At 41.4% G+C, this 72089-nt stretch overlaps 1 long non-coding RNA gene across 1 annotated transcript; it reads right to left on the bottom strand.

The window, feature by feature from the left end:
- Nucleotides 1-34335: 34335 nt before the first annotated feature.
- On the bottom strand, nucleotides 34336-62792 carry LOC123373191. The gene is made up of 4 exons (XR_006580605.1): nucleotides 62520-62792; nucleotides 52238-52309; nucleotides 51919-52054; nucleotides 34336-34387 (listed from the first exon to the last, which is right to left on the bottom strand). It is a non-coding gene; the product is annotated as an uncharacterized LOC123373191 (long non-coding RNA).
- Between the last annotated feature and the right edge of the window lie 9297 nt (nucleotides 62793-72089).

The following is a 72089-nucleotide window of genomic DNA, read 5'->3' as shown; positions in this document are numbered from 1 at the left end:
TTAATTAATGATTAGAGCTGGTTAAAATGTTTGGATTTTTCAAAGTTCTCTTCCTCCCACACCCTCCCACCTGACTCTAGTACCAGCCAAAATTTTCAGTTTTTTTGAGAAGAAAAAGTTCAAACTTTGCAAAACAATAAATTTTGAGTATCCAGAGGGATAGCCGTGTTAGACTGGATCTGTAAAAGCAGCAAAGAGTCTTGTGGCACCTTATAGACTAACAGACGTTTTGGAGCATGAGCTTTCGTGGGTGAATACCCACTTCGTCGGATGCATGACATGGGGGGATGCATGACATGCATCCGACGAAGTGGGTATTCACCCACGAAAGCTCATGCTCCAAAACGTCTGTTAGTCTATAAGGTGCCACAAGACTCTTTGCTGCTTTTAATAAATTTTGAATTTTACTGTTTTTCCCCAATCAGGTATGGTAGTCATTTCTGAAAATTTTGGCCTAAGTGTTTGCATTTGGGCAGAGATGTGGTAGGCCATCCTACCAGGTGGATGTCATCAGAAACAATGAATAGGGGAGGAAGTCTTTGTCTTTGGACAGTCTTCTTTTTCTTTAGCTTCAGGAGTCCTAGAATAATTGCAGTCCAGATTCTTAAAAAATACATAAATAAGAGTAACCCATCTTTACCTGCTAGCCTTGGAAAGGAGATATCCAGGATTTTCTATTCCAAGTCATCCCCCCCATCCTTTACCCTTCCCCCTGGGGTTTCATATACTTTAGAAGAGGAGAAACTTTTTGGTTAATAGAGCTGGCAGAAAAGTTTCCTTAAAAACTACTCTTTGGCTTAGAATGCTTTTTTAACCCAAATGAATATTTTCCTAAAAATTCCAAATTTGTTTGAATTTTTTGGTTTTCAACAACAAAACTTTCATACCTGATTTGTTGGGGGGGGGGGAGAACCCCTGTTTCTTTCACTTTTCTACTCCCTCTTCCTGCCCCTTTTTGCAAGTGGGGAGCAAGTAGACAAGTGAGTGTTTGTGTTTTCCGCTTCAAAAGGAAACAATTACAAAAAAATAGTTTAGAAACTTCTTGACTAGCTCTATTTGTGAATAATTTTGATGCACAAGCTGAGATGTTTTTCAAAGCCACCCAAGGTTTCTGCACATTGAATTCCTATTGGATGCCCATTAGCTGTCAAGAGCAAAATTATATATGTACTGTGATAGAGCCGGGCCCGTTGGGAACAGCAGAGTAGTAGAAGGGAGATATACTGGCCACTGGATAAGCAGTTTTCTGTTCCCTGAGTGACCAGAGCAGGGGCTGCTCCAGGCTAATGAGAACACCTGACTCCAATTAACCTGCTAAGAGTCAGGTGAGGCTGTTAAGCACCTGACTCTAAGGCCCCTCTGATGCGATAAAAGGGCTCACTCCAGTCAGGCCAGGGAGCCAGAGGAGAGGAAGTGCATGCAAGGAACTGGGAGCAAGAGGTGTGCAAGAAGCTGAGAGTGAGCAGGCGTAGTGCTGGAGGACTGAGGAGTACAAGCATTATCAGGCACCAGGAGGAAGGTCCTGTGGTGAGGATAAAGAAGGTGTTTGGAGGAGGCCGTGGGAAAGTAACCCAGGGAGTTGTAGCTGTCGTGCAGCTGTACCAGGAGGCACTCTAGAGAGCTGCAGTCCACAGGGCCCGGGGCTGGAACCCGAAGTAGAGGGCGGGCCCGGGTTCCCCCCAAACCTCCCAACTCCTGATCAAACACAGGAGGAATTAACCTGGACTGTGGCTTCTACCAGAGGGGAAGGTCTCTGGGCTGTTTTCCTGACCCATAGGGTGAATCTGTGAGGTGAGCAAATCTGCCAATAAGCGCAGGACCCACCAAGGTAGAGGAGGAACTTTGTCACAGTACTAAGAAAAGTTATCATACTTTCCTTAGTGAGAATTTGATATTTATATTCACTCTCCTATTGGAGTTCTCTGAAACACTTGCAAACAAGTCGTGAATGTCACAACAATAGGGCAAATACAAATCTCAATTAGGCAGCTACCTGACAAGTGGTCATTGACTCATGAGATAAATGTTCCAACTCTCCCCCTTCAGTTCTTGGTCCTTTTCTCTCTACACCCTGGAACTTCTATCCTTAGTAGTTGCGTCCTTATGTTTAGATGCAGTGCAACCACTCAGAAACCTTTCCAGTCATGCATCTACTAGACAAATTGGTTGATCTGTGGTTGTCCAGAAGATACAGTGGAAGTTGGGTCTCACAGGCAGGACTGCCTGGAACTTTTACTGGGGGTTTGTCCTCAGGTACAGAGTTAAGCATACCTACCCCTCTGCCTTTGCTCACAGTGTTCATTCTTTAACAACTCTTTTGTGCTCTGTCCCCTTTGGCCCTTTCTTTCCTTGGCTAATTTCTCTGGAGCTACTCTGATAGGGTCCTTTCTGTCCCTGGGCTATCTCACTTGCCTGGCTGCGTGGTTCCTTTGTTCCTGGATCTGTCTTTGTTGCCATCCAAGTCCCTCTCTTAGCGAAAAGCAGGAGGGAGTTTGTAATTGTCGTCCTACTTCTAGAGCCACAAATTCTAATAATCACTCCTGCTTCTCTGCAGTCAGGTGTGATTTCAAACCAAACATCTGAGCTGTGTCCAGTTAGGATAGATCATCCTGGTTGCTGAGGGGAACATAACAATAGCTGGCATAATTCCCTGAGACTTCCCCATAGTAGTAGTAGCTACAATCCCCTAAGCATTCTCTTCATTTCAACAATTTGTCAGATCTCATCATGGCTGAACAACTTACACGTAAAATTCAAATTGCCTATGGATGTTTTGTTTGATTAGGTAAGGTCCTGAGCTACAAAGCTTGAATCTAGATCAGAACGTTTCAAAGGTTCAGGGCCGTGAAGACCCATTTCCACAGTTAATATTGCACCTCTCTGTCACCTACTTAAGCATGGGTATTAGCGAGGTCTTGCCCATTTTGCTTCTCACCATTTGGATTAATGGCGAGTGCTCTGTGAGGATGAATTTCACCTAACAGACCTTAATACTAAATCTTGTCAGTATTTTTCTCAGAACTCCCAGGCTTGATAACTTGAATACAATATATGCCAACAAGAAGCATTATATATGATACTGTGTAAATTGTGGATAATTTGCAAGTGCAGCAAAAGCCAGCTGCAATTTAGCTTATAAATTCAGAAAATAGAGTGCATTACATTTATATGGAATGCACAAGTCATATTTTCAATCTTAGAATCGTAACTACATGACAGCCTTTGTAAATTAGACTGCAGTGTACGTGAAATAGGGCACAGTGTGATATGTGCATATATACTATATACAGGAAAGTGAATCTATGTATATTCATAATATATGGAAGGTTATGATCGACAAATAAGGGTTAAAATGGAAGTGAGAACTCAACCTTGACTACCGCATGCTTTGTGCATGCCTCACTATAATAAAACATGAAAGTTTAGAGCCTCTTTTACACTAATGTTCTGTAGTAATTTTAATGGAATTGGTACACATACTGATGAATAAATATGAATGTGTTATGGCATTTAATTAATTTTGGATCTGCAAAGGTTTGCACGTGTACATTGCAACTAAAAAGTAGCAGATCACAGCTGTGGTTTTTTAAAAAGGTGGGAGTGAAGCTGGTATTAAATTTTCACTAACCATCCTAGTTTAAGGCTCATTTATGTTGAAATGTAGATTAATATGCATATGGGAATACAGAAATTTGCCTTTAAGATGGTGCTGGTCTATGGGGAATCTTCTTGGCAGGCCCCATTACTTGGATGCTGGGGACCAGGGCCCCAGTGACCTTAAATACATAGGAGGTATAGCAGCCCGGGGATTCACGTGTGCCTGATCTCAGATGGTTTTCCGCTACCACTTGTGTGTGTTTGGTGCATTTTCATGCACCAAAGACCCCTAATCCCAACAACAAATTAGAACAGGAAGTGGTATTACCGGTACCACCACCTCTCCTGTGTGCTCAAGAGATGGTGTTGAGAAGACCATACAGAAAGCAACTCTGCCCTCACAGCCCTCGTCTCTCTGTTCCCTGACTCCCCAGTCTGCTGCTGTTTAACTTCTGCTTACACATTTTTAAAATGAAAGCTCTGAATGCTACAGTTTTTGCTCATTTTGACCCCAATAATTTTATACACCCAAAATTTCCACTAAGGTCACTGATAACACAGGGTGTACCGAGCATACAGGGCCAGTCTTTCCATGACCTTGCCATTAAATATACTTTTAAGAGGCCCCATCTTCCTGACAATAGGTGGCACATCTCCACTTGACTTTGATGGGAATAGAATCAGATCCTAAATACCAGATTCAAAGTTGGGCTGATCTGCATATTAAAATTAATAGCAACACTTCCTACAGAAATCACAATTTTTTATTAGAGAAAAGGGATGGTAGTTTGCTGTGAGACCTGGTGGGTTGTATATTATCTTTAAATATTGTTAACATACAATATTCAAAATAGGACTGATTTAGAAATGCAAATTACTATTTGTCTCCTCAGGACATTGAGCATCACCTATGAACTATACATGAAATATGGTTGATAAGACTGTTCACTTGGAACTGGGATAGGAAATTAATATGTAGTAAATAAAATATTAATATATTCAAACCCAGAGGAATTGAAATATTGGCGAAGACAGGCTATTTACAACCTGTAGTATAGCACTTGGTATTTACTGTGTATTTATTTCTCCCCTTTTAGTCTGATATTAATATATCGGAATACAAATGGTTCCTAAAAGTGCTACATTACCTTTACATGTTAGGGCCCCCATCCTGCTAGACTCTCACTTGGAAAATCCTGTTCACTACAATAGGAGTTTTGTGGCACCTTGCAGGCTCTGGTCCTTAATCTCCAAAGTCTATATTGTGATCTGCCCTGTGCAGGAGGAGGAGCCATGCAAGGAGCCTAACTCACCTCACTCCTTCCCCTTCCTGTGCCTTGTTCGTCATGGCTAAAGACAGTTCCTGTGAGAAGATTTTTTTTTCCTTCGAGGGAGAAAATCACTGAACAAGGGACAAAGAGGATGTGAGGCCATATCTCCCCACCCCCACTAGCTCCCAGAGCAGGGCCGGCAATCTGGGAGAACAATCCGCACCATCCGAATAGATGTGGTGTAGGTGCATGAGCACCGAGCGGCCAAAGGCTCAGTCTTTCCTGATTTTCCCCCACAGGGGTAGTGTGGTTCAGCACTGGCACAACTGAGCCCAAGTGGCGCTGGTGGGAGTCATTGGCATAATGTGACTGACTTAGCTCCATGAGCGTTCTGACAATGTGAACACTGACTGTGATGCTTTTTGCTAATGCAGAACTGAGTGTAAAATGGCACAGATGGAATGGTCATTTATCAGGAAGATAAAAAGCCTGACTCTGAGGTCCTCCTGTCAGAGGCCTATGGGGTCTAAATCTTCAGGGCTTCTCCACTGGGTGGACAGGTAGTTACACTTTCTGCCTCCTTCTCCATGTTGGGTAAACATGATTGAGCAGCAGGCTAATTTGGGCAGTGACTGGCTAGGTACCTTTGGAAATTAACAGGTCCTCTCCCCTTCCCATTTCCTGTTGCAGAGTATTGTGCCAACAAGCCCAGGAAGGGAGATGAGTGAGCTCTGAAGTAAGTTCTACTCCCTTGTGTTCCCCAGTTGTCTGTCTCCTCTTCTCCCCCTCCCCGATGGAAGCCAGGAATCTGCTCAGAGTTCACTCTGTCTCGTCTCCTTGGTGCACATCTCTCTTCTCTTGCGCTGCTGCTTCCCTGGACAGTTGCTTACAGCTCAAATACCATGAAGGTGTAATCCACACTGGACCAGTGTGGGTCATTGCTGGTCCATAAGAGATCTGAGTCTCCGACAGTTTCTCAGCTACAGGAAGTAGGGTGGAATTTTCAAAGCAATCTATGTGACTTAGGAGCACACATCTAAAATTTTACACTTAATACCTTCTCACACAATAGAGGCTCATGGCTTCAAGTTCAAACCTGGATAACAGCACAGTGGGCTCAATATCAAAGATGCCAGATTAAGTATCATGTCCTGCTTCCAACCAAAAGCTGAGAAAGCAAGGGAAGTGTGTAAAGACTAAAACATTATTCTTACTGTGCTTATGGGCTGGATGAAATGAGGCAATACAGAAAACCTCATGAGAAACCTGATATTACAACATTTACTGACCAAAGGAATTCAGAAACACTTGGATAAGCTATCAACAAGTGTACAAATGTTTTTAGATCTTTATCCAACCTTAAGAGGTTTTTCCGTATCTACTAGAGGCCATTCTGGTATAATTATCTGTTCCCTTGGCCATCAGCTTCCAGAGAACATTAGTAGACACTTTATCTGCCGAAAAATCACTTAAGGAAAAATTAATCTAAATTGATTATTATCTCTAGGATCATGTCCAGAGTATTGCAAGTCAATTGTTGCTGAACTGCAACAATTCTTGCATATTTTATAAGTAGCACAAAATGCAGCTACTGAAACGTTCTGTATTGCATGGGGGAAATCCTTCAATTTTTATTTCAGTATATTGATTTTAACATTTTAATGGCAGCTTATTGTTTGCAAGACAGGCGCTATCCATAACAGACTAGTTTTGTTGCTAGGACATCATCTCTGATCTCCTTTTGCTATGTTGCTTTGACATTAGGGGATGTTTGCAGGAAGCAATGGATGTGTCCCTAGCTTCCCATAAACTGCCTGATCACTGATGAATGTGTAACACACATCCAGACAGAATGGCGTGCTGTGCAGCTGTGAATCTTGCATGTACTGTATATTCTATCAGACCAGTGGAAGGATACTAGAATCATGGCAAGTTCCAGATGCTGAAGAGTAGCACTAATTGTGAAGGAATGACATTAATTATGGCTAATCCATTACTTTTTAATTACAAACAATGTGCGTGAAATCCTAGCCCCACTGAAGTCAATGGCAAAACTACCATAGAATTCAGCTGGGCCAGGATTTCACGCTGCGTGTTTATCTTTACCTATACATGTGTGTCTGTGGGTGTAAGAGAGAGAATATACCTAGGACTTCTCATTCCAGTCCGTTTTCTTGCCCAGCAAGTCCTAGTTTTACCCCTCCAGACTCCATCTCTTTGCCCAGCCCTTCTGTCTCCCCCACCCCATCTCTCAGTTCCAATTTCTTTCTCCCGGCCTCCAGTTCTAGTCTTCCCCTACACTCCAAGCTTCTTGTCCCAACCCATTCTCTTCCCACTGCAGGTCCAGCTCTTGTCCTCTAAGCATTCAAATCAGGCAGCTTCCTTTTCCATGCTGCCTGGACCCAGATTTGGGGCACTGAGAGCACAACAGAGGCTGTTCTCTATTCAGGTAGCTGGTCGTCGCTAGCTTGTTGCAGCCCAGAGCTGCAATTGCAGGGGAAGTCCTGCTTAGCCCTGGGATGGAGTGTGCTAAATCCAGATGGACTCTTCAGGGAATTTAGCTGTTAGAATCTGACTTTAGAAAAATTGCACACACTCAAAGCTTATGACTTGGCCAAATTTGGGTGGATTTTCATAGGGAGAACAAAAGGCACGTCCCTGACTCAAAAGGGGCTTCTGCTACATTTTGAGTTTGTGCTCCAAAGCATGGTGGTGCTAGAGCTTAACAGAGAAAAGGTCACCAGAATTTAACATGGACAAAACATTTTGCTCTAGCCTCAGTCTCAGAAATGGTTGGACAATTTTGGCTGAATTTTTCCAGAACAATTCAGCCTGAGGCAGAGAGACCTATAATGAAAAATTTTGATCAAAATGGCTAGTTTGACAAAATGATAAGCAACTGGAAATAATGTCTTATCATGGGAAGTGTCAGGCCTTCTTAAAAGGCAGAATTTTCAGCCTCACCTATAGTATGTTTCTGTGCATACGTGTGTGTGTGTGTATATATAATATAAAAAATACGGATTTATACACAAGTATGTGTATGATATATCTGCAAAACTGGAAATTCCCTTTAAGCTCAGTTTTAGAACTATTATACCTTCATATTCAACTGTCAGAGACATAATGAACTGATTCATATTCATATGTGGTAATCTACAATAATGAAGTGCGGAGCAGGGTTTAAATGTCTGATAATTAGATAATGAATGCAATAAAAATAGAGTTTCTGTAAGTATAGTTGCTACTGATTTGTCAATATATAAGTTCCAACACTTTCCCCTATGTGTGTTACTGAGGGAAGGAAAAATCATATTGACAGAAAATACTTATTACACCTCTTTTTCTTTAATAAAAAAGACATTTTTGCAACTACCTCCCTTGCTGCTAATTGCTATTACCATTTCTCCCCAGACTGTTCTCACTCCCAGCCCACGTAGGATGTCTGAAGATAATTTCAAATTAAATTATGATGGTTAGAAATTTAAAACACTTAAAAGAAAAGAAAAAGGGAAATACAGTTTGACAGTGTTGGAAATGCCAGTTGGAAATATGCCAAGGAAGAGGCGATGGTGATACTGTAAAAGGCTGCTTTTGGGGTTCTGAAATATACCAGGGGAACACTACCGAGACTTTCCTGCATGAAATATTTCTTAACTGCCCAGTATGGATTTGATCCAGTGCAAAAGCTAAAGTTCTATTTTAAAGTTCATCATACCCCATAACCCATTGCCTTTCTAAAAGCAATTCCAACGAGTTCCAACCTAGCCAAGAACTAAAGAACAGCATCTTTATTGCTGCTTCGCTCTTAGAATTGAGAGACGCTTTTCCACCAATGGCTTACTCTCTTGCAAGGCGTCTCCTTTTATCATTCAAACCTTTTGCTTTGGTCTTTAGGGCTCAAATCCTGACAATGGTTTGTCTGGCAGCAGGATGCATGTAAGCCCTGAATAAGATACATCTACACAGCATTTTGGAGCCTCCCAGTCGAGGTCCACAGCCTCAGTCCATCAGGGCTTGTAGTAGTGCTTAAAAATGTCTGCACAGACAGTGCTTTGAGGTTATGACTTAGACTGGAGCTCAGCTATTCTTAGAATGCTACTGTCTGATAATTACACTACACTAACTGGGAGGCTTGCTCCAAAATATTGTGTAGACCAATGGTGTCCTAAATCAGCTGTGCACCAGGCCAAGTGGCTAGGACGTTTGCTATTACATTGGCACCTATGAATTTCAATCATGGGTCAGGGTCCCATTTTGCTAGATGCTGGACAAACAAGTAACAAGGCAGTACCTGCCGCAGAGAGCTTATCATATTAGACAGAATGCAGCAGGTGGACAAAATAGGCAAACTGAATGGAGCTGAGAGGAAGAGGTCTTAGCTTGCCTATGATGGGCTAGGGTTTTATCTCAGAATGTCCATGACTGAGCACACTAGAGTTGACCCAGGGCAAGGTACTCATGCCATTGTAAGCTCCTTGGGGCAAGGACCTTGTTATGTTGCTTGCGAGTCTTACTGTCCTATACTAATACTGTGTGTACCTCCGTTTCCCTGTGTATTGCACCAATGCCTAGGTGGTGGAAATATGGGTGTGTGACTTTTGCTGAGGCCCTCGGGGCAGGTGAGGCTGCTCAGCGGTCTGCATGTAGGCAATGGCCGACGCTCTTCATGACCTGAGAACCAGGAGGGGGATGTGATCAGGTGACACTTTTCACAGGAAGCAGGACAAAGACTGGAGGAGGAGCAACTGGTGTGTCAGAGGCCAGGTAGAGGGATCTGGGGCAGTCTGCAGTGGAGGACTGGAAGAGGGGGAGTCCAGGCCATCTGGCCCAGGGTTCCCCCCAAGATGGGCTTTGCTGAAAGTCACTGACTTCTGTGTTAACAACCTCTGCTCTATGCCATGTACCTGTTGACCTGAAAACCCTTCTGCTTTACAAAGCTGGCGGAAAGTCACATCTGACTGTGGAGTTAGGGTGCAGGGCCCTCTGGCTTCCCTCACCAAGGGGGGAAGTGTGCAGTGTGAACAGGGATGCTGAACGCTTTGAGGTCTGACCAAGAAGGCCGAAGCCAAGGAGGTTTTTTGCCCTGGAGAACATGCCCTGAGGGGAGAGTCACTACCCCAGAGTCCTGTCTGATTTCATACAGAGCAGTACCAGAGCATCGGACTTGTGACTCTATCACTCCATTGTAAGCTCTGTGGGGCAGGGTTGGTCTCTTTGTTCTGTTTGTATAATACCTAGCACAATGGAGTCCTGGTCCATGACTAGGGCTGCTAACACTACAATAATAGAGATAATAAGCTCTCTGTCTCCAGGAAGCCTCACATGAATCCCAGTTCCTTTGCTGCCCACTGAGGCATGGAGGGCATGGAAATCAGCATGGCCCCGGGGCTGTGCCAACCGCTGCTCAGCTCCAGTAGAAGGAATTGTGGAGGGAAATGGATTGAGTATGTGGTCCTGGTCTATCAGCTTTAGGATCTGTGTTATGAAGAAGCTCAGACTAGACAATTGTAATGGTTCCTTCTGGCCTTAAAATCCATGAATCAGCTGGAGCTTTATTCAGCCACCCCCACCAATTGCTGGGAGGAGTTGTCTGGCCTGATAAGCTGTGTTTGAAGTGTGACTGATCGATACTTTGTGGAACTGCTGTAAAGGGTATACTCTTTTGGACTGTTCATCATTCCTGGATGTCAGTCATCAGGGGAAGAACCCACCTTTCATCACCCTGTTAGAATGCTGGGCAAGTACTCCCTCATTTGATGCCTTTCTAAACTCTCCCCAAGATGGGAGTCTGACTAGGTCCAACAGACTGCCATGTTACTCTGTCAGACCACTCTGGGCTGGCTAATTTATGTGGCAGCTTGATTGGCTGGAGTTAATTCCCTCTTTGAGGAAGGCTTAGGCTATGGCTACACTTGCACTTCAAAGCGCTGCCGCAGCAGCGCTGTCATGGCAGCGCTTTGAAGCGCTAAGTGTAGTCAAAGCGCCAGCGCTGGGAGAGAGCTCTCCCAGCGCTGTCCGTACTCTACCTCCCTGTGGGGAATAACGTACAGCACTGGGAGCCGCGCTCCCAGCGCTGGGGCTTTGACCACACTGGCGCTTTGCAGCGCCGCAATTTGCAGCACTGGAGAGGGTGTGTTTTCACACCCTGCTGCAGCGCTGCAAATTTGCAAGTGTAGCCATGGCCTTAGATACCCAACCTCCGTAAGTAGGTGCTGAGCAACTGTCTGGTGTTGGGGCTTACTCTCTGTTTGATGCTTAGATACCATGAGAGAGCTGCAAAACCTGTCCACTGCGTTGACTTGCTGATAACTCTGTGCCATGAATGCTGCTTATGCCAATATTTGCCCTTAGTCTTTAGAAGAATAAGTTGCTCCATTTGTACTGGATGATGCAGTAGCTGTTTCTGTGTGTTCATTACCAGCATGCTCAAAACAATTGTAATGGTTTTGGTAGAGCTGGGTAAATAATATGCAATTAGTAACTTAACAGATTTTGCTGCTTTTTCTCCATATGGGTTATACAGAAGCCCATTGTGGCTTTTTTTTCCACTTATTTTTTCAAGTTTCATCCAGAAATTTATTTACTGGGTAATTTTTTGTGTGTCGCTTATTCACAAACAAGTCACTGTACTTATTCAGTGGCTGAAATGTGAACTGTTTTGATTGGACACAAGTAGCATGGTATCCATTCAGAGAACAGAAATATAAGTGTAACTCTTTAGAATCCGCTTTGCAGTGCAAATAATATATAATTCTGAATGGATCAAGTAGAAGAATTATTTAGAAAGGAGGAGCAGAGCTGAAGGAAAAAAGGAGAATCTTGTGGAAGAAGAGTTTAAAGCTAAAGCAGGCACCTAAGTTGTTTGCTGACTACAGATGATTGTCGAATCAAAGGCTATGCTCAGTGCTTCCCCTTGTGTTAGTGGGATAGTTTTTCCCCCTGACCAGCTGACTGATGGGCATTTTCTAGCTCTGGATGGGGCCTCTAATGAATTGAGACTCAAAGACTGTGTGGAGTGCATATACAGAACTTTGTGTACTGCTATAGCTGGGAATCTATTTTTTTCAAGAAGAGAAATGTTTTCCATGTGAGTTTGCATAAATATTTGATATCTATCTTTTAACCAATGGAGTAGGAGCTTTTCGTCGCAGATGAGTGTAACATGAGAAAGCGAGAGGTTTGCCTAGGAGGAAAAAAAATGAAATCATTGGCCCACCTTCAGTTCAACTGATCCCAATGGATAGATTTTGGTGGGCTTGCATTGGGGTAACTAGAAGGAAATTTTAGTCCATCATATTTAGAACTGTAGCAGACTAGCATGGTGATAAAGGTATTTGAGGCAACCATCTGTGAAAAGATTCTTCTTTTTGTCCAGATCAGGGGATGCTTCACATGTACTAGAATATCTGGGTCCATATATTTCTGGTGTATGGCAGAACAAACCGTTTTAGTATTTGCAGACGTTTCACATTGTTCCATGCAAACAAATCTCTGGTGGTTAAAGAAAAGTCATGTTTCACAATTCTAATCTGTCTTCATTGTCACAGTAAGAAAGGAAGATGTCCACTGAATTAAACAACACTCGACGTGTTCGCATTCATACAGCATTTTGGTTGAAATGTCTGAAACAAACATGCACAAGCATTTGTGGCTCAGAAAACAGTCCAAAAGGGATGGCAATTTGAGATTTACAAAGTAAACCGAATGCAGTAATTTGCTACACTCAGTTTTGTTATATATGTTTGTTTATTTAATCAGAACTAAATAATACACAAAGTTTCTCTTGCCCTCCTGAGGAATCTAGATTCAACACTTTCAGTGCTGGAGACAGAAGAAAGTGTAACCATAGTGATGGAATGGAAATGATTTTCTTTGTTCAGAGGCTTCAATATCCAACAGACATTACAGTTTTCAAGGTCAAAAATATATTAAGAAGATATAAAAATTAAAGAAAAATGTGCTGGCTTAGCTACAAAAGCTAATTTAGTTTATGCATTATAAATTATGTTAAAAATGACTAAAATGGGATTTCTCAGCAAGAACTAAATGTGTGGTTTCACAAAACTAATTTCCAAAGATGAACATGATTACAGAATTTAGCTTTAAAAGCTTTTCAGGCCATCAGAGAAAACAGCACTGCTATCAATTATCAGACTTTAATGGTGCCTCTGTCAGAAATATAATGGTATTTTTAGCATTCTCTGTGGCATTTGCTAAATTAAGAATGTCTGCAAACAAATCAATTAATTGGACCGTTATTTAATTAAATAAAACTTATGATCTGTTAGGGAACCGTAACTGGGCTATAAAATGAAACATTCCAATAACTCTCTCCTTTTGACAGAAATAACAGAGCCCAGACGTGATGGGGTAAGAATGGTAATGATGAAGATTTAATAATAATTAACATTCATTTCAAGAAACTAGTTAAGCTAATGCACAATGTTGACTACTCAAATGTTTTGTTTTCAAGTCCTTCCTAATGATCTTGTAACTGGTCAACTTTCTGCCCAGATAGACATTCCAGTTCCAATTCCTCATTGTGTTTGGTGTTTTTTCCAAAGACAATGGATGCGTGAGCACAACCCTTAACCACAGTTATGGTTCTTGAAGTCACTATAAGTGTAGAAATGGATTTATACGACTCAGATCTTCACACTCTTGGCTGCAAGAGGGCAGAGTGGTTAAAACACCTCTCCTCTACCCCAGGTTTTGCAATGCTGATCCAGCACCACTGTTCTTTGTGGCACTCTAACAGGCTCAGCAGTAAGCAATTCTTGCAGTTCGCCTAATTTAGCAATGCCCGTTGGCAAGCTGTCCTACCAGTGAAATTGAGGGGGTGGAGGTAGGAGTTAAAATCAAATAATCTCTTTGAAGATGAAGGCTAGCAGCATCCAGTTACATGATTCAACCAAAATGAGTCATTATGGAAAGTCCATATTCTCCTTCCCTCTTAATATAAATAAGATCACTACAGAGCAGATGTGTGGTCAGTGTTACTGCTGTAAGGGATCAACAGATAGACAGGTGAGGGAAAGGGAGTGCTTCAGAAGATCAGGCAATGTGATTCTGGAATGAAGGGGCAAATTAACATAGTCTATGTGCCTTTTCTAACAATCCTCTCTTGCCCACACCTCTCCCATTGTTGTAACCACAACCTTACAGAATCTTAGTGAGACTCTTAGCACATCTTGGGATAAAATTGCTTAAGCAAATCTGGTCAGACAGTTATTGTCTAGGAGCTGGAATATGCAAATCAATATATGATGATACACGGCCAGATTTGGCCTGAGGTGAATATCCATTTACTCCCATTGAAATTGACAGTGCCTGATGCACTCATTTGAAAGCAAATATCTGATATAAGTGTCGAATTCCTGTAACAGCTGGTGAAAGTGATATTTAATGGAAATGATCTTAATCCACTATTGCTGAAGTACGGAAATGAACTAAAGTTAATAGTATACTGATTGTGTGAGTTACCTCTGATGTCATTGTCCTCCTATTCAACACTTCCACATTTGTCTTGAAGTCAAGCTGCAGCGCAAAACATATATGTTGGTTTCCTTCTATGATAGCATATCCCCCTCCATAATTGGCTTGACTATTTAAATGGCTAAACCTTTTCTGATGTAGCTATATCTATAGACCTAACATCCTTCTATGGCTGAAATTTTCATTTTCTAAATTGGCTTATGTTTTAACGTGTAAAATATATGATCAGAATGGTGTTTGTGTTAGGGCACATTTTAAGGTTTTTTTTCCAGTCATATACAAAATGCATACAGTTTCCCCTCCATGTTTGTTATATAAAGTTCCAGGATAAGATTTTTAAAAGAACCAAAAAAGTTAGCAGCACAGGATCACAGCAGTATTTGGTTAGTTGTGCATTTGGACATAACTAAATGCAAGGTCATATATCGAGGAAAAAGAAAGCAGCTCACGCTTATAATATGGGGACTGTGTCTTAGGAAACAGTGACTCTGAAAAAGACTTAGGAATTATAATAGATAACTAGTGGAACAGTTTTCTGTGCAATGCTGTAGCTATGAGGGCAAATGTTATCCTTGGATGGGTAAATGGGGATATCAAGTAGGAGTAGGGAGGTGGTGTTACCTCTGTATGCAGCATTAATGAGACAATTACTACAATACTGTATCTAGGTCTGGTGTCCAAATTTAAAAAAGGATGATGACAAATTGGAAAGGGTTCAGAAAAGAGCCACATGAATTATCAGAGGCCTGGAAAACTTACCTTAGCTTCTGTTGCTTTAGTTTCTCACTATATATTTTTTTCAAGAGAAAATTAAGAAATGATTTGGTTACATGCTGCAAGTACCTACTTGGGGAAGATATTTCTGTTTGTAACTGGCTCTATAATCTAGGAGACAAATGAGATTCAGTGGCTGGAAGCTGAATCTAAACAAAATTCAGTCTAGACATAACGTGTGCATTTTTAACAGGTTAATTACTGGGTGAGGTTCTTTGACCTGCTATTCAGGAGGTCATACTGAATGATCATGTGATGTTCCTTCTGGCCATAAAAATCTCTGAATCTATAACCCAGTGGTCCCCAACCTTTTCGGCTGGCGGGCACCAGCCGAAGGACCACTGTGGCGGTGGAGCACTCACCGAAATGCCGCCGAATTTTGGCGGCATTTCAGCGGTGACACCTCTCGATGACGCCGCTTGTCAACGGCAAGTGGCGTCAGCGAGAAACATCCCCGAAATTCAGGAGCGACGCCTCTCAATGACATCACTTGTTGGTGACAAGCGTAGTCATCGAGAGGCATCCCTGTCGAAATGCTGCTGAAATTCGGTGGCATTTCAGCGGGTGCTCTCCCGGGGTCCAGGACGCAGGCGCATTAAGATGCGCCCGCGGGCACCGCGTTGGGGACCACTGCTATAACCAAATTGACTTGTGCTCTGAAGTCCTTTTAGGTGAGTTTGGGACTCCCACCCCTATTTGTTAGTCTTTTCAACCCTTATGAGGTTTGTTTCAATTATCACTGGGGGATTGCAATATCAGACTAGTCAATATGTCAGTTAAGTATCATAGAGTCATATGACTGGAAGGGACTTCAAGAGGTCATCTAGTCCAGTCCCCTGCAATCAAAGTAGGACTAAGTATTATCTAGCCAGGTGGTTCCCAAACTTGTTCCACCGCATGTGCAGGGAAAGCCCCTGGCGGGCCGGGCTGGTTTGTGTACCTGCCGCATCCACAGGGTCGGCTGATCGCTGCTCCCAGTGGCCACAGTTCGCTGCTCCAGGCCAATGGGAGCTGCTGAAAGCGGTGGCCAGTATGTCCCTCTGCCCATGCCACTTCCAGCAGCTCCTATTGGCCTGGAGCAGCGAACCGTGGCCACTGGGAGTTGTGATCGGCCGAACCTGCGGACGTGGCAGGTAAACAAACCAGCCTGGCCCACCAGGGGCTTTCCCTACACGAGCAGCGGAACAAGTTTGGGAACCACTGATCTAGACCATCCCCGACAGGTGTTTGTCCAACCTGCTCTTAAAAATTCCCAATGATGGAGATTCCACCACCCCCCTAGGCAATTTATTCCAGTGCTTAACCACCCTGACAGGACGTTTTTCCTAATGTCCAACCTAAACCTCCCTTGCTGCAATTGAAGCTCATTGCTTCTTGTCCCATCTTCAGCGGTTAAGAACAATTTTTTCTCCCTCCTGCTTGTAACAACCTTTTATGTACTTGAAAACAGTTATGTCCCCTCTCAGTCTTCTCTTCTCCAGACTAAACAAACCCAATCTTTTCAATCTTTCTTCATAGATCATATTTTCCAGACCTTCAATCAATCTCATTAAGGTGTGTGTCTGTTTGGGGGGCGGAGGGAGGGAGGAGGCGGTGACTGTAAAAATGTCATTCACTTTCTCTCCCACATGCTATGGCTTTGAAGGAGGTTGTCTTTTTCACTAACTATCAATAAGATTCTGCTATTTCTATTAAAGGTTTTGCTATATCTATTCAAGGTTCGTTGGCCTAAAATTAGATGTATCATAAAACCTTTGTTTTGGCATGGTCACACGTATAATGACAGCATAGACGTGCATATGCTGTCACCCTTCCCATTCTCCCTTGTCTAAATGTTCATGAAATCAGACAAGATATTGACATTTACAAGAATTCTGCTTTGGAAGAAAGAAACCTTGATTAAAAGGGAATAGTGGGTATTCCTGTCCATATCCTGCTGTCTCACGGCCCTGCCTGTGTGTTTTATTCAGGATGGAAGTTATATTTGGGATCATAAACTATCCCATCTCCCTGTGGGATTTTTGGTTTTTTTATAGTTTACAGTTTGAATTTTGTAGATTTAATTGTTTGGCAGTCTGGAAAATACCAGTAATAGGAAGATGATTAGATTTTTGTTGTTTTTTCCCTTATCCCAAGTATCACCAGGATGTTAAAAAAGATCAGTGTTTAAATTTATATCAGGTTTAGATCAGTCAACTTTGAGAATGGAGAGTTGAAATTAAAGCTGCTTAGCCTGTCAGCGGTTTTGGTCAGATTCAGAGGCTCACTTAGGGTAAGCACTTAAGGGTCAGGATACTTGTCCAAACTTTGACCACAATTCTTCAATCTTCAAATGGGTTGAGAATCTTGTGCAAACACATTTTCTTGTAAGATTCCTGTTATTCCTGTTTCCGGTCAGGTCAAAATTATCACCAGAACAGGGTTTTTACACAATTATGGAATTTCAGCATCCAGACAGAACTAAGAATTACAGAGATGAGGGTAAATGAAAAGTAAATTGTTAGCTCAACTTTCTTTAACAGTCCTGAAAAGTTAAAGGTTCTCTCAAAGTTTGAGGTGGTTTATTTTATCCATTTGCACTAGATTATCTCTAATTTGGATTTAGGGTAGCTTGGATGCACCAGTTAGAGGGAGCTAAAACAGCTGCAATGCCCAAGAGGATCCAAGTAATTGTTATATATGTTGCTGTGTATCTGGGTCTTTTATGGTAATTTAACAGAGGCATTTTTTCATACTTGCGAATTTACCAACCTGTTCTCTTTGAATTTTCTAAGGATATGATGCAGTGAAGGATACTTGCTAAAAATAATGGAGGTGGTTGAGCAGGAATAAAAAAAGGGTCTTGGTGACTAAAGCATGTTCTTCCTATTGTAGTAAATTAACTGCATTAGTGCCAAAGTAAGTTATGTTTCCCAGATATAGTAATGACTCCATAGCTGCCTGAAGTTACCTGGAGCAGTGTTGAGGCTGCTTAGTGATCTGTGAGCCAGTCAGCTTCTTGAGTGCATTCTGGTCACAAACACTTGGATAGCTCAGACACTAGCCATTATGTTACTGTTTTAATTCATGGTCCAGTCTAGAAGCCCACTTCCTCACTGTTAATCCTACCAATTACCCTTCTTCCCCACCATTCCCAAAAGCCAACCATCAGGGGAAAAAACGGGGAGAATTAGAATCCTTAAATGTACATCATTGTCTAGTGTCCATTCTCTCATGTGCCTTTAATTAAATCCCCATTACTCTGAATTATCAGATGTACAATCCCTCCAATATTCTTTTGTTTATTACAACAAATATATAATCAGGAAGAGCTGCTCACATGGTTCAATATACCACTGGGCCCTGCTGTTGACGCCTAGTGTTGCGCTGACAATGGAAGTGATGCTGAGAAGAAACTTCCTCATGATGCATTGTAAGGAATGAAGCCAAATAATCCCCAGCAGTGGCTTTGTTGGATTAAAGTGCTTAGGAGCAGGCCCCAAAATTTTGGATTACTGGCACGGAAAAAAGTTCTTCTATGCTGTAATCTGGTCAATAATAGTGTAATGTGGAGAAAATGTAAATGAATGTAGGTTTAACAGCAAACTACGATGTGCCTGGTCAAGTGGCTTTTCCTAAATAAAAACTTCATTCTATTGTTTAATACTAAAATGGCTGCCTGTTTTTTTGCAGTACTGATTTCCAGAGTCAGTGATCCTTCTCCCCTTCTATGTATATAAGTGCTGTGATTCAATAACATTAATGTCATTTTTTTTTTTTACTATCTGGAAGTATTTTCATAGAAGGCAGTTGATGAATTTTGAAGCTGTTAGGCTTGCTTTTCACTTGTGAGCTCTGAACAAAGCTATTAAAGAATTTTCTTAAACAAGGAAAGTTCATTTACTCAGGGAACAGGATGGCTCTGGAATGCCCACTGCTAGGTCAAATCTGCATAACTGTCTACTGACCAAGAAAGATTGCCTACCCCGGGCTGTTTGAAGACTGTTGCAAAATGTGTTGGTGGTCCTTGCTCTGTTGCTAGGAAATGGATTTCTCAAAAGTAATGGGAGGTGTCTCATTTTTTTGGTTGTCCCATTTGAAACATCTTAAAGAAGCCCGATTTACAGAGCACAGAAGCTCACTGTTTTCTGAAGATCAGGCCCCTTTAAAGCATGCCACATAAGACACCTCAAATCCCGAGTAACTTTTAAAGATCTTGGTCCTCATGTCCACATCACAACCCTCCCCCCCACTCCTCAGGTGAGAGCAGTAATTGGAAGAAGTATCACATGTCAGGGGCTGAGTAATAACCCTTGTATTTATCATGCATGGTAGGGAACTGTACCTTTAAGAGGTTCTGGCAAGAGCCAGTTGGTGCTGGTTATGTTATGCAGAGGCTCATATTAGGCAATGATGATCAGCACTCAGATACTGAATGAAGCAGACCTTTGTTAGACTTCGTGGCTTGAACGCAGTCGTACACATCATCTATGCTTATTTCAGTGTGCCGTGTGAGGTTCAAGCATGTTTGTGTATGTAAGCAGGCAAAGTGTATTTACTACATGATTCTGTGATGGTGTCTTCACTGAAATAAATGCACCTATGTTCATTTCAAGTTGCAGCGCTACAAATGTATGCATGCTTGCATGAGGCTTCAGAATGTAATTGGCTGTATTTTACTAGATAAAAATGGGAGAATATCATGACTTTTAGTGTCCTCTAAACATGGTGCATTTTGATAAAATCCAGATTTTTTTTTCTCAGTGAGAAATTGAAAAAGCAAGTACATAATCCTTTCACAATTTCATTAGAGCAAACCTCCTTCATTCAAATCATTTACCAGCATTATAATCAATTAATCTCAGGATGAATACAGAAACAAACAGGAGAAGAAAAACTTTGGAACAATTAGATGAACTCCCTCCCTGGTTGGTGCTCTGGATTCTTCATTATCTCTCCCTCTTCCCCCTATTCCCCCATTTTACTAGTATCATAACAGTAACATCTAGGCACCCAAGTCTTAGACCAGGGCTGTCATAGGTCTCACCCCCACTTGGAGCTGTTGGGTTCACAAGGTGGGGACCTGCATGGATCCTTCTAAACTTAAATCCTAGTTTAGATCTGGTAAAAGCTGCCACCACCCAATAATGTACGTGTATTGGGACACAGTCCTTCCCCAAAATCCTTGGGGATCCCAAGAGCCCCAAATCCATGGAGTTCTTACACCTAGGAGAAATAAACCATTCCCCCCTGCTTCCTCCCCCCTCCCTTTTCCTAGGAGAGATACCGGGATCCAACTACAGGGGGATGCCTCCCTCCTCCCCTTTTCCCTGAGAATCCACCCAAGGAAAGATCAACCAAGTCCTTAACAGAAAAGATTTATTAAAGAATAAAAAGAAAGTAACTGTCTCTGTATTACCAGGATGCAAAAATACAGGGTCTAAACTTATCCATCTCTGGAGAGAATCCCCCCTCCTTTCTTTCTCAGTAAAAGCAATAACAGTACAGAAGTAAAGAAATTCTATAGCAAACACACAATTGCAAATGTAGAAATCAAATTATAAGACTAATCCGCCTTTCTAATTAATACTCACTATTGGATAGTAGGAACTACTCCAGGAGAACTTGGAGACATGACTGGCCTCTCTTAAATCCAAAGAGAGCACAGAGCCAACAAGGAACACAGACAAAAGCTTCCCTCCACAGAGATTTGAAATTATCCTGTCCCTTGATTGGTCCTCTGGTCAGGTGTTTCTCAGGTTACTGAGCTTGTTAATCCTTTCCAGGTAAAAGAGACCTTAACCCTGATCTGTTTATTTATGACAAGGACCATTGTGCTAGGCATTGTACAAACAGACAACAAAAAGACAATTTTTGATCCAAGAAGCTTTGCAATCTATGTATAAGACAACAGAACAGGTGAATACAGTCAGAAAGGTGCAGGAGCATAAGAAAACATTGAGAGTGATCAAAATGAAAAGCAGTGGTCATAGCACACCAGCAGCCTAATGATTATTGAGATTTTTGTTGGCCTTGTGGCAGAGGAGAAATTTAAGAAGGGGTTGGAAAGAGGGCAGTGAGATGTTTCTCCCCGCCTCCCACTCTTTAGGTCATCCATCTAGGTGCCAGCCCAGAAGTATGTGGTCATGACAGGCAGATTCATAGGTCTGTTCACTATTTTATGAGCGTTAGCCACTGTTTGGGGTGGGATGTTGTTACGTGTTTGGAGAGAGTTCATAATCTAAGATGACAAGCAACACATGAAGGGGGGAGGAGAGGAAGAAAGCACGACCGTCTTTTTAAATAGGTATCAACAATCCTCATGGACCCTCTATGCAGCCGTTATCAGTTGACATTTTCTAGCTGGCATCATGTGGGTTTGGAGGAGGCACTTGAGAGAGGGTAGAGCTTCTATGGCCAAGACCTGTGAAGGCATTTATCAGACTGTAAAAATCATTTTAGAGTGTAAAACCCAGTTTTCGTTCATGCAGCAGACCAATCAGTCCTAAAAAGCATTTTTCCAAGTGGTTTTGTTTTATAAATGTCACTTTTTCGTTTGAGAATAAACAGGAGGCCAGGGTATACTCTGATCCTTAAGGCACAGTACTGGGACTCAGGCGACCCGGGTTCAATTCTTGCCTTTGCTGCTGACTGACTGTGACTGTGGGTAAGTCACTTAATCTCTTTGTGCAGCTGTTCTCAATCTTCTACTACCATGTTATATCCTTTTCTCCCACCCCTTGACTATTTAGATTGTAAGATTCTTGTGACAGCGATTGTCTCTTACCACCTATTTGTATAGTGTCCGGCACAATGGGGTCTTGTTGTCAGTGGGGGTGCCTATAGGTAACATAGGTAATAATGAGAAGGGGGAAATGCCTAGGGGATTTAGGTGCACAAGTCCCACTGAAAGTCAGTGAGACTAGTATTCCAGCTCTTAAGTGCTTCTAAAAATCTCACCCAATAATAAAAAATGTTAAATGTGCCGATACTATGGAGTTGGAATGGATGGAAGTACCTAGATAAGGTCCACTCATAAATGCTAGTTAAATACAATTTTTAGATGTTCTAGGCTTGGGGCATTGGCTCAAGGGATTGATAATAGTGAAAGATGCATTTTTGACATGGCTGCCACAGGAATCGTGGATTCTATGTTTTTCATCTGGGGTTTTCTTTGTTTTGTTTTAACTAATATCCATGTTTTCTGACTGTTTGGAATTCTTGTGCTTAGGTGGGTGGATGTGATGGTAACAGCTGAACCAATTCATTGGGAACCTTGAGCCGTGCCAGGTTAAACCCTAGGTTATATGTGAGGCTAATAGAGAGAACAGTAGCTTAGCAACAACACTGTGGGGACTGAGCTAGTGAATTCTCAATGTTTCAATTTCCTTTGGGGTGATGAGGTTTCTGCTGCTTCCAATTTTGGACAGGTTAGGTTGGGTTTACAAGGGTCACTCCTGAATTGGCACTGACTGTTTTAAAGCCAGTGCACAGTTGCTGCAGCACAATTATTTAACTAAACTGGAAACATAAGGTTATCTGGGGGATATTGAACAATGTTGATAATATTTTCTGAATATTGTATTTTCATTACTTTTCCCCCTCTTCACCATGACAGTGATCAGCAGAACAACTCTGCATCTTTTTCTAAAAAGTTTCATTGGTTTTACTGCAGCTTTACTAATGGGGTATATTGAATCTTGTATCTCCAAGGGCACTGGTCTGAATGTAGTTTTGGTACGATGGTGACAAGAAGTCACTATTGTCTGAATGTTTGACCTTTGTGACATGAATTTATGGTATCAGACTAGTGCTTAATAGAGAAGTGTCTCCACGTTACTATACTGGGCTTTCTCAAGCTTGCTTTTATCATCAGAGGATGGTCCATCAGGCCAGGAATAAGTCACATAGAAGAGGTGATATGCGGAGTAGAGATTACTGCATGAGGGTCTTTTCCATCCTATCCAGTTATGCCACGTCTGCAAGACATTTTCATGTTTGCATTCACTTGTGCACAATGATATTGCAGTCTGCTTCATGTCATGGATATTCTTGTCCGTCATGTGACTGTTTTTCCATGTACATGCAGACATTTTTTTTCTCACGTTTGTGTTTATGTGAATGAAAAATAGTTGTGCCTTGCGTGTGACTCACGTCGGGTGGTCATTTGTGGCTGAGGAAGCTCATGCTAGCACCACCTATGGCAGGGAGTCTGACTTATTTGATTGTCACCTTCTTCATTTCTGTGGTCCTTTATGCCCCCCTGCACCTTCTCCTGCCACACAAGTAAATATACTGCCCCTTCTCATGTGTCCCCCCAATTACATGCAGTATCCCCCAGGGGGCACCCTCCACTTTGAGATCCTCTGTGGGGTACCTGTTCTGTAGATAAATAAGGGATTTATATGTCAAAAGCTGTCATAGTAGCAGGGGCGGCTCTAGCAATTTCGCCGCCCCAAGCATGGCGGCACGCCGCGGGGGGTGCTCTGGCGGTCGCCAGTCCTGCAGCTCCAGTGGACCTCCTGCAGATGTGCCTGCGGAGGGTCCGCTGGTCCCGCGGCTCCGGTGGAGCATCCGCAGGCACGCCTGCGGGAGGTCCACCGGAGCCGCCTGCTGCCCTCCCGGCGACAGGCAGAGCGCCCCCCGCGGCATGCCGCCCGAAGCACACGCTGGGGTCTGGAGCCGGCCGTGCATAGTAGCTTTCATATGCTTTTTTTTTAATGACATGGCTGTGACTGAGTGGTCATCAGTTCTTACGTGTGAACTGCTCCTACAAAATGTAATCCTTTATGATGAAATCCCTTACCATGCAAAAATCCTAAAGCCTTGGTGCCTTTTAAAGGGATTATATGTGAGAATGGGAGCAGAGAATCATAAAACTTCGAGACAGGTTGAGAACCACTGCAGGTCTTTTCTTTCCAGACTACTGTACCTCTTTCAGGAGGCTGATTTGTCTTGTGTACCCTAAGTTTCACCTCACTGAAAAACCACTTGCTTACAAAATCATACATAAAAATACCAGCATCCCTGCACACTATTATTGAAAAATTGCTGACTTTCTCATTTTTACCATATAGTTATAAAATAAATCAATTGAAATTGTACTTAAATTTCAGTGTACAGTACATAGAGCAGTATAAACAAGTCAGTGTATGAAATTTTAGTTTGTACTGACTTCGCTAGTGCTGTTTATGTAGCTGGTTGTAAACCTAGGTAAATATCTAGATGAGTTGATGTGCCCTCTGGAAGTTGTCTGCATACCCCCAGCAGTTCGTGTACCCCTGGTTGAGAACCATTGTGTTAGATCATCCTGTGCCAGTGCAGCATGGTCCCATATCATTGGCACTGAAATAATCAATAATCACAGTACCACACATTTTCTAGCATTTACTCCAGTCTAGTTTTAAAAGTCTCAACCCAAGAGCCTTTCACCTCTTCTCTGGGGACACTGTTTAGCTGCATAATAGATCGCATTGTTACAGTGTTGTTCCTAGTCACCTTCGGTTTCCTTAAATGCATCGTATTACTTACTTCCTCATGTAGCACTAAGTAATTCCTCTCTTTTCTTGGAGTTAACATCCTTCAAATAGTTGTAGACTGCTGGCTAGGCAGGTAGAGCTTTGTCACAACTGTACCCTAGCTACGCACGTTGAATCCATTTCTATCTTTCTTCACAAGGCAGTCCCTTTTAATCCCCGGATTATTTTTGTTGCTCTCTCTGAATCCCTTCCAATCTGTAAATATTTTTTTCTAATGTGGTGCCCAGAACTGAAAGAAAGATACCATCTGTGTTTTCACCACAGCCAAATAGACTACCAGCTCCCTGCTCTGTGATGTGGTGATTTGTGCATGCAGCCTCAAAATACATTGATTATTTTTGCACCCATATCCCATAGCCAACTTTTGTCCAATTTGCTGCACTGTATCACCCCTAAGTCTCTTTGAGTGTGACAAGTTTTGTTTCCTGTTTGTCACTGGATGCATTTTGCTTGCATTTTCCCCTGGTATCTCATTTGGCTATTTTCTGTCCCATGTTTCTAATCTCTATAGACTCCTTTATATTTTTCTCTCTGTCCTAACAGGTGTTTGTAACAGCTCCCAGTTTAATACCCTCTCTCAATATCATTAACGTGTAGTTTACTATTCTTCCAGATCATTCATAAAGTTGTTGATCTTATCAACAATCCTTGGGCTACTCAAGAGTCACCTTCCCTCGACTTAATGTATTGCCATTTATGACACTTTGTCCAGTCTTTTCAATCCATTTGAGAATAGTCCTGATGGCACATCATCTGCCCCCACCCTGGATCTGAGTGTGGCTCTATTTCTCCACAACAAGTTGCTTCCATAGCACCATCAGTCTCTTTTTTCACACATGCGCCCATGGACACAGTATACAGGGAGGAGAAAGGGGGGGAAGGGATGAAATTTCTAAAAGAACCACGGAAGAGCAGACCTACAACAGATCCCAGTAATTTGAGAGTTCTGGCGGTTGAAGCCCTGCCCATTCTGTAGCAGGTAAGGGCAGGTATGTGAAATCTGAGACCTCCAGATGGAACAATCTGTATGAAATGTTATAAAGATTTCCTCCCTGTTGACTCCCCTGGTGCGTTTTTCCCATGGGAGAAGGCAACCTAGCCTAGTGTCCCTATCTGATCCACTTTGAATTGCAGCCTGTGTTGCAAGTAGAATTCCATTGGCTTCATTGGTGATTGAAAGAGAATTGATTTTTTTTAAATAGAAGGGATTTGAAGACCACTGAAGAGTTCTCCGTTCCTCTTTTCCTCCAAGTTAAAATGCCCTTAACGATTAATGCCAGAAGAAGCTGGAACAAGCTCACTAATGTTTTATATTTTTAAAAAGGAAATGATTTGATTTGTGAATGGATGTAGTGGGAGTCAAATGTCCTATAAAACCTAACTCACCCTTATGCTTCTTGGTTAGGATATGATCAAGAGGGAGAGAGATCCCTCGTATGGAATATTTGCACACTCCTTTCAATATAGTATGTAGCAATTTTGTCCCCCCCCAGTCATCTGTATTCTTAACACCTTTCCCCCTGTTAATTGTTTCTCATAGTGGCAAAGCTCTGTAAATAAATCTGGCACTTCTTCATTTGAAACTTTGCTGTGTGTGCTCTTAATTTTCTGATAAGAGATCATGGGATCAGAGAAGCAGTACACTGCACTGCTTAGAGTCATGCACTAGTGAGATAATGTGAAACTGGGCTAGTGCTATTAAAGGGCTACTCTGATGGTTTTAACATTAAATTGTTAGGTACAAACTGCAGGTGCATCAGTCTCTAATACTGCTATGCAAGCTGCTTTCCTACACCTGTGTCCATGATGAGCTGTAGAGAAGTCAGAGGCACTCTGCATGGATGCAGGTGTCTCTGCTAGCAGATTGCATTGCAGGACTGTCATTTCAGCTTTTAACCTGAGGCACTACTGCTTTGTTTTCAGGGTTTGCTTAGGGCCAGATTCTGCTACTGAATTTGATTTTGAACCTGTGGAGTAAAGTACTCCTCAGTGTGACCACGGGTGGAAGGATATGGCCTGTAGGATGGGCATCCTCCCCATCTAGTTTTTAAATATTGGAAATTGAAAGTGATTTTTAGCTATGGGCAAAAGATATTTTACTCAGGTGGCTACTGAGCTGACATCAGATCTTCACTGTCCTATAGGGTTGCAGCATAGTAACCTCTTATTCTTCCAGGTCTTTTGGAAACCTCTAATAATACATAGGAACGCTAACTATAAGGACTGAGATGCAGGGCCGGCTCCAGACCCCAGCGCGCCAAGTGCGTGCTTGGGGCGGCATGCCATGGGGGGCGCTCTGCCTGTTGCCGGGAGGGGGAGCCGCGGGACCAGCGGACCCTCCACAGGCACGTTTACAGGAGGTCCATCGGAGCCGCGGGACTGGCAACCGCCAGAGCGCCCCCCGTGGCGTGCCGCCGTGCTTGGGGTGGCGAAATTGCTAGAGCCGCCCCTGCTGAGATGGCTTTTCTACTGTAAAACCCTGTTTTCAGTTGGTTAACTCTGGCATAAAGAAACCTCTTGAACTTGGCAAATGAAGCCTTATAAGTAAATTTGAAATGAGCTGTTTGTATTTTGAGTAATAGGAGTACATTTTGTTTGAGGCCTTCAATTTTTTTGTATAAATTAAAAAGAAAAAAAGGCAGTGTTGGGGAAAGGGTTAGACAGATGATGCCTGACTTCGGCAGAGTAGAATGGCACCTTCAATAGCTCTTAGAATACAAACACATCTTTTGAGGATTAGGTACCAGCAGACAAGGACACACTTTCTGCAAATTTGTTGGTGTGAAGAAAAGAATATTCCACCAGAAGAGGTGGAAGTATGGTATAGCAGTGAGGAAGCCAGGGGGTTTCAACAGGCAATGGAGGCACAGTGATGCTAGTGGCAGATGCCTTGGCACATAGCCTCTGCTAAAAGCAGCCAGGCAGAAGTGAAATATGTAATATAAGACACACAATCCTTATTTTTGTTCCAGACCTAAGTCCTTTACAGCAGAGCTAGAGGCGGGGGGAAGGATGTAGCCCTGCTTATGCAGACCTTTATGGATGAGGGAGTGGATGCAGCTGTGCTCTCTCAAGCAAAATTGAGGACTATTTACAAGGAGAATGTAGATATTTATGGAGACACCAAGTTTTGCCTCTCACCTGTTGGAAAACAAATTCAATTTGACAAGGAATTAGGTTGGCTTGACTCATTTGACGAAGCGAGAACAGTTACTCAACAGCACCGCTGGGCAGCAGCAGGCACTTCAGAACCCCTTGGTATTGCATTTTGTTTGATCTCTGGAACCAAAATAATCCAAAAACTGCTTAACTCTGATAGATACATAAGCAGAATGTTCCTGGTGAATGTTGAGTCAGCTCGTGTTTATTCCCCTTGGCTTCCTGAACTGGAGGCTGGAGAAAATAACCAAAACATGTTTGTCAGATTAAGTTGACATGGTAATATATATTACCACTATGCTTTTCTACCTGCTTTTCAAAGGAAAAATGCAGCATCTGCTTTGTTGCATATCATTAAATTACCATGTGTGTCTATCTCATCTAGCTAAGCTGTCATGTTATGCATTTAAAATGTTTTGGTCACCACGGCACCTAGACACCATATACACAATTTAAAAAATAAATAGCCCAAAGGAACTATGTTTTCCAGCCTTCCATAGATTTTGAGGATCTTTTAAATTCAAAGTTCTTTCTCTGGTTTGTTTCCTGGAGAAGATATTTTCCCAATGTTTCTGCGGTTGTTTGTACCCCAGCATGTTTTTTTGCAAACAGATAAATCTTGCAGTATGTTCTAGAAGAGGCAAGGCATGTTCAGCTCATCCTGATCTCTGGTGATAGAGATCCATAACCGAACCAACTACATTCCACCTTTACCTCTGTCATCCATAGTGTTTCCATTGACCACAGCTGTCAAAATGGGTTTTACTGACAGAGGCAAACTCGGAGGTAGCTTGACCCAAGTCAAAGACACCAGGATCCAGCAACAGAATCCTGTATTGGGTTGGGAGCCTGGGTGATGCATCTCTTTCCTGTCTATATAGGTAGATTTTATGCCTGTTGGAAGAGATGAAGGTTAAGTATGTTTCCACAGCTCCGTGTTTAGCCTGGAGCTGCGGGAGACCTGGATCCTGGTGGTTAAGTCCATGTCTGATGGGTGTAGGCTCAGATTCCTACTGAGACAAAAATTGGAATTTCTGGCTGCTGCTATTGTTTAGGTGTATAGAAATAGCCGTACGTTCAGCATGACTCCTAGACTGTGCACTACCTTGACAACTGGAGAACAAACAAACACCTTCAGTGGAAGCAGAAGTCAGAATTCCTGCCAGGTCCTCAAACTTCTTTCCACTTTCTACCAGCATCGTTTCTATTAAACATATGTTACAAGTGGAATGCAGAGCAACACCTAATTGTGTTATAAAGACCCTTTTCTCAAACATTTTTAACTTTGTGAAACACATGACTTGAAAGTCTTTCAGGCTTGGTTTCTGTCTCATAGTTAATTTTCGTGTGTGTGTAAACTTTGAATGAAATTGATTCAGCCATTTTTTGAGAAGGAGGGGGAAATTATAGGAGGAACTTTTTTTCCCCCTTATTTTAAAAAAAGCATTGCAAGAATTTCTTATAACAGCTCTTGCACATCAGCAATTTTGGGTGGAAAACTGGGAAGCAGACTTGTGGTCAAAGATGTGCCTTCCAGTGGCCAGGAACAGTTTGGCTAAATTCAAATGGACAGCAAAATTAAAATCATGCACGGACAGTGAACACTAAATAACACTTTTAAAAATAATGATCTCTGTGTTCGTAAGGAAAATGACGGCAGTGCACATGTATCTGTGTGGGACTTTGGTTTGTACTGAAAATATGTTGACCGTTTTCTAGAGTTCTGCTTCGATAAATGCATGCCTTAAAAGACCATTGGAGCGCAGGGAGTGAAACGTTTGTTTGATATGAACTGAGGCATTTTGGAGTTCAAATATCTGTTTTCATTCTGAGATTTTAAAATTTTGGTTAAAAATGTCAAACTTCTCCCTGGAATCAGGATGGGTGATTTCTTGCCGCTGAACTACCTTATCCTTCTCAAAACACAGACTGAATTTGAATAAAATATTTCAACAACTTTGTTGTTTGTTGAAAAAGGGAAAACTTTACAAATGAGGTCTGATTTTTCCATTTGATATGAACCATTAGAAAAACTTTGTTCAAATGCTGTAATGCTTAAATAAAATGCCTTAACCCTTTAATTGCTACCCTTCACTTGCCAGATTGTTTGTCAGTGTTTTAAGTAGCATATTAAATGACATTTTAATTTGCTTCAGACATGCCAGGTACACTTGGCAATGCAGGAGGTGTGCAGCTCCCAGATGTATCTTGTACATTTGCAAGAACTGAATTGATTAATTAACTTCATATTTATGTTTCTATTTGATTCATAGGCTTGATTGGCTCACTCTGGTGACCAATTTACATGAATGTCCTAGGGATTGCATCACTGAATAATTAATCCGTATATCCAAGTGGCTGGCTTCCGCATGGATGCTTCTAGGATATTGCTTGTGTGATCTGTGTATTCAGGCTCATCACTGGGGCATGCGATAGGATGGCACGGAAGAAGGTTTTGATCCCTTGCTGAGTGGAGGCAGATTTCAGGGACTCCCAGGTCACTTTCCCTTGGGAGCAGAAAAAAGCAATGCAGAGACAAGGTGTATTCTTGTATACTTTGGTGTATATTTTGTAAATAAACAGTCTTGCTTACCTGGAAAATATAGTGTCATGAATAATAATATGCCGAGACCTCAGTAAAGGCATCACTGCCCTGTCTCTAAGAATCAGCTTTTTTTATCCAGTTGCACTTCGTAGCACATTGGTATAGTGCTTAGTGTCATGGGACCCTGGTCCATGATGTGGACCACTACACACTAAAGGAATATGGTAAATCATAATACTAACATGTAATATAACATACTAACATATAATATATTGGAAATGTATTTAGAGAAGGCAAGCTGTGTATTTAGAGCATGTTTGTGGTTCAGTTTAATCAATGACCCAGATTAGCCATAACTATAACACACATTTGACCCTTTCCTAATTTTCATGGATATAATCTCTTCCCAGATGAATTCTCATTCTAATCTGGCTGTTTAGTACAGTATATTTTGAATGGGTTATTACTATATCTGGCCTCTAGAGCTTTTAAAAACTGGGTGAGTTTGATGTGGCATTGAAGGTGTAGGGAGGAGGAGAAGAGTTGTAAAATGATCAATTAAAACCTGGGGCTATTCACATCATCTGATGATCAGTAGCACTGTATCACTTCAGAAAAATGCACAAGTCCCAGCTAACTTTGAGGATTTTGAACATGAGGGTATTTTTCTCACTAAATTTTCTCCGACTGGGGATTTTAACCAAGCAAGAGTCCAGAAAAAATAATAAACAGCTTTCCCCTCCGCACAACTCTGAGCAACCTGTCATAACTTTCCCACTAGCCCAAAAAATGATTGGGGACTGCACTCATCCTTGCTCCAGACTCTTGGATATTCATATTAGCCCAGATAACTGCTAGGGTTCATTACACTCTGAAGTTATTAGCTAGCCTCTCCTTAACTATGCTCGTCATTCTGACCCTGATCACCAAAGCACTTATGCACATGCTTAAATTTAAGTACGAGTTGTCCCATTGAAGTCAGCTCAGATGCTTGTAGTTACTAAGTACCTTGCTGAATCAAGCCTCCTGTAAAGATTGGCCTTGAAAGCTGATGCTTCAGAGAAGCGTGCTACTGAATGAGGGAAACCCTCTGAGTCATTCTGAGAAGTGGCAGGATCCAAAGTGTGTGCTTTCAGCCCCGGGCAATTCAGAGGGGCTCAGTAGGGGGTGCTTTTGAGGAACACCAACAGGTATGACACTATAATAAACTGAAAATGCCTGAAACCTCTATTTTAAGATAGGGTCACTTTTCTCTTCATCTGAAGCCCCAGATAATGGTGACTTTGGGGGTTGGGCACTAGATCAGATTAAGTAATGGGCTGATTCACTACTGCAGCTCCCCTGATGATCACTCACTCGTAATCAAAGTTGCTTGAAATTTTCTGGAAGTTGGTTTTTCAGTGAAATTTTTCTGCATAATAACATCAGAAACCTAAAAAATTAGTCAACTTTTGTACAATTAAGGTTATACAAGAAAGCACAAACTTGGCATCTCCTAACTTTCAAGCATTTGACTTTGCAACCTAAAGAACATTTTAATGTATTTTATATGTATGATCTATATATGAGGATAGGATAAAAAATTATAAAAGATATAAATCCACCCGATTCATGGCATAAGTCAACCATTAACTGCCTGGGGACAGGATGAAGTTTCCGTTATGGACAAGTTACTCCATAATAGTACATTTCAGGGTTCTTGCACTGTCTAGTGAAGCATGCAGCATTGACCACTTCTGGAGATAGATACTAGACTAAATGATTCCATGGTCCGATAGCATTTGGCAATTCTTTTGTGTAACTGTTACAAATTTTCACCAAAGAAAATTGATGCCTGCTGGACAGCACTTTAGCTGTTATGGGTTGCCGACTCTAATAAAAGAAAACAGCTTATTTAAAATGTATTTTTAAGCTAGTTACAATTAGCTATACAAGTGAAACAAAACTCTACTGAAAAATGCACTACAATATCACATGCCTAAGGCATAAGGTTTCAGATAAATCTTCTCCTTATTTCCATTCTGTATTATGTCTGACATGTCATCACTGTAATCATTTTTTATATGATGGTGACCTTTTGTAGGTTCTCCTCATTTTCACTCAATCTCCCTTCTATTCGTAGTCTCCCAGTTGCACTTCTAAACTGCTGAATACATGAACCAAGAGCAAGTGACTCAGCACGCTACATTTTACCCTCCAACTTCTGGCTACCCCAGAACTATGATGCACTATAGCATCTTTTGCTGAGGAAAAAGCACCATACAGGTACTTGGCAAACTTGTTCTTTGTGGTTGTAGGTTTTTCATATAAACACAATATAGTCTATTTTTCTTTTATGTGCCTGTTCTTTTGGCACAGATAAAACACAACTTTTACATAAAATGACATTTTTAAGCCAAGGTCCTTTTCAACTGTGGAAGTTGTCTGCCTCTAGGAAGATTAGGGATCCGATTTTCAAAGGGTTATCAACCCATGTGCTCCTTTTGTGCACAGTCTAAATTTCTCACCCATACACCGTACACAGGGGGTAGAATTTACATACACTTAAACTTCTTGTTCTAGTGTGTTTTGCACATGTAAATTTCATCACCTATGTCAGCAACTTTCATTGCTTCAGCAGCACATACACTGGTTTCTGCTTGTGCACAAAAGGAAGCAACGTTCCGTGTATTTGGCCCTATGTGCTCCAGAGTGCTGCTTGAGATGTGTATGGAATAACTCCAAGTGTCCTGGCCATCATTCTGCGCTAAAGGAAGAAAACTCCACACACGTCCTAAGACATATAGTGATGGGCCTAGAGTAAATGCAACTTTTTTGCCACCAAAAACCAGCCAAACACATCTAGGGGAACATATAATTCTCAGGTCTTGCCTTCACCTTTGGAGGTGACTCTGTGATGTCCTACATTTTCCTTACACCTGCTCATCTGCCAAGAGCCAAATGGTGGCCATGTCCATCATGGCTGATGTCTACCAGTTCTGCTCATGTCCTGTAAACTAAGTGTCCTTAAGAAACTTGCAGAGAGGGATGTTCAGGATGAAATCCTGGCCCATTTATGTCAATGGCAAAGTTTCCATTGACTTCAATGGAGCCAGGATTTTCATCCCATTTATGTTTGGAAAATATCAGAATGTGGTCAAAGGATTGTAGCAGTTGCATCACCAGTTTAATTTGGGGCTTCTCTTAAGTATGCGTCTTGAGCCCATTTTGTCAGACATTAGCGCCAACATAATCCAGGCACTAAAAGATGTTGGATTTACGTATATGGCATTCCTTGTATATTGCCTGAAATTCAAACCAGTGATTTCCTGTATGCAAAACAAGCTAGGACATTTCCAGCTTCCACTAAATAAGGCAAATTGTCACATGTTCCCTGCACAAGAACTTCACTGCTGGATGGGAATGGGCCACATGAGGTAAGCAGAAAATTCAAATACATTTTGACTTAATGTTCTATACTATGCTTGAGTCATTTCTAGGTAAATAAAAAAGCCATGATCTACTGACAAGGAAAGAAAATATGCTTCTTTCCTCACGCTTCTTCTCCTCTTCCTTTGCAGTTTTCCATCTTTCATGCTTTGTGACTTGAGTGCTCTTTTTAGGCTCAGGAGTCAAGTTTTTCTCTAATCATGGATATATGGGTGATGCCCTATGTGGTTTGGGCATTTCAGTACACAACTATCAATACCATATCCAACTTGAATTAATTCTATTGAAAAGACTCATAAAACACACAAAATATTCGGGCACCCTAAAACACTGTAATAAGGAAAGTGGTATTTCTATCCATCCATCCATCTATCCATCCATCCATCCATTCTTGAGGGTTCATTTTTAATTAGAGCAGTAACAATAAAGGGTTAAATGAAACCAAACTATTAAAGTCACAGAGCACTGTGTCTATTGTTCTGCTGCTGAGCGGGCTGCCATACTACAGGAGTATGGCATTCTGTTGCCGACTTGCACTTGCTAGGTGGTTCTTTAGCAGATTTCAGAGCTGTCTCTGTGCCTCACATCAATATGACCTAGAAAGGAAAGAGAGCCCAGTCAGCCCAGGACATCATCAGACTTGTAACCCTCACTGAGATCTCCTGTTTCCCTGAGGTTGTCCTAAATATAAATTCCACTTTCTTGAGCAAAGTGCATCAGGCTTTATTTTCTTCTTGTTTTGTCAAAACAGATTATTGCAAACTTTGTCTATAGCAGTGCCACAAAGTTCATAATGATGGGCCAACAAGAAATACAGTTGAGTTGCATGATGATCCTAATAAATGTTGGAAAGTTGAGTCATTTTGATTAGTGATTGTCGGGGAAAGCACTGCAGATTTGAAACAACTCATTAATTTTTCCTTAGTACAGCACTTGTCAGTTATCTTTTACTTTACAAGGAACCAATTATTTGCAAAATATTTCTGGCCAGTTCTTCCAGACTTATAATGTTGCAAATAAAATGTGGGTTGTGTTATCCAGGAGCAGGGAGTACCTTTATTTCATTGTTTTATCTGTAACCCTCAGTGAATAGAGGGCAGTCCCATTTCATCATATCTCTTTAATAATAATGAGAGGTCTGCTGTACTATAGGGGAGCTTCCTTCTGGCTTCGCAAGGAAAATATTACTTCTTAATATGTTGGGCTCATATGATCAAGAAATTATGCAACATGTTAAATGAACTGAATATTTGGTCAACCTTACTGATGTTTGTATCAGATTTGTTTTTGCTGTCAAGGGGCATGTCTACACTGTTCTGCAGTTTGGACTATAGACCGTGAATAGCAGCGTGCACCAAAATGCTGCTCTGTAACTCTCCCGTGTGGGCACTGTAGGCATGATCTTAAGTCCTGAGGTCACAATAATGTAGTCTTTTTCGAAGAGAACTGATCTCTTTCCTTTCATCCCTTGCCTTACTGAAAGTACATGCAACTTCATCTTTGCTTTGCTCAAACCTTTCCTGCAGAAGTTTCACTGAAGTGCGAAAGCTTGCTGTGCTTTGTCACCCTGTGGTCACACATGCTCGCTTTTTTGTTTTGTTTTGTCTTTTTTGGTAAAAGTATGGACACTTTTTGAGTATGTCTACACTTATGGTGGAATGTAGATGCTGCACGCCACCAAGTGTAGACAAAGCCTTCTTTACAATGCTTCTCTTCTCCCTCAGACCACTTGATTTATGCAACACCTCCTCTCTCCCCCGCGCACACACCAATTCTCCTGTCGCAAACTGTTGCTACTTTATTAAGTTTTATGTTGCTTTCAAATTATAAAGCATGACTAATTGCCAAGTAGTGAAAGGTGATGCCTCCCTGCAATTCTCATTGATTTCATTCCTCACCACTGGAACCGATCGAATCCTACTTAGCCTCACTTGATCTGGAACGAGGGAGGTTTCATTCTCTCTTTATGCTTTAACCTCTGGCCAAGGTTTTCAAAAGTAATTACAGCTTCTGGATGCCAAGCTAAAGAACCTTAAAGGGGTCTGATATTCAAAAAATGCCATATGAAAATCAGGCCCCTTTAAAACATCTCAAGTAGGGTCTCCCAAAAAATCTCTCTTGAAAATCTTGGTCACAGGCAAAGTACTTGTTCACAATCTGGGGGCAGAATTTGCCCAAGAGCATAAGCTTCAAGATGCAGAGTTTACACGGTTACAGACAAAAACTACCAGTTCAAGCACTTTTATAGTAAGTCCTTCCTTTCAGCTAGCCCTGGAACCACACCACATGCTACTTTAGAGTTAATTGTAGCTACACTGACATTGTATTGTGTATGGCCAACAATAACATCAAAACGTCAATGGATAGGAAGTTGCAGTCTTAATCATGAGCCAGTTGTGACTGGCAACATTATAGACTGAATTACAAAGAGTTCCTGGGAAATGGGAGAAAATCCCTTAAGATTTTGTAATGTATTTGAGAGGAAATTATGGCACCTTAGGCACCCTGTGTGAGGGCAATTCCATGATAGAAAATGGAGAGGGATAATCTGAACACTGTAGGAATGAATCCAGCTTGAACCCAAGCCCTGTTGTCTTGTGGTTCCAAGCAGGTTCATAACCTCAGCTGGTGTGTGATGAAATATGCAATGTGTTATGAAGGGTTAGGTAAGACATCGTATATTGCCATGTTTCCTGTGGGCTCTTACAGTGTCACGCTCAGAAATGGGAATCAACTGGAGAGAGAGTATACAGCACGGCAAGATTCAATTTAAAAGTTATATCTTCTTGTTAGTCAAATAAACGTTACTCTCATTCCTGGCTCAGTTATCATTGAAGTTCTACAGGTGATATTACTAAATGTGTGGCAAATAAAAGAAAAGTTTTGCATGCTGGGGTTGGAAATTTGGTTTTGTGGAGTAGATGTTAATTATATAGAGAGATCTGTCTCCTAATCATAGGCAACAAGTAGATAAAGAAGAGACTGCCAAGTTTCAGCTGCCTATCTCAAGCTATTTCAGCTGTTCAGAAAAGGTTGCAAGATGTTTTTTATAATTAGAATTTTTTTCCTTATCCTCATGCTATTAAAAACCAAACCCTAGCTGAATCATTTTTGCTCAGACTTTCAAAAACCAGATTAACCTTCACACAGATATGAATGAAGCCCGGAGAATTTTACCTTGAAAAATGAAAGTTTCAAAAAAAGATGAATGACTGTAAACCATGTTAGAGAGGAAAATGTTATACACTGTTAACTCTAACGGCTGCTGACTTTTCCATTATAGAGTAGGGGTATGTTTATATATACACCCAAATAGATGTGTGCAGTGACAAGATATGATGGTGACAAGTTAACTTTTTCGAACTTTAACAATTTCACAATTGTTATTAGTTATATTAAGGTACCTCCTAAGATTCTGAACAGAGATGGGGACCCTTTATGTCTGGCACTGTACAGACATCGAATAAGAGAGCCACTACCCTGAAGAGCTTACTATCTAAGTAGACAAGACAGGCAAAGGCAGGAGAGGAAATGTAACCTACCCAGAGTGAATAGGATGATGGTTTGCAAATGCATGTTAGAGCCATTATTTTGTGTTTTAATTGTTTGGGGGGTGTTTGTTGGGGAATGGATCAGCTAGACAGAGAGAAATGAGAGAGAACGTTATGGAAAGGGGGTATGAAGACATGGAAAGGAGATAGTGAATGGCAGAAGTGGGACTGAAGGAGGGGAGTATGGAAGAACAGGTGGAGTGAGCGAAGAGACTATGAGATGGAGGGTGGCAGCGATTGACCTATGAGCACAGAGGGACAATATCCTTCTGTAGAAAGCATTGTGAGAGCATCACCAGTACTTGAAGGTCCCTGCTGCAGCTGCTTGTCTGCTCATACCAACGTAACTTTCTTTCATATACCTTCTGTGTACGCATTGCACTATGTCTGCTATTGTTATGTCGTTAAGAAGTGATGGTAAGTTATTTTGACACACAACTTTATTCTCATCTAATCAGAGAGTCAGTGGTTGTACTTCAACTGCAAGTTTCCACAACAAACAGCAGGGCTTTCCATTTAATACTGAAACGGCCCAACAGTTCTTTGGTTTCTTTCTTTCGTTCAGATGATCATACTTGTTAAATGAACCACTTTAGGCCTTTATGTGGCTGCTTTTTTGGTCACATTTCAATATTTCTACATATTCGCTCCCAAGAGCTTCATCCTCTGAACTCCAAATGCTGTTCTAAGAAACAGAAACGGGTGGAAAAATTAAAACTGAAGTTGTTCTATTGATCACCATGAGGCAATTTTAATAATAAATGACTTAGGATGCTGTGATTCACATAGTAATTATAATAAACAAACAAAGTTAAACTTAAAGAATTTAGCAGTATAAACTCTGTGAGGTTACTTAGGGTATCGGTGTACTGTGGTTTAAAAACTGCTTTCTTATGCACCAGTATTAAATAAACATAAGAAATGCTAAAGCAATGTTGAGGATATTTGAATGTTGCAAACCACGCCAAGTTTGGAAAACTAATCTTCATAATAAGCATTTGTTTGCTCTGCTCTCAACATACCTCGCCGAGGCCAGGCTTTGGATGAGGACAGGTGTTTCGACATTTCAGAGTTTGTCGCCAATCTTGCATCTTATGTTTGTAGTCATTTATACCAGTGCAAAGCTGTTTTAATATGTTATATTCTGGTACTCGCTTTACACAAATGGACATGACTATACAATGTGCAAGCCACTGGTAAATCAGCCCCAGACTATATAGTGAGAGTATTAAATTTGATTTCCCTGGGACTTGTTACTACATTAATGTTATGTCAGTGTTTGGCTTTCTATTAATTTTCCTCATTTTTCTTTATGTAAGGTTACAAAATGCATCTGATTTAACAGTTCAGACTGCCTGTTGCAGATGAACCCCGACTTCTGCTAGGGATGCTTAGTCTATTGGAATATACCTCCATGGATGGAAAATTCATGATTAACTGAATTCAACTGCATAACTTACTGTATGACTAAAAGTTCTGTATACATGTACTGCCACCCACGTTCTTCCTTGGAGGAATGATTGTGCCTCTAGCAAGAAGACCATTTTGGTAAATAAATATGCAAGTAGATAGTTTGTAAAATGCATATTAGTGACTCAAGTACATATATAATTAGACATTAGAAAGCAGTGTCTACCACAGAGATTAAACAGCTCCTTCAAAGTCTATTGGGTAAATCTGTATTTGCGGCATTATACATTTCTTGCTGTTTATCCAAAAAAGCTAGACTGATCTTGCAGATGCATATTTTGTTATTCGTTAAGCATTTTTAATCATTCATTTTATTGTACATGCAGAGCCATCAAACCCCCAGCATATCAATCATTACCCATCTGTCATTCTCCTTTTGGTTCACTTTTATTCATCTTCACTGTGCGGTAGGGCTGTATTGAAGCCCCCTTGTTTTCAAGTTACATTCAGACTCTTTAGCAGTGAACCAATTCAATCAGAACAAGAATTGTCCTGAACCTTCATCCAAAGCTTGAACTGAACCCAGAACTTTGAGTTTCAAAAAAGTTCTGATAACTTTATATATATTCACATATATTCACTCATTCAAGTCCTGCTGTACTTTCTTTCATCCATCACTGAGCAACCAGGGGAAAAAGTTGCTCTCCCTGTATTTATGATTTTGTCTGAAATTGGAGAATACTGGAAAACTTGCAAGAGACATTATGCCTAATTTATAACCCATTTCCCAATAAAATTCCCAGACCATCTGAGTTTTGTTCAACATGAAGTATTGAGACAATCCTGATAAATGATGGATGAACCTCAAAAGATTTGCATTTAGAGTATGGTATGCATGAATAAAGCCCCAAATTTTAAGGGGTCAGATTCTGTTTCCCCAACTACTACAATTTATTTTGAAGTGAATAGGATTGTGCTCACATTCAGAATCTTCATCCAGTCCTACATCATGTTGAGACAATAGAACACTAGGAGATCACATGTTGAAAGAGAAATTAGTCATCATAGGCATGAGTGTGCAGTGCCAATAGAGATCATTAGTGTAAATAAAAAACAAAGGCAAATAAAAAAACACCTCAAATCCCCCAAAACTGCACCTATTATCACATGATAAGAAACACTGAGCAAATATGAAGTACATTTTGAAAACACTAGTTGACTAAAATGCCCTCCATCTAAAAGCGAGAAAATTATTTTTAGAATACTACTTACTGTTGACTTAACAAGGATGTAAGAGAAGATGATGCCTATTGAGGTTGGGCTTTTGGTCTTGCTCTTTAAGAAGGAGGGGCACGTATCTAGAAATCATGTGACCCTAGCCTTCTGAAATATAAATTGCAGGCTTATGAAGCTATGTGTTGTTTCAGTACAGCTCTTAACAGCAGAGGACCTGGAAGCAAATTATGGAATAGATCCCTCTAGGAGCTGTTTATTTGCTTTGTTTTTCCATTTGAAAAGATATACAATGTCAGGATGACCCTGAAGAGTGCATACTAGGAGGCATTTGAATACAATTGTTTGAAATGAATGAAAATGCTGTGAGATTTCTGAGTAACTTTTGCCTAAATTTTACCTGGATTATCCAAATCTATGGAAGGGTACTTGCAGACATCACTACACAATGCGCTTCCTTTAATAGACCCTAGGACTCGCCTTCTACCTTCATCCAACTTCTCTGGCCGCAAATGGCATTGGCTCCCCTATGCTGTCTTGGGGGAATTCCAATGGCTGTAACTTCTGTTTCAAGACTTTGCAGCAGTAACCAGTGAATCTAATCTCCCCTCTGGCATGTCCAGGGGCCTCCTTGAGACCTGATTTTTTCCCCTCCCTAGTCATAAGACTCCTTATGGAGGCTTGGTAAGCCCATTTCTCCCTTTTTTCATATGGGCTCAGCAGGCTCTTTGCCCTTTCTCTCTCTTCAAGGAGCAGTCTCATGGGCCTAATTGCCCTACAATCCTTTTTAGAGAACAGCAACAAATGCTGTGAAAATAGTCTTTCTCTCTCAACGTTTCCTGTTCTAGTCATGGCTAGAGTTTTTGCCACTTTTTCGAAGTCTTTTTCAACTATAGATCTGCAGAAGAGCACCGATGTTCATATTTTTTTTCTTGTTTAAAGTTTGGGATAGCTAAAGCCCCACAGAGCTGAGACTTTTATCTAGTGTGCTTGCTTTTATTCATGTGTAAAATGTCCCATATTCTGAAGACTTGTCCTAAAAATTCCAGCAAAACTCAACTGTTTTCAGTTGTGGAGGGGGTGCCAGCTGACAGCATTTTTACAGGGCACATAGGGAGTGACAAGTGAGGGGGGAATAGAATAGCAAAATAAGTCACTTTTATATTTCCTTTATCCTCAGTAAAAGCAGTGGGCAAAAATACTTAGTGATTGCTGCTCTCTGATCCAAGAGCTGGTAAGGATATGTGGTATATACAATGATTTCACATGGAAAAGGATTGTATACAAAGAGATTTTTTTAAATTTTTCTGTTTAAAAATATGGAGTGAATTCCGTGCTCCTGGAGGTGAGTGGACAATAGCAGCTATTTGAGACAGGAATATGACCTGATCCAAAGACTAAGTCATTGGAAGTCTTTCCTGCGACACCACTAGTCTTGCCCAGATAGTGGGAAATTGCCATGCGAGGTTCACACTCAACACCTGTTGTGAGAGAGAAGCTAAGGGTATAACTAAGCCCCATCTTAGAAATTGTGTGTGGCCTCAAAGTTTTGACTTTATGAAATGCTCGTAGGATGCCGCATGTAGTCATCTCACTTATAACGTATGTACCCCATGTTATAAGGTTAGATGAACTGTTTGCTTTGTAAACTTCTGAGACTGTGTAACTCACCAAACAGGAAAGAAACATTAACTAATGTAAAATCCTGGCTTCCTACAGCAGGTGCTAGGTCCTGCACACAAGAACACTGATTGGAACCAAATAAGCCATTGTGAAACATCAAAGAACAAAGACTTTGTTGATTGCTCCCTTCCTCCCCCCACCCCACAAAGAATCGATGTGTACGTGGACTTGTCACATCAGCTTGAACTCTGGGGGTGGAGGGAGGATTAAAAATCCTGAGCAAGGAGAAATGGTCTCTCTATGCTGCTTGGGTTTTGAGGGAGAGCAAGACATCTGAGCATAGGAAGAGATCCCCAACTATTTAGCTTCAGTTAGCCCTAAAGGATGTGTAGCGCTGGCATATTACAACAGCTTCCTTTTGAACAACCGTTTGAAACCTAAGACCATAGCTCATTTGTATTGTACTTGCTTTAACCTTGTCAATCTCTCTCATTTCTTTCTTAGTTAATAAATCTTTAATTAATTAATTATAGGATTGGTTACCAGAATAGTCTTTGGTATAGGTACAACTGACCTGGGGTAAGTGACTGGTTCTTTGGGACTGGCAATAACCTGAATATTATTGTGATTTTGGTGTAATGGACCATCTATCGCAAAGGCAAGTTTGCACAGGTGGCAAGATAGACTGAAGTACCCAAAGCGACTGGCTGTGACTCCAGGGTCAGTCTTTTATAGTGCCTGAGGAGTTTACACTTGATACTTGGTTGGTGAAATATAAGTATAGAATTCACAGCCAGTTTGGGGTTTGTGCCCTGCTGCTTAAGTCTGCCTGAGTTTGGTACTCAAGCCCTTGAGTAACTCCAGACATCTTGACAGTCATTATAGAAGAGTTCTGACTAGTTTAAAATAACAAGACAGGTACTGTCTGAATGTCTTTTTATGGTGGCCAAAAGCTGAAAACCTTTTTCACTTATTTGAGGAGGCTCATTTGTTTGTGTCTGTGGAATCATTCTTCCCAGCTTGAGGACTTTTGTGACTGAAAATGTATTTTACCTTCCAGCCTCCATTCTGCCAGCAGTAATGGGGATCTGAAAAGGAAATATGCCACTTTCTTGTTAATATGGCTAGCAAGAGTTCTGTTAAGTAGATGCTTACTTCGATCAATATAAATATGCTGCCTTTTGGTTTGTAATGCTGAAGCTACCCTCCCAAAGATTAGTGTTCCACAAGATGCCAGGTTTGTACTTTCCTGGGTGTCAACCTTGCGAAATATTGCACATCTCCTTGCAAACCTTAATATGACCTTGCTTCTCATGTTTGTTGGAGATCACTGCTGCTTGAGTTCCTTATTGAAATTGCTTTCTCATCTAAAATTCCATGCCATTTGGCCATCATTGTACGTTGCCTGTGGTGGGCCCTTCCCCCTCTCTCTGCTGCTTGAGACTGAGTGACTGGTTAATAACAGATATGTTTTTTGACTTGTGAAGAGTCCAAAGGGTATATGTAATCTTGTGGTCTAATGATTGTAGTATGCTTTTGACCTGCTAAGTAAAAATAATGGAAATGTATACAGGGGAGATCTGTTGAAAGTACTAAAAGGGCCTATTTGCCACTTCCATGTACCTAGCCATGATGCTAGGTTTTAATTAAATCTTAGTGATAGCAATGGTACAAGGAAAGCTCATGCTCCAATACATCTGTTAGTCTATAAGGTGCCACAGGACTCTTTGCTGCTTTATCCTTATCTCTCCCTTCTTTTCTGCCTTCTGTCCCTATGCGTACGTCTGTACTTTTTCTTCCTTCCCACCTCATGTATTCAGTGTTTAAAACTAACCTTTCAAAGAGATTTTTGGGCCAAAATGACAGTGTATACTAACCTTTCTACTTTGTAATCATCTTACACCGGTGTTTTGTATGATCTATTACAGAAAATTTAATAAAATTTTCTACAAAAAAGATGCTAAGCAGACAAGAGAGGCCATTAGTTCAAAGAGTCTGAGGCATATTCTGGTGGCAGTCTTTTCCGTTTTGAATGGTAGATAAAGCCTTTGAAGTGAAATGTGATAACTTTATCTTTTTGTGGAAAGACCTGCTTTAAGTCTGTTCCCGTGTGATAGCTACATTATGGATTTATTGTGATTTATTAAGCCTAAACTAGGAAATGTATTATATGCTCAACAGATTGCCTATGTGGTATCCTCTGTGAACTTTCCTGTTATTAATCAACAAATGATGTGTACACGAAGGGAGATGCATTTGGACAAATTCAGAGGCAGGCCTAATGTTAAATTAACTCTGCTGTAGTGATCTCCAGATAGAATTTGGGACTTATGTCTGGGAATATGATATACTTAGAAAGCGGGAAGGTGGTAAAAAAGCCATCTGATAGACTGGTGAGGATTCCGAGTAGGCGGATGCCTAGTGAAGATTCCGACTCCAAGTGGGTGGATGGCTGGAATGAAATCACACAGAATTATTGATACCTCAGCACATCATTCTAATAATTACAGGAGGCAGCACTACAGAGTAGCTTCAGGAGAGAATGGGCTCATTCACTTGAAATCTCATCTGTCTCAGCAGCTGGAACTGAAGACAATTCCATCCAAAATGAACTTGAAACCTCAGAAAGCCAAACTGCAATGAGAACACACATTATTTTTTGTCTGAATTCACAGAGGGAGCAGAATATTAAGAAAGAGAGAATTTGGGCCATGAACAGTTTGAATGATGGACTTGGAATCATTGAGCCAAATTAAACTGTTGTGTAACTTCACTAACCTCCACTAAAATTTGCTATGGATTTACACTGCTGTAGGGGAGAACAGTCTCTCTCTCTATATACAATAAAATAGATTATATTTTATAACCAACTATATTAAATATATTTAAGAGATTATTTTATCTTCCAGAAGGATGTACGTATATAATGGGCAGTCCTTTCTTGGTCTGTTGGTCTCTGAAGAATCCAGTTTGAACTAGTATAGGTTTGGTGTCTCCAGGTGGTGGTACTTCTCTGGAGGTATTAAAACCTGAGTGAATTTGCCTAATCACCCCCAGCTGTTCTTTGTTTCTCAGGGAGCTGTGATTACTCTTTCCCATGGAAATACATACCATCTCTGTCCCACAATGGTACATACATTTAATACAGTAAGATCTTGCAAAGACATTGCAGGAAATTGCCATATCTCATATCTTTCACAGGAAGGTCCTACATCTGCAGAAAGCTGTCTCAGGGTGGGAGATTTTCTTCCACCCCAAGTATCACCCCTTATCTCCCAAGACTCAAACTCCTAGGGCCATAGGAAATGCCCTCTCATTCCACTATCCCTGAATATAAAAAGGAGGAGGGAGCTCTAGGGTGCTGGTTCTGTATCAGTAAAATTATATGGCTGGTAAGCTAGAATACAATTAATTTTTAAGTTTCATGTGAAAAATGTGAACAGGGTCCAAATTTTGAATGCCTCTGAAATTGCTGTACATTCTCTTTTTCTCTCTTTAGCTCCCTGTTTCATTTCAATGAATTCTATTATTTTTCTGACATCTTACAAATCTGAAAATATTTAGATAATTAACTTTTTGGCATTTGTAGATTGCTATTGTTATCTGGCTGGTATTCATGTGATTGATATTTATTGAGTTTCTTAAACTTTAGGTTAATTTAATTTTGCTCAGAAATAAACAGAACAGAAATATACTGTCAGTACAACCACAGCAAGGTATGTGCATGGCAATTATTAATGAGTAGGATAAAATAATAATCATAAACACTACAGCACTGTAATACTGTTCATGAGGGCTTAGCATTTCTAATGAGAGAGGCTCTGATAATGTTAAATTCTGTAGCTGAGATAAGAATAAGTTTTTAACACTATATGAATGCAGCACTTTAATGTCTAATTTTGACGTACATAAAATTGTTTTGTTACATGGATTTCTAAAGATCAAGTCAGTATAAAGAACAAGGAGTTCAGGAGAGCTGGCAGTTTCTCAGAGACACAATATTAAAAACACAACAGCAAACTATCTTGTTGTGAAGGAAAGACAGGAAGAATAGTAAGAGGCCAATATAGCTCCATCAGGAGGTCTCTAATGACCTGAAAATCAGAAAAGAAATCCAACAAAAAATGGAAACATGGACAAATTGTTAAGGATGAATACAAAAAGTATAGCACAAGCATGTAGGGACAAGGGACATATCAGGCAATAAGTAGAGGGTCTGTAAATTAGGCACAAGAGAAGGATGAAGGAAGGTGTAGGTCCACTACTTAGCAGGGAAGGAAATTTAATGATGGATGACGTCAAGAAGACTGAGGCGTTTAATGCCTATTTTGCTTCAGTCTTCACTAAAAAGGTTAATTGTGATCAAATGCTTAACACAATTAATGTTAATAAGGGAGAAGGAACCCAAGCTAGAATAGGGAAAGAATAGGTTAAATAAAAATTAGGCAAGGTCAGATGTATTCAAGCAGCAGGGCCTGACCAAATTCACCCTAAGGTATGTAGGGAATTAGCTGATGAAATTTCAGAACTGTTAGAGATTATTTTTGAGAACTCATGGAGGACAGGTGAGGTCAGCTGGACTGTGACTAGCAAATGTACCTATCTTTAAAAGGGAACAAAGAGAATCTGGGGGATTATAGATTAGTCAGCCTAATTTTGCTACCTGGAAAGACACTGGAACTAATATTAAACAATCATTTTGTAGGCACCTAGAGAATAGTAGGGCAATAAATAGCCAACATAGATTTGCCAAGAACAAATCATGCCAAACCAACCTAATCTTGATCTTAATAAGGCTTTTTATACAGTTCCACATGACATTCTCAAAAGTAATGTGCTTTAGATGAAATTATTATAAAGTGGGTACATAACTGGTTGAAAGATCATGCTCAGAGTAGTTATCAGTGATTCACTTAAATTGGGATGACATATCCAGTGGGGTCCCACAGGGTTTTTCCAGAGTCTAGTACTATATAATATTTTCATTAATGACTTAGATAATGGAGTGGAGAGTATACTTATAAAAATGAGCAGATGGCATCAGGCTGGGAGGGCTGCCTCCCCCCCATTGACTCCCTGTTCCCCACCAGGAGCCGGGGCAAGCAGCCTGGGACTTCTTGCCCCCAGGGAGCAGGGTCCAGCTGCCTTGGCTTCTCCCGCCCACTCCCAGCTGGGAGCCAGACAGCCTTGTAAATTTCATGGCAGGGTGCAGGCAGGCATGGGGGTGGGCCCTGAATCCCAGCTGGAAGCAGGGTCTGCAGTCACCACCAGGGCTCCTGCCATGAAATTGACAAGACAGCCAATAGCAGATGTAAGGGATGCAGTGTCTACACCAACACTGCATGTGCCTAACTACACTGACATGATCCTTACGCCTCTCATGGAGGTGGAGTAGTTATGTCAGTGTAGAACGGCAATTACATTGGTGGGAGGAGGGCTGTACTGTAGGCAATGCCAAAATTAGGTTGACGTAAGCTGCCCTAAGTCAACCTAACTGTGTAGTGTAGACCAGCCATGAGATTGTAAGTAGTTCTTTGGGGCAGGAGCCATCCCTTTGTGTGTTTTTCAGCACCTAGCACAAGGGGGTCCTGGTCCATGACGGGTTCCGAGGTGCTACTGAAATATATATAATAATTATTGGAAACACTTGAAACCTCTGAAAACCAGATCCCTTCTATTTAGATACCTAAATATGGACTGAGGAACCCAACTATATGTGCACAGATTTGTGAATTTTGGCCTTGGTTTCTAAAGGTGAAGTAGGTCTAATAGAGGAAATAATCCTGAATAAACAGTGCATTTCCCAGTGCAAAGCTTTTCCCTTGGAGTTTATTCATAAAACTCAGCATACTTTCTCTGGGTGATGGAAGTCTAACCTTCCTATCTTTCTTTTCCTGATAGGACAAGTAATAGCTTTTAAAATGAAATGTATCCAGTAACTGGAATGAGTCAGCTAGGATGAAAAATACAGAAAGGGGTGCCAATGAACATCATCGTCGCAATCAAGCTTATCAGAGTAGCAGGTGAGGCTTGTTCTGTGGCAACTGGTTAAATTCTCTCAGGCAGCAGCTGCTCAGCAAAGCATTTCGTGCAGGAACTTGACAGTTCAGAATGCTGGCAACATACCACGGAAAAGTACAGATCAAGCAGGCAAATCAGCGTTTAACTGGCAAGCGGTTTGCTTGGGAGCTTGATGCAGTCACTGACATGGTGAATGTTACCCAAAGTGGATGCACCATCTGCTCTTTCCTCGGAAATGGCCCATCCTTGATTTTCACCTTTAGAACTCGCTTCTCTGTGAGGTAAACAATATGTTTGGAACACCAGAGATGCTATGCAGCTTAGCAGAGAAATGATGTTTTATAAAGTGTAATCCTGTGGAGCCATCTGCAGAACACAGAGCTTGACCAATGTAAGCTACTTTCCCCATCAATATTAGCGCAACTTTCCACTCAAGAGGAAATGTCTTTCTTTATTGGGTTAAAAGTCAAAGCATGATCAACTCAAGGAGCACGGCCTGTTTTACTGACAAAGGCCCATTTATTAGGCCTGACCAGTGGACAAAGATAAAGTGTGTGAGAGGTTGAATCAGAGACTCAGTCCACTCCAATCCACATCAGCCATCATAGGATGAAGCAAATTCATATAAATGGTGCCCCTGAAGAAATTCTACAGAGGGCAGGATTAATGTGAATTGGTATGTGGGATTTTAAAAGTGCGGCAGAGGGAAAAAGTGCAACATATTTGAGTAGTAAATAGTGGATTATTTTAAAAATCAAGAGGTTCATTTTAAAGCCAGGCTCACGAGATAAAGAAATGTTGCTAAAGACAGTTTCATAAACATTAATGAAAGCTGTCTTCATTTATTGAAAACTAGTTCTGTCAATTAGTAGATCCTGTATGTTCAGCTCTTAGAAAACAGTCTGGGCAATAATCCTGAGGGACTCTTTGAAAAGTGCATTGTCTGGGGCACCGGGAGTGGGGAAGATGAATATGTGTCGGGAAGATGAGTATCCACATCCTGATTACCTATTTGGTCTTAATTGTACTTAACCAAACAAGTCAGCAATAGAGCTGAGGTAGGAACGGACAGTTACATGTCTGTGCAGTGGCCAAAATATGATTTGAGAGAAATGTGATATAGAGCTGATCAGCCAAAGTATGCTGTTTTCTCTAAGCTGAAATGTTTCGCGGACACATATTCGTCTAATGAAACTTTAGGTGGGAAGTTTCTCGGGTTGGGAGGGAGAGACTCCATACCCCCCAGAAGTTTTCATCTCAGATCCTATTGAATCAGGCAGTGCAGGGACTTGAACCTGGCTTTCCGACATTCCAGGCCATTGCCCTACCCACCAGATTGGAGGTCGACAGACATGGGCACATACTTAATACAAATTCTATTTTTGTGAAACATTTCAAAAGTTTTGTTTTCGTACAAATGTGGAATGAAAACAAATTTTGAATCCTCAAGAGTTAGGCACCTTGTGTCATTCTTGCTTCTTCATCTTAAGTACATAAACTTCAATCATTCTGGCATTTTTCATTTATTCAGATTAAATGTCAAGCTAATAATTAACTTGCAATCCCCTCTTCCTTTCTGTTACACAGAGCTATTGGTTTCTTAATGTCAAAATATTAACCTCAAGGGTTCCTTTGGCCACTAATTCATATGAGCCCAAGAGGTTCAGGTAATTAGGATGACTGAGCACTTCAATTTGGGGCCCTTAGCTGAACTGAATTTTTTGAAATTGTAACAAACTTTGTAGATAGTTATTTTATGGCCATAAATGGATATTTCCTTCAAGGGAGAATGTATTCTTAACTACCAGCAGCCAATGCTGCTGCTCCGTTACCCAAGACTAAGCCCTTGTTTTGAAAGTAAGTTTGTCGGTGCTTTCTGGAGACTTCATTGCTCAGGAGTTTTGGTAATGTAATACAAAGCCTGTTATGTCTAGGTCATGGGCAGACATGCCAAACCTGCAAAAAAAAAACCCACAGAAATTGGGCTTGTTTTTGGCTTAATTGGCTTGTGAGTTGCTTGTTGGCTAGTTTTTTGCTTGTAGCTTGGGTGTTTTTTTTTTGATCAGCTCTTGGGAAGGGGGGGGAGGGGCAAGCAGTGATCCATTCCCTGTCACTCATTCCCAGCTTCTGGCAAACAGGGGCTAGGGACACTATCCCTGCCCATCCTGGCTAAAAGCCATTGATGGACCTATCCTCCATGAATTTATCTAGTTCTTTTTTTAAACTGTTATAGTCTTGGACTTCACAACATCCTCTGGCAAAGAGTTCCACAGATTGACTGCATGTGGTGTGAAGAAATACTTCCTTTTGTTTGTTTTAAACCTGCTGCCTATTAATTGCATTGGGTGACCCCTTGTTCTTTTGTTATGAGGAGTAAATAACACTTCCTTATCTACTTTCTCTATACCAGTCATGATTTTATAGATCTCAATCATATCTCCCCTTAGCTGTCTCTTTTCCAAGCTGAAAAGTCCCAGTCTTATTAATCTCTTCCTCATAAGGAAGCTGTTCCATACCCCTCACCATTTTTGTTGCCCTTTTCTGAACCTTTTACAATTCCAAAATATCTTTTTTGAGATGGGGTGACCACATCTGCACACAGTATTCAAGATGTGGGCGTACCATGGATTTACATAGAGGCAATATAATATTTTCTGTCTTCTTATCTATCCCTTTCTTAATCATTCCCAACATTCTGTTTGCTTTTTTGACTGCCGCTGCACATTGAGTGGATGTTTTCAGAGAACTTTGAGTGATAACAGCTAATTTAGACCCATCATTTGATATGTATTGTTGGGATTATGTTTTCCAATGTGCATTACTTTGCATTTATCAACATTGAATTTCATCTGTCATTTTGTTGCCCAGTCACCTAGTTTTGAGAGATCCTTTTGTGGCTCTTCACTGTCTGCCTGGGACTTAACTATCTTGAGTAGTTTTGTATCTTCTGCAAATTTTACCACCTTGCTGTTTACTCCTTTTTCCAAATTATTTATGAATGTTGAATAGGTCCCAGTACATACCCCTGGGGGACACCACTATTGACCTCTCTCCATTCTGAAAACTGACCATTTATTCCTACCCTTTGTTTCCTATCTTTTAACCAGTTACCAATCCATGAGAGGATCTTCCCTCTTATCCCATGGCAGCTTACTTTGCTTAAGAGCCTTTGGTGAGGGACCTTGTCAAAGGCTTTCTGAAAATCTAAGTACACTATATCCACTGGATACCCTTGATCCACATGCTTGTTGACCCCCTCAAAGAATTCTAACAGATTGGTGAGGCATGATTTCCCTTACAAAAACCATGTTGACTATTTCCCAACAAATTATGTTCATCTATGTGTCTGACCATTTTGTTCTTGACTATAATTTCAACCAGTTTCCTTAGTACTGAAGTCAGACTTCCTGGCCTGTAATTGCTGGGATCACCTCTGGAGCCCTTTTTAAAAATTGTTGTCACATTAGCTATTCTCCAGTCATTTGGTACAGAAGCTGATCTAAATGATAGGTTACAGACTACAGTTAGTAGACCTGCAATTTCACATTTGAGTTCCTTCAGAACTCTTGGGTGAACACCATCTGGTCCTGGTGACTCGTTACTGTTTAGTTTATCGATTTGTTCCAAAACCACCTCTGACACCTCAATCTGGGACATTCCTCAGATTTGTCACCTAAAAAGAATGGTTCAGGGAAGATGAGGGAGCATCAGAAGCAATTATTATAGCAATGGAGGAATAAGCCTCAGCATGAAGAGTATCTGACAGTATCTCATTCATATGGGCCACCACCATGAACCAGTAATGGAAGGGGCTATTTCTTTGTTGAATACAGTGTGAAGACTGCAAGCCAAGCTGAAGTACACAATTGTCTCAGACAATCAAAAAGAGAGATTTCCACTTGCCCTTGCTTGATATCTTTGAGAAATCTGAGTCAAAGAATCCCTTCTAACCAGATGTGCAATGGAGCACGTACTGTTTTATTTATTTCGTACAGATGGTTCTTTGCTGAACACTTTGCAGTCAACCCATGCATCTAGCTATACAGAGAAACAAATCCAGTGACAATAAAGAAAAGCCGTTGAATTGAAATGTTGGGTAAACTGCATCTGGAGCCACCTCTAATCAACCTAGGGTGACTGGACAGCAAGTGTGAAAAATCAGGACGGGGGTCGGGGGTGGTAATAGGAGCCTATGTAAGAAAAAGCTCCAAAAATTGGGACTGTCCCTATAAAATCGGGACATCTGGTCTCCCTAAACCAACCCAAGAAGCAGCAATGCTTAACATTACCTCTCTTCTTTGATGCATCAAGTGAGGAAAATCACCACATGTGAATTCCACTGGAAACCATACTGTGATCCTTTCCTTGTATATGTGTATATTTCAAGTTGCTGATCTTTCTTTCTGATTACCCACAAAGGGCCAGCTGTTGTGTGTGGGGAAAGAGAATATTTTTGCAAGTAAATAAAAGCTGAAATAACCAAAGTGAATTACATAGGATCAAAAGGCTTCAATTTTCACAAGGGAAGGGCGGGAGGGGGAATCAATAAATACTGAATCAGAGAAAAATCCACAGCTGAAAAAGAAAATTCAAGAGTAAGACCAATACCTGGAGAGGTAACTCAACATGACTCAGTTGAAGAGCACTTGAAGAAATTCATCTTTCAAACAGCAACCAGTGCTGAAAGAGATTTAAATAAATGAAGAAAGAAAAAAGTTATTAAAGATTTATCATACTTTGATACGAGAAATTTTGCCTTGATAAAAAAAAACAAAACAACATATTATGCTACCTGCAGAATCACAGACCTCCATTGTAATCGTCCAGCTCAGAATCTCTGTGGGCTTTAGAAAGAAATAAAAATTCCTGTGCCAATTGAGTGCCTAATTCAAATAAAAAACAACCAAACAAAAACCCCCAGCCAAACAAAAAGACCCCCAACCAAACAAAAAAACGGAGATAGTTGATGGTGAGATGAACAGAGATTCTGAAAGAGAAAGTGCCGGGTGATGGTTTTTGGCAACAGATTAGCCTTTTAGTATTTATGCTGTATGTGCTGCTTCATGCTTCAGACTTTGTTTATAATAATAAAACTTTACATTTCTGTAGTGACTGCCATCCAGTGATCTCAAAGAGCTCTGCTATTTAATTGAATTAAGCATCACAACACTCCCGTGAGGTAGTAATTATGTGTATTTTAAAGAGAAGATTTTAAAAAGTGACTACTGATTCTGGGTGTTTCAGCATTTGGGACACCACATAAAAACCTCATTTTCAGCGGGTGTGTGCTCAGAACTTTGACAATCAAGACTCCCTAAGGTGTCTCAAGTTGGACATCCAAATAATGAGGAACTCAAAATCACCAGTCACTTTTTGACAGTCTGGACTCGGGAAATTTGGGGTACTGCTTCCATGAGCAGTCCATGGCCATACCAGACTAGATGGCAACACAATCTAAAACCCTCTCCTACCCTCACTCCTGGTTTCTCAAGAGAAGACTATAATGCCCTGCTGATTCCCTTCAATAAATGCCTTCTAACTGTAGTCATATTGCAGACTATCTTGTATTTTTCAAACTATACATCATTTATTGGCACATCTGAACTTGCTTGCACAGTAACTCTATGGGTGTTCTGCCAACACCTTGTAAATAGATCTGTGCATTAGCAGTGACAATTTTTGCGTGATATTTCCCTCTGTGATGGTCTACGCCCCTAGGGTCAGGGCCATGTGGCCTAGCACGTGGCCACGCCACTCTGCACCCAAGAGCTGCTCCATAGACTCTCGCTGCTAGGCCACACTGCCCTGACCCTAGGGGCGTAGACCATCACAGAGGGAAATATCACACAAAAATTGTCACTGCTAATGCACAGCGTGTTTCGGTAGGACCCTTCCACTGAGTCAGTGGCAAGTTGCTATGCCACTGTTATGGCCCTGGGTTAGGGCCCGGTGGAGTCGGGTGGGCCCGGGCCCCCCTACTGTGGCCACCCCACCTCTTGGTGGGCACCCCACCCCCATACACTCTGTCCGCTTGGCCACGCTGCCCTGCACCCAAGGGCTGCTCCATAGACTCTGGCCGCTAGGCAACGCTGCCCTGCACCCAAGGGTGGGAGGTACCACTCTGTCACCCTCCCTGGATCACTTCCTACCAGTTTCTGCATTGGGGTCTCCCATGAGATGTCGGGTTCTCTATGGTCAGTTGGGCCGGTCGACTCCGGTGGCTCCTCTAGTCACTGGGGTTCAGGCGGTCCCAGGGAGGCTCTGATTCCCAGCACAGTCCGGGGCTGTGGCTGGCCCTCCACAGGAGCTTTCCAGACAGGTCCTTTCCCTGTGGCCTCCAGCCCAGACTGAATTGGGCTTCCTCCTTTTATACTGCTAGAGCATTTGGAGCATGCCCAGTCCTGCCGGGGAGGTGGAACTTCCACTGTCAATAATATGGGCTTAACCCTGTCTGGGCTCGTGTGGGGTAAGCAGACCCCTCCACACCCTCATTTTCACCCTTTAATTTCAGGTCATTCCGTGTCACTGAAATAGCACATTTTGGCCAAATTTTGGAGCAGCTTTTTTTTTTTTAATTTAAACACGCAGAAACAGGAAAAGAGACCTATTTTCAAAAACATGGGGCTTAATATATTTCAAGCATACGTGTGAAATAATTTTTACTGGGATTTTGTGGGGAAGGAGATAAAAGTGCCATAGGTTCAGGCATTTATTATGCCGCTGACCCTAGTGTTTCTGTCCATAATTCCTTCTCCAGACTAGACACAGTGCATTCTCTTATGTATATGTACTTGACTTTCTAACCACATGTCCGGATGACTGTTACTGTCACTTCTTCAGTTTGCTTTGTATTGGTTTTAAAGAGGAGCATGACGGTATTTAAGCCAGGCAGCAGGCCAGAGAGATCAGCATCATCAACAGCAGGCTTGATATAGAACAGGAAGTTTAAATGAGAAATTATGAGCCTGTTCCACATCCCACTGAAGTCGATGAAAAGACTTCCATTGACTTCACTCAGTCAGACACTACAATGAACAATTGCACCTATTCCTCTGCGGAGATATAGTTTGAATTTTGAGCAGACCCTTATGGAGAACTCCTTCAGCATTTACTGGAAAACCAGTTGTTCACATAATATTTAAGACAGCATATAGCATTCTGTAGCAGGGAAATAAATGAGTATGAAACACCTATTGAGTTTCCATGAAGCCTATAAGTTTCATCCTTATCCAACTCTATAGAGCTTGCTGGTTGTTGTTGCTTTTTAACTTCATTTGAAACAGTTCTCTCATCTTCCAGACTTTTAGGTGTTGAAAGTGACACTCACCTACTTCAGTAGTTCTAGAAGTGCCAGAAAAATACTTTAATATATTACAGATGCAGAAGTCCCCTTGGGATGAATGTATTATGGTGACAGATCTGCCATCACTCATCTAGGTTACCCTTCACACGAACAGCTGTATCATCATGGCATGTTAGAAACGCAGTTTGGACTGCATTGTGGGAGTTACCTAAGTTAAAAAACAGCCTTGTACGAGCACCTTTGTTCCATCATTTGAAGAAGTTCTTACTTTCTTTACATGGCTTCTTTAATGACCTTATTATAGCGTAAGTGCTAGTTCTGTGTATCCTGCTGAGTTGTCATTGCTATAGGAACCTTATATTTTTTAACTTTCCGTACTTTGTGATTTCTCTACCTTGATAATATTGTGTGAGGGTAAGATTTGCATTTAATTACACTGTTTCAGCATCACCTTTAAAAGCTAGGTTTCCTTTTTCAAATGTGCTAAATATAAATGGGAGCCATGAAGGAATGTGCGCAGATCAATAAAGCAGTACTGATAACTACTGCAGGCAGTGTAAGAAAAGTCATTTTAAGATGCCTTGAGCTACTGTCCCCATGTACTTTCTACTGGGGTTGCGCTCACTATAACTCTGTGCAGAATTTGGGCCCTATGTAAATATTAGCCATTGTTATTTATTGAACAATGAATTTTACCAGGGCACAATTAGGTCATGATCTGATGCCTATTGAAATCAATGGACTTTGTGTCAGGCCCTTATTCAGAAAAGGTATTTTTGCAATTATAAGGCATTGGGAAAATCTGAACATTCAGAGGTCCTTTGACTGACTCCTGTGTGATGTTAGGGGTCTAGTACACTGGCTGTTGTGTGTAAGAACTGCTTTTTTATACTATATTCTTTCAATATTAGAGTATAAATTTTAGACTGATCAGGGAGTTTTCTTTAGTGATTCCCTCTGCTCCCCCAAAATAAACACTGTCCCCCTCCCCCCCATGGAATGTAAAAATGAGAAATACACTAAAAACAAGCAAAAAAACCTCAATTTTTTTTTCAGTTTTTGGCTAGAAGGAATAGGCCAATCTGTTTGAGGGAGAGGAATTTAATCTCAACCAAATCTTCCCAAATTTCCAAAGTTTAGTCAAATGAATAGTCCATATGATCCAGTGAGAACTTGCATGCTTTATCTATAAATACATCAGTTACAGTGTGCCCTTGTTGGTTATGTATTTGGCACTTAAGTAATTTTGTATTTTTAGAGAGATTCAATCAGCTAATTATTTTGTATGCTGGCAGGGAAGTTTGTGTTTCAAAGGGGTTTTACAGGGTGGGTACATATAAGTATATACCTAGCTACACAAGTAAATATTGCAATCACAGATTACTGAAGCAGTCTTGTATCATGAATTTGCTACAATATTTTTTAGGCCACAATATGCATAGGACCAGATTGTGCCATTTAGGAGACACTTTCCCTTCACTTCCCCTCCCTTCCCCTGACTCCCTATCCTGGCATGTAACCTCCCTAAGTATCTCTTAATGGCCATTGCCCTTCTTCCTTCCCCCTTGAGGCAATTCAGTCTCTTCATTGTAATTTGTTTCCATTTTGTGTTCTAATATTTTCTTTAACTGCATGACAATTGCAAGGTTTTCTTTATGATGATCACATAATGCATTCCCTTGAAGCCTAATGAATATTTAGAATAATAAATTTTGGAGGTTGGCAAGATGGTTTTCGGAAATTCTAAAACAGAAGGTTTCATTGAAACGTGGAGACCATTTCTAAGTTATAGTAAGGGAAAAGGGTAAAAAGAGAAATAGATGAGTAGATCATACAGTGCTTGAGGTGGATGCACAAAAGTTATCCAGTTGGGAAAAGGATGTTTAGAAATTTTAATCAAAAAGGGAGGAAAAGTTTATAAAAGGCTAGAGGAAAGCAGATGGTCAAAGTGTTTCTCTTTGTCTAGACAAAGAGATAAGTAACATGCAGGTTCTCTTTCTCCCTTTCATTTTTCTATGTTTTAAAGGGAATTTGTGTTTATGGGTATTTGATTATTTACTTAAAGGTCTTTGGATATTACCAGATCATAAACAAACATTTTCCCATTACCTGTGAGTAGACATGTGGGTTGGACATTTTGGAGGCAGTGTTTATAGCATAATATCTTATATTAAAATACATTCCTCTCAAATAAACCCAGAGTGCAAATAACACAATGAAAATGTAGCTTTCATGGACAGAGGGAGGCAGCCCAACTAGTGCATTGCACAGGAGTGGGAGAAGAGGACATTTCGGACAAGAATTCACTACTTTTACCATGAATGCTGTAGAATTTTTAATGCTCATGAAGTACAAACAGGATTCTTTGTTACTTAAGGTCTCATATGAGGCACATAGTAAAATTGAGTATATTCACCTTAGAAGAAAGCTGAAGATATGATGTTATTACCTTACAAAGAAGGGGAGGGAGGAAATAGGGAAGGGAAAAAAATTACAGTGATTCATGATAGTCAGCAGAAAAGGACATCCATCAGCAGTGAATATATACAGGGAGGCATTAAAATTTGCTTTTCACTTTTTCTGAGAAAAAGACATGTCTAAGCTACATCATTTAATTAATATTTAGTCCTAATCTGTATAAAGGATAATTGGCTTATTTAAAAGCTGATTAGATTAATGTTATTTAATATGATGATGGTTAAAGTGGTTCTAAGCATTTCCTATTAAAAAAATTAAAAAGCTCTGAAAGACGTGGAACATGGAGATGATGGTGGGTGAGTCGTGTGTGTGTGTTTAGTATAATTTATGATATATTAGAGAAGGTGAATGGGGGAATATCTGCTGTTTTCTCCATTATCTGCCACTTTAATGGTATGGGGGATAGACAATGGTAGTTCCATCTGCAGCCTTGCTCAATGAGAACTGCAATTCTACTTTTGAGTGGCGATTGTGCAGAGGGCAAAGTGGTTTATTATAAAAGCAGATCACTGTGAAGTTTGATCAGTCCTAATGGGTAGGCCCAAGGAAAAAGCAGTTTTGATAGCATGGTGTATTTGAACTTCATTTGAGAGTAACAGCACTGAGGGTTCAAAGTCTAGGACATAGGAGGTTTGGTTTGGGAGTGGTGCCAGCAAATATTTAACTGCTCGCTTGTAAAAGGGAGGCTTGATTATTTTGTTGTGGATGTTAATATAATTTTTTCCTTGGTTTGAGGATTTAAATGTACTGTGTTAGTATTGCCACCCAGAATGCTCAAAAATCATGAGTTAGGTTCCCCAACATGGAGATGGGCTTAAAAATTGTGAGAATTTTAAAATTAAGTTTGGAGTTCTTTTTACTTGCCTTTTTGGTTTCTGAGCCTTTAAGAGTCACTCGAGTAATTTTCCAAGCTTTTCCCACAATCACCAAGGCTAAAAATATGCTCTTTCTTAAATAAAAAAAAGGGAAAGAAAGAGAGCTGAGATTCCAAGAAGTTACCTGACTCCAATATCTGGGACTTTAAGGAAAACACCAAACATTGCAAGACTCAAGATAAAAATGCAAGAGTCGGCAACACTGATATTGCAGTAGGCTGACTTGTAGTTTGCCTTCCCACTTAGAACCTGTCGTGTGATCAGAGACACACATGTTTAAGCAGAGAACTGGAGAATGACCTATCTGGAAGTCTGTCAAATTCTGCCTACAACATATCCTGGTCCTCTCTAGGAACCAAGGACTCTGAGTTTAATTTCTCTCCAGAGAGCCAAAGGCACATTTTATAATATATCCCTGGTGTATATTTTTCTTTCTCTTTCTGTCTTAGGAGAGTCAGTTTAGCTCATGCTTAAATCTTGCCAGGAGTGCTCAGGTGAAATTCATTCTTCATATAAACCCACTGAAATCTAGGAAACATTCAGAGGGGTTTAAGCCAGATCCAAAGCAATGGAGAAACACAACTTATGCCAGGGCTGAATTTGACCCAATGAAATTTTACCAGGAATGAATTTGACCCCTACTGCATAAGCTGGAGGCTTTGCTCAAAGTGATGCTCATGTACAACTCTCACTGGGACACAGGTAGAAGTGGAATTTGGGTCTCTTAGTCATGTCCTTAAATCAGGGGTAGGCAACTTATGGCACGGGTGCCGAAGGCAGCACGCAAGCTGATTTTCAGTGGCACTCACACTGTCTGGGTCCTGGCCACTAGTCCGGGGGGCTCTGTGTTTTAATTTAATTTTAAATGAAGCTTCTTAAACATTTTAAAAACCATATTTACTTTACATACAACAATAGTTTAGTTATATATTATAGACTTATAGAAAGAGACCTTCTAAAAACGTTAAAAGGTATTACTGGCACGCGAAACCTTAAATTAGAGTGAATAAATGAAGATTCGGCACACCACTTCTGAAAGGTTGCCGATCCCTGCTTTAAATCATCAGTCACCAGCTGCTATTCCTTTTCTTAGGGTACCTTAGTTCTCCATAGTGGTGTACTTTTCATGGTAGAGAAAAGATAGGATTCGGTTTTATAACTGGAGATGCAAAGAGGCTACTGTACTGAGGCCACTGGAAACACAGACCTACCTTGCCTCTCTACGTCCTTGTGCTACCCAGTGTCATCAAACAGGGTATCCCTGTGCCCTGCCTAGGTCTAAGCAGTCATGGAAGGGACGGCTAACCACTCTGTACATAAAGTGGTGATTTCATTTTTATGTACAGTATATGTTAACAGGAGATATTATTGGCAGATAGACTGTACTGGTTAAAGATGGCACACTGATCTATTTCTTTATTTCACCATAGATATAAACTGTCTTTCTGTTCCAGTTGTCACTCTCCTTGGCTAACCTGCACAGATGGACAGAATGTCCTACACTGGAACTTAAAAAGGGCAACATTCTCTTTGATTGGACCCTGGTGCATCGTTAATTGATATTAGAGATGGGGCCACACTTCCAAGTTTGGGCCCATATTTAATAAATACTCTTTCTCGTGTTAGACAACAAGCAGGAGTTCCACAAGGAAAAAGAAAAAAAAAAGTCACATTCTTGACTCAATTCTGTCTCTTAGGAAGCGTGCTTAAATTATTATTAAACATTATTGATTTCATTTGAGAGGTATAACATGATCCAAGTCAGAAGTACAGACAACAGCATAAAGTGAAGAATTGTGTTTATTTTATTTATATTTTCGTTAGGATTATAGGACAATATTATTTTTCAGCTGGTCTTCCCACTGGGCAAATTCAACTCCTTTAAATTGTGAAAACTTCTATTCATCTTGTCATGGGGACAAAACAAGATTAGCGTTTCTTTCTGTCTCTGCGTGTACCTCTTTCTCCCGGAATTTACCTTGGCTCACAGTATGGTTTTTGTTCAGATTTTGAGTGACCCAGACAAATCCTGTAGCTGAATATTTTGTAAGTGGCTGGATTATGTTAAACTTGAGGATTGATTCAGAAGAAACCAGCTAGCAAGGTCTCTTCCTTAAAGGTCACATCTGGAGCAAGAAATAAAATTAAGACTTATCGAAAAGAGTAAATAGAAATCTGTCTAGTGTGGGGTTCAGTTCAGTGCCATGTCACTCCAGGGTGAGGAAGATTCTGCCTTTTCACCCATCTCCTTCACTATTGCACATAAAAGTGGATTGTGAAGTGAGTTGGAATTAACCCTTTGTTCACTGGAGACCAGGCAGTACCTCTGCACCTTGTTACAGATACTAATAACTGTAGCTAAATCTGTAATAAATGTGTATATTTTCCCCAGAAAATAAATGTGTGTGTGTGTGTATGTATACACATTCTTGGTCTCCTATAGTGTTTGAGAAGTTATTCTTTCCATTTCATTTCCTAGCCCATATAGCACAGCATAATTTGGCCAGCTATAGTCTATATATGGTGTGGAACGAGATTTTTTTGTAGCTCCAAAGCATGAAATGTTAAAACTGGCCGCCTTTAAAATGTGCAATTACTGGACATGGGCACTGAAATCAAGAAGGTAAGCACAAGTATTTCCACATATAAAAAAGCAATCATATATTGCCAATCTGAATGAATTATTTTAGTTTAAGCGAACATCAAAACTAGAAAGTAACAAGCTAAATCCTCATTTGAGAACAGAGTAGTGTCTGTTTCCTCTCTAAAATAGTGCATCCACTATGGTTTACAAAATGGCAGCTGGTCCTGCAGAAAGGTAGATTTAGAAATTTAAAGGTATAGCACAGAGAAAATAAACATAAGTTCCATAAACTACAATGCGTATTCTGAAAATGCAGTATGCTACTTTCAAATTCTTAGTGAGTAAGGAAGCGAATTAGGGTACTAGCCTGTGCCAGATTTCCTGTATGACCTTGCCAGGGAGGGATAGCTCAGTGGTTTGAGCATTGGCCTGCTAAACCCAGGGTTGTGAGTTCAATCCTTGAGGGGGTCATTTAAGGATCTGGGGCAAAAATCTGTGTGGGGAGTGGTCCTGCTTTGAGCAGGGGGTTGGACTAGATGGTCTCCTGAGGTCCCTTCTAACCCTGATATTCTATGACTTGGTCTCTCTGTGCCTCAGTTTCCCATTACTAAAATGGGGATAATAGTGCTTTCCTGTCTGACAGTAGTGGTGTGAGTGTAAATATATTAGACTGTGAGGGCCCAGATACTTTGGTGATGGAGGCCTTAGAAGTACAGTAGATATTAAAAATGTGTCTTGATATTCCCACACCAAGCCACCAACCCTACAATGAGCTTTATCTAGGTGTAGGGGTCAGCCAGTGTAGCACTTCAGGACTTTCTACAGGCCAAATTATCCAAGCATAGATGATAAAAAAATATTTTCTGACGTTTTGAAACCAGGTATCTTAATTATAGTTGATTAATTCCAATATGGCTGACATTTCTGTAACTTAAAAAAAATATTTCTGGTCTGCATGAGAAATTTAAGCCCAAAATAATGCAGTTGGAGTGAATATGGTATAATTCCTTAGGAGCAACCTCTACATCAGTCTCCTTCCATATCAATATATAACTTTAAAATAAAGATATAAAAAAGTAGCAGGGCGAAAACCTTAAACAGATTTTTCCGGCTATTTCACCCTCTTTTTATCTCATTGAAATGACTCTAAGATTCTTTGAAAATAATGACAATGAATGTGAAGCCCTATCTACTTTAGGACCTGCAGTGCCTGAAGCCAGACATAGCCTGGTTCTTCTTTCTGTTCAGATTTAAGTGGCTGTCACTCTTTCTGCAGGCTCTTTGAAGATGCACCAGCTTGGGAAGAATGCGGCATTTCTGAGAAGCCTTTTCTAACCAACAATACTTCAAAGCAGGGGCAATTTTCAAGGCCTTTGTAACATTTCAGGAGGCAAATTCAGAGCCCTCTTCATTGCTCCCACAGCACCCTAAGCCACCGCTGCTGTTATTCCTTACTCCTGTGTTCTCTCGGCCATGGCTCAATCCAGTATCTCTGTGACAAACTGAAGGCTAACTTGGAGAATATGACCCAAGCAGCACCATTTCCTCTAAGTGCCCATTCAAGTCCCATAGTCTTAGGGATCCTGGCCATGGGCTCACTTCATTTTATAGGAATGTTATGGTATGGCACGATTCACATCTGTCCTTTACCTTGTGAGTGTTACTCCCATCCCTTGAAGCCATCCAGACTGTAGAATATGACCTACAAGAGAAACACTACTTCCCACATGACCCATCTGAGATGGCAATTTTCTTTACCACTGAGGTAATCAGGAAGTCAGAATCCAATCATGACTCCTATGCTACCGTGCTCAGGACTCCAGAGGTACCATAAGAGTGATGAGACCCAGGGAGGCTGGCTTCTGGGTGAGTACTGCTGCCAAAAGTACTTCATGTACAAAGACACATGAATTCTCTGTCCAATGCCCCAATCACGTATTCAGGGGAGATGACAGAAAAGAGAGATGGAAGTGGGAGATGATTGGCTGACTTATCTGTGATGTCATAATGCCACACAAGGAACTTCTTATAGGGCAGAAAGAGGACGAAGAGGTCAGTGGAGAAACCGGGTAGGAGGAGGGTAAAGAGCAGACCGTGACACTGGTCATACTCCTCTTGATCCAGGCTACTGGGTTATGTTTAGGTGAGTCTATCTCTCAGACATATAATATAATAAGCAATAGAATCAACATAAGTAGGGCCTCACCTTGCTAATGCAATAGTGTCAACTTTTTAATATACAATGCATTAAATGTGCTCCCAGCTAGAGAGATAGACATTGTCACAGTACTACTGCATTTAATGTGGTGTTTGCAAATAAAACAAAAGGTCCTCAAGCCTCCTCCAGTGCGCACACAGAGGTAAGGACCCATCGAGCTGCAGAAAGACACAGACACTGAAATCAGCTCTGCATGGGAAGACTCAGCTAGGAAATTGCCCGGTACTCAAGTGCACTCCCCTTCTGGAGGGTAAAACCAACATTGTATCATAGATTCATAGACTTAAGGTCAGAAGGGACCATTATGGTCATCTAGTCTGACCTCCTGCACAACCCATCTTGCACTGCCCAGAGAACTGTACAGTGTAAGCTCATAAAATTTGCTCCCACCCTCAATATGGAGGAAGATATGCACAGCTTCCTCCCTCACCCCCCTCAGTTATGAATTTCACAAACTGGTTTCAGAGAAAACAAAAACAAGTGTGTTAACGACAAAAGATAGATTGTAAGTGATTATAAGGGTTAGCAAACCGATCAAAGCAGATTACCCAGCAAATGAAACAAACACACAAGCTACGCTTAATACTAAAGAAACTGGTTACAAGCAGTAATTTCTCACCCTAAATGTTGTTTTAGGCGATTGCAGAGTTTCTTGAAGGCAAGCTGCTCTTGCTTGCAGCTTAAAACTCCAGACATTTCTTTAACAGGCCAGACACATTCCCAGCCTGGACTCTGCTCTTCTCCCCACTTCTTTGTTTCTTAGACGTTTCCAGCAGGCATCCTGGTGGGGATTCGGTGAAGAATGAAGCCTGATTACAATCATAGAATTTTAGGGTTGGAAGAGATCTCAGGAGGTCATCTAGTCCCATCCCCTGCTCAAAGCAGGACCAACCCCAACTAAATCATCCCAGCCAGGGCTTGGTCAAGCTGGGCCTTGAAAACCTCTAAGGATGGAGATTCCACCACCTCCACAGGTAACCCATTCCAGTGCTTCTTGTTACCCTTCACATCCCTTACTAGCTGCAACTGTGCAGCAGCGTGGCTACCCTGCTCCTGCCCTGAAGGGCTTAAAACAGCCCTGGGAGAGGGCTGTGGCAGGGGAAAAGCTGAGTTGATTGGGGAAGCGGCTACAGCTGGGCCACATCTGGCCTGTATAAAAAGGCTGTGAGCCAAAGGCCCAGAAGAAGTCTTTCTCCAGGCTGGGAGAGTGCAGGGCCTGGCTGCCTGCAGAAAGGGTACTTGAAGTGAAGTAGCGCTGGGGAAAGGCCAGAGGAGCAGGGAAGCTCTGCTGGCAACTCCCCAGACTGCAGGGCCTGGTCCCACAGAGGTACTGGGAGGCAGAAGAAGACAGCAGGTCCGAACCCCCTTGCCTATGATGAGTGGTTTTTACATTGCAGTCTGCCCCAGTGAGTGGGGGCTTAGTGATGACTGGCAGTAGCCCAGACTGAGGCAAGGTGGGGATTAGAGGGTTGGGGTTCCCTGAGGGAAAGGGGTTACTGCCAGGGGGCAGCACCCCAGATAATGGGGCACCGGGTCTGGGAGGGACATGGGGGCCAAGTGGCAGCAGGACACTGGCCTGCAGGGGCGCTCTGATGGCTAGAGAGCTAATTCCCTGAAACGACCAGCAGGAGACGCCGCAGGGGTGGGTCCCGCAGCTCCACAAACTCCAATTGTGCTTTGGCGTTCCTGATTACACCCCTGCTTGCTCAAGCAATATTTTTATACTCCTTCCTAGTCATCTGTCCAAGTTTCCACTTCTTGTAAGCTTCCTTTTTGTGTTTAAGCTCACAGAAGTTTTTTCTGTTAAGCCACGCTGGTTACCTGCCACATTTGCTATTTTTTTCTGCACATCGGGATGGTTTGTTCCTGTGCCCTCAATTAAGGCTTCTTTAAAATACAGCCAGCTCTCCTGGACTCCTTTATCCCTCATATTAGCCTCCCAGGGGATCCTGCCCATCAGTTTCCTGACGGAGTCAAAGTCTGCTTTTCTGAAGTCCAGGGTCCATATTCTGCTGCTCTTCTTTATTCCTTTTATCAGGATCCCAAACTCGGACCATCTCATGGTCACTGCTGCCCAGGTTGCCACCCACTTCTACTTCCCCAACCAATTTTTCCCTGTTTGTGAGCAGCAGGTTAAGAGGAGCATGGCTACTAGTTGGTTCCTCCCGCACTTGCACCAAGAAGCTGTCCCTAACACTCTCCAAAAACTTCCTGGATTATCTGTGCACTGCTGTATTGCTCTCCTAGCAGATGTCAGGGTGATTGAAGTTCCCCCATGAAAACCAGGGCCTGTGATTTGGAAATTTCTGTTAGTTGTCCAAAGAAAGCATCGTTTACCTCATCCTCCTGGTCTGGTGGTCTATAGCAGACACCCACCATGACGTCACCCTTTTTGCTTGTGCCTCTAAACTTAACCCAAAGACTCTCAACAGGCTTTTCTCTAGTTTCATACTGGAGCTCTGAGCAATCATACTGCTCCCTTACGTAAGTGCAACTCCTCCATCTTTTCTCCCACACCTGTCCTTCCTGAACAGTTTATACCCATCCATGGCAGTGCTCCAGTCATGTGAGTTACCCCATCAAGTCTCTGTTATTCCAACCACATCATACTTCCTTGACTGTGCCAAGATTTCCAATTCTTCCTGCTTGTTTCCCAGGCTTCTTGTGTTCATGTACAGGCACCTAAGATAACTAGCCAATTGCCCTATTTTCTCAGTATGAATCAGGAGGCCTCCCCTGTTGCACCCTCCTCCGTGTGTTTCCTCCCGGTATCCCACTTCCCCACTTACCTCCAGGCTTAGGTCATCACCCCCTGGTGAACCTAGTTTAAAGCCCTCCTCACTAGGTTAGCAAGCCTGCCTGCGAAGATGCTCTTCCCTCTCTTCGTTAGGTGGATTCCATCTCTTCCTAGCAATTAAATCACGCCCCGGCCTTAAATAGGTTTTACAGATAGTGGAAACCCTTTGTTTTCCAGTGTGGTTTCCCTGCCCCCATGGAAAAATACTGGTATTCTATCAAGGAGTTCAGTACCATGTGATGAGAGCACATGACCCTGCAGTATCAAAGCAGCCATGAGTTAGAGGTAGTTTGGGGCATCCCAGGAAAGCTACTCAGGAAGGTGGGAAATTCGCATCTTCAAAGATGTATTATTCTTCCTTGTAGCCCATCCAGGCTGAGTGTATTCTGTCTGGTGGGTGTTCCCCAGGTGTAAACCCACTTGTAACTGATAAAAAGTTAATATTCCTAACTTCAGATACAGAAATGATACACGCATACAAATAGGATAATCATATTCAGTAAATCATAACCTTTCCAATGATCTCACATGACCTATCTTGCATAAAATACATCTTAGATATGCTATAATCGTATAACAATATTTCTATGAAGAATATAGGCATAGTGTCACAGGATCTCATAAAACTGGCAGCCTGAGCAACAAAATGGCAGATGCAGCAAAGAATCCTGTGGCACCTTATAGACTAACAGATGTTTTGCAGCATGAGCTTTCGTGGGTGAATGCCCACTTCGTCGGATGCAAGAGTGGAAGTGGGCATTCACCCATGAAAGCTCATGCTGCAAAACGTCTGTTAGTCTATAAGGTGCCACAGGATTCTTTGCTGCTTTTACAGAACCAGACTAACACGGCTACCTCTCTGATAAAATGGCAGATGAAATTCAGTGTTAATAAATGCAAAGTAACGCACATTGGAAAACATAATTCCAACATACAAAAGGATGGGGGTTAATTTAGCTGCTTCCACTCAAGAAAGAGATTGGGGAGTCATTGTGGATAATTCTCTGATAATATCCACTTAATGTGCAGAGACAGTCAAAAAAACTAACAATGTTAGGAACCATTACTATAGGGATAGATAAGACAGTAAATATAATAATGCTGCTGTATAAATCCATGGTACACCCACACCTTGAATACTGTGTGTAGTTCTGTTTGACCCTTCTCAAAAAAAAATTAGAAATGGAAAAGGTACAGGAGACCAACAAAAATGATTAAAGGTATGGAACACTTCCATATGAAGAGAGATTAAAAAGACTGGTACTATTCAGTTTGGTTTGGGAAAAAAAAGATGACTAAGGGGGGGACATGACTGAGGTCTTTAAAATCATGGATGGTGTGGAGAAAGTGAATTAGGAGGTGTTATTTACCCCTTCACATAACACAAGAAATAGGGGTCACCTAATGAAATTAATAGGCAGCAGGTTTAAAACAAACAAAAGAAAGTACTTCTTCACACAATTCATAGTCAACCTGTGGAACTTTGTTGGCAGAGGATGTTGTAAAACCCAAAACTATAACTGGATTAAAAAAATAATTAGATACTTTCTTGGAGGATAGGTCCATCAATGGCTGTTAGCAACCTCATGGTCTGGATGTCCTTAACTCTCTGATTGCCAGATGCTGGGACTGGATGACAGGGTATGGATCGCCTGATGATTGCCTTGTTCTGTTCATTCCCATTGAAACACCTGCCACTGTCAGAAGACAGGATACTGAGCCAGCTGGACCATTGGTCTGACCCAGTATGGCTATTGTTGTATACAAGAGCATACATTTTAGTGTCCAGTTGCAGTGACTGCATCCAAACTGGGTGATTGCATGCATGTTAGATGCTTAGAGAACTATTTTGTATGTACTTAATATTCATGCAGTAAGTTGGGTGTGCAAACCTGGGGGTATTATAGCATATACAGAATTCAGGTTTTCTTTTTTTAAACATTAGCCCCAAAAAGAATATGACTCTTTTAAACATGGGGCCTGTTTCTCCATTCCATCACACCCGTTTAACACTGGTGTAATCCCATTGACCTCACTTTCAATTTACACTGCTGTCATTAAGAAGAGAAGGAGTCTGGGGAGCTTTATATGTTACATAATATCTTGTTTCAGAGTAGCAGCCGTGTTAGTCTGTATCCACAAAAAGAACAGGAGTACTTGTGGCTCCTTAGAGACTAACAAATTTATTTCAGCATAAGCTTTCGTGGGTTACAATGCATCTGAAGAAGTGAGCTGTAGCCCACGAAAGCTTATGCTGAAATAAATTTGTTAGTCTCTAAGGTGCCACAAGTACTCCTGTTCTTTTTGAGAATATCTTGTATTTGTCACTACTTTTCTTTTAAGGCGAAATTTAAAAGGGAAGGAGGGCAGAATGGGGATTGCGTTTTTCATCCTATTTTAGGGATTTGCAGTTCAATGGTAATTATAATCATATGCAATGCAATGTTGCTGTGGAACACAGCAAGGGCTAAACTGTTATTTATCTCTGGTTATTATCCAAGCTAAAACTGTAAAGAGAGAGAAAATCTTTTGTTATTTTTGTTATACATCTAATTAGGCATTAAGGCTACAACAGCATTTTCATGAAGGGATATATTTAAGATGCTTTTTTGGAATTGCAATAGTAACAACATTTGTTCTGTGTGGTAAACAGAAGTTCTTTTGGCAGTGGAATGCTTTAGTTTTAAAATTGCCAAGAATTATTTGCTTATGTAAGAAAATTCAACCACTCACTGTGTCTGTGAGTCATGTGGAAGCAGGGCTGGAATAAATATCGGTCCATAGCAGAATGAGAGGGAGTACTGTAAACATGCATTATTCTGTTCACAACCTGAGCAACTTGTGCTACTCTGTTATTAAGAGGGGAAGAAAGAGGGATAGTGAGGGGAGACTTAAAGTCAAGCCTGGATATTCTAATGTAATTTGGAAGGGACAGCAGAGTTGTCTAAATGATAATGGTGTTTGACAGCCTGATATGTATTTATAGCTGTTACCAGCCCTGTCTGAATACTGTATAGGATTATCTGGGATTTTCTGGGTTTATCACCACAGGCATGCAGGATTAACAGCCTGAGGAAGTCAAAAAGAATTATTCAGCCAAGCCAATCCATATACGTATATAGTGCCCTTAGTACAAGGTCCCGGAGCTCTGTATGTAAAATACCATACCTGCCAGAAAGCAAGGCAAAATCAAAATCTTCAGTCTGGACTGGAAATCCACAAAGGAGGCAGACTGCTGAATATCTCTTAGTAAAGAATTCCAAGGGATCAGAGCACAGCAAATAGGGGATTCTGATGACTAGGGTCTCTTAAATTAATACTAAAGATGTTGAGGAATTTCTTGGTGCTCAAACAGAGCTTTCACAGTGAGGCATCAGCAAGTCTTGGGGACAACCAGGAGTTTTAAATGAGAGCAGATGCATTTTTTAAAATGGGAACATTGGATTTGCCATATCAGATAAAACCAATGATCCAGCTAGTCTACATCCTGCCTCATGCAGTGTCTAGTACCTGCTACATTTTAATGTACAGTGTTCATAAAAAATTTATATTGGCGCTGTGGAAAAATATTCATGATGGGGTCACATGAGATTCACCTGATTTCACAGGTTTTGTAACAAACTCAGCTCAGTTTTGTAGAAAGGTTTGCTAACCCTTCAGTTGATCTGAGCCTTCTTTTATAGCAAATCTGGGTCAAAATATGGGTTTGCATAGAAACCACACAAACGTCCCCATTATTCCCCTTGGTTTTGACTGAATCTATCTTTTAGTGGTGGGGATAATTCAAATGCAAAATTTAAAGAAAACTCAGGGGGGTCTGATTCTTCTGTCTTGCACCTTGTGTGGCCATTAAATCCTGTGCAGTGGGTATAAAAAAATATCATTCTGATCTGGTAGCATTTGCACTTACTCTTCAGGTGTGAACTGACTACACCAGGTGCTGCACTGAGCAAAATAAAAGAAATTGGTTGAAGAAATCCTGAAAAACTAAGGCCCTGATTCGCCAAACACTTGGGTCCCCTTTACACTGGCAAGTTTGTGCGCAGTAAAGCAGCTTTGAGCACTGTAACTCCTGAGGTGTACACACTGCCAAGCCACTTCGTGCACAGAAACGCAGATGCAGCGCTCTTAAAAAAAAACAAAACACCCTGACAAGAGGCATAGAGCTTTCTGCGCCGTGGTGCCAGTGTAGACACTGTGGTGATTGTAACACTGCAATTGGCCTCAGGGAGGTGTCCCACGATGCCTGTTCTCATCTCTCTGGCCATGGGTTTGAACTCTACTGCCCTGCCCTCAGGTGACCAACCGTCAGCCCCACCCCATACATTCCTTTGCAAATTTGAAAGTCCCCTTCCTGTTTGCTCACTGATGTGTGCAGTGGTCTCAGCGCATCTTTCCAGGTGGTCATGCCTGCTCCACGCAATCTCTTGCTTGGAGCAATGCCGAGCTGCTGGCCCTCATCAGCATTTGGGTCACAGCTGCACTCCAGCCGCAGGAATTATGATACCTATGGACAGATTTCTAGATGCATGATAGAAAAGGGCCATGACTGGGACACACTGCCGTGTGTGAAACACCCATGGTGATCCACAAGTGCCTGGAGAACCATTGAGAAATACCCATCTCATAGAGCTGGAAGGGACCCCGAAAGGTCATCGAGTCCAGCCCCCTGCCTTCACAAGTACTGATTTTGCCCCAGATCCCTAAGTGGCCCCCTCAAGGGTTGAACTCTCAACCCTGGGTTTAGCAGGCCAATGCCCAAACCACTGAGCTATCCCTCTCCACTTGGTGGCTAGGTGGTCTGGTGCCAGAATTGGAATGTGTGCCATCTATTGCCCCTCTGCAGTTAGGGAAGCCCATTTGTGCAAAGCCATTCTCAATGTCATGCACATTGCCCAGAGTCACGGTCTTTCGGAGCAGGATGTGATTAATGGCCCTGCACACTTCCATCAACACGAGTCCAACGGTCGACTTTCCCACTCCAAACTGGTTAGCGACTGATTGGTAGTAGTCTGGAGTAGGCAGCTTCCACGGGACAATTGCCACCCGCTTCTCCAGCAACAGGGCAGCTCTCATTCTCGTGTCCTTGTGCTGCAGGGCTCAGGCGAGTGCATCACACAATCCCATGAATGTGGCTTTCCTCATGCAAAAGTTCTGCAGCCACTGCTCGTCATCCCAGATGTGCATCATGATGTGATGCCACCACTCAGTGCTTGTTTCCGGAGCCCAAAAGCAGCATTCCACTGTGGTCAGCACCACTGTGAATGCCACAATCTCATGTTGTAGCTAGTATGCATGGCAAGATTAATGTTGCACTCTTGCCTTTGTAGTTTAAGGAATAACTCCACTGCCACTCGCGATGTGTTAGTCAGTGCGAGCAGCATTCTGGTCAACAGCTTGGGATCTGTTCCTGCAGCCAGAAACAGGCAGGACAGGGTGCGCAGTACACAAACTGTTGAAAGATGGCACCAAATGCGGAGGAAGCACAGGGATTGCTGGGATGCGGGGCAATGCATCACAGGGCATTGGGACAGGACCCGTGACCCCTTCTGCCTTCCCACAAGTCTTAGCAGCAAAAGAGAGAGAGATGCTCTGTGGGATAGCTGACCAGAGTGCACTGCTCCGAATAGCGCTGCAAGTGTGAACACGTTATTGTGCAGGCACCTGTCAGTGTGAACACACAACAGCGGTTTTCTTTCGGTGCTCTTTGAGCAGTGCTGTAACCGCCGGCGCTGTAACTTTGCAAGTGTAGACATTCCCAAGTAGGGACCTACTTCACTTTAAGCTCCTGAGCATTTCCAGTGACTTCAATGGCACTACTCACAGATATGTAAAGCATGTATCCAAATGTTTGCAGAATTGGGGTGTAGGCTGCTGAGATCTATTATTCAGCTCTTTTATTAGTGTGTGATTTGAGAGAGAGAGAGAGAGAGAGAGAGGAAAAGCAAATATATGTGCCCTATACAAAGTTAGGGTTTTTTGTACATGGTGAACATTGTTCAACATACATTTTATTCCCAGAACAACAATTCTACTTAACTTTTAAACTTTTTACCTGCGTAGCAGTCAGTACATATTCTAAGTTAATGGTGTAGCAAACACAAAAAATGTATACTGTGTTTGTATAATGGGATGAATACATTATATATGTCACGGTGAGCTGGATGCTGTGTAAAGGATATCAGGATGGCATTACTGCTAACAG

This window comes from Mauremys mutica, chromosome 6 (assembly GCF_020497125.1).
Source record: "Mauremys mutica isolate MM-2020 ecotype Southern chromosome 6, ASM2049712v1, whole genome shotgun sequence".
In the NCBI taxonomy this organism is placed as follows: Eukaryota; Metazoa; Chordata; order Testudines; family Geoemydidae; genus Mauremys; species Mauremys mutica.
The sequence above is the reverse complement of the archived record's forward strand: the minus strand, read 5'-3'. Positions and strand labels throughout refer to the sequence as shown.